This window comes from Cavia porcellus, unplaced genomic scaffold, assembly GCF_034190915.1.
Source record: "Cavia porcellus strain 051 isolate PalLab524CR breed Dunkin Hartley unplaced genomic scaffold, mCavPor4.1 scaffold_23, whole genome shotgun sequence".
In the NCBI taxonomy this organism is placed as follows: Eukaryota; Metazoa; Chordata; class Mammalia; order Rodentia; family Caviidae; genus Cavia; species Cavia porcellus.
The window spans coordinates 46987700-47059788 of NW_026947506.1; the positions used below are offsets into that span (position 1 = coordinate 46987700).

At 45.3% G+C, this 72089-nt stretch overlaps 1 protein-coding gene across 1 annotated transcript; it reads left to right on the forward strand.

Annotated features, from left to right (window-relative positions):
• The first annotated feature begins 16712 nt into the window (after positions 1 to 16712).
• On the forward strand, positions 16713 to 18517 carry LOC100722482 (non-POU domain-containing octamer-binding protein-like). The gene is given in 3 exon segments (XM_013151462.2): positions 16713 to 16905; positions 16956 to 17855; positions 17858 to 18517. Coding segments are annotated over 3 exon segments (1428 nt in total). The 5' UTR covers positions 16713 to 16775; the 3' UTR covers positions 18256 to 18517.
• Positions 18518 to 72089: the final 53572 nt, after the last annotated feature.

Consider the following 72089-nt stretch of genomic DNA (forward strand, 5'->3'; position numbering starts at 1 on the left):
AGCAGTGTGCCTCCAGGTCCCTCCAAAGTCCCTGTACCATGATGAACTTGTCGTTTGAGCTCACAGGATTAAGCTCAAAATTTGGAGACTGGTAGCAGTGCCTGTAACCTCCTCACACACATTTGAGCCTCTCACACATGGATTTTATGTCATTCTCCAGCTGCCGTTTCTCCTAGCAGCCCTCTCTCAAGACTCAGTTTCCTGGATTTTTCCATGCTGTCCATATTGTTGTGCAAATGTACAAACAGTGTTCTGCACTGGACCACATGTTGCTTGAAGTCACGGTCAGCCGGGGTAGAAATGGGAGAGCCGCAGTCTGCACCCCCAGATGAGAAGCCCCGTCCCTCCCTGACTGCAGGGCACTCAGGCCCACCTTTGGCTCTGCGCTCCACCCACAGGGGACCTTCCCAGTGGTGCCATCTACATGACCTCAATTCCCACCACTACTTCTACCTGTTGAAACTGCTCTGATTCATCTCAGAACATCTTCGCCAATAATGCAGCAGTTGTTACTGTCCTGGGCCGGTGACTCCTCTACCCAAACTTTCCTCAGCTTCAGTGTAACTCTCACACCCTCCCTCCTGAACCACAGCCTGGCTTTGATTTCGGAGATCCCACATTTTCTCTGTGGGCTTCCACCAGCTGAAATTTCCTTTACTTCTTTCTTTCCTGAGGTCAGGAAATGTTGGGAGTTTCCAAAGATGAGTTGAGGCCCCTCTTGTCTGATCTATTTATGTTCTTCTCTGTGTGGATTTCATTTGATCCAATGACACTAAGATTCAAGGTGTATTATTTTGTAATCCACCCCTCAGTAGTATAGCTCGGGAATGTTTTATGACTCTGCCCCGACCTCTGCTCTACCCTGGGTATGGTGACCCCTTTAATTCTCAAATTCGTGCTCTCTGTAATTTAGAAGTTAAAGGTGCTATTTGATAGCAGATCTATATTGATCTAATTGAGGGAGTAAATAGCATGTAATATTGCTTCTCATGGGCATGCAAATTGGAGCATAAATATTGTTCTGGCTGGCTTCACTGTCTCCTTACCACAGAATGGCTTCAGAGTGACCCAGAGCAGCCTGCCTCCTGGAAGGGGCTCTTCACTCTGTAAATCTTAATACATTCTGCTTCCAGAACAGACTGGACATCTTAAATAATGCAAATTAAATAAAATGTTCATTGCAATTGTGATGCTTTCATGACTTCTAGAACATACACGATTGACCGTCTGAGCTGATTGCACTGTTATCCTTTTCAGGAACATGGCTCTCGGGTTCCTTAGCACTTGGGTCTATTCAGCTGGTTATCTTCATAATTTTGAAGTTAACTATTAGCATGTGTTTAGCAGAGACTATAACGTGTCATAATAAGAAAAAGAAATGGATTCATAATTGCAAGTTAAGCTAGACTTTACAGAATTTCATCTTTTAATAAAAATGTCTGTGGATATATATGAATGAGCATTTCTTTAGGAAAATCAAAACAAAAATATTTACTTTTTTTTTTTTTTTGCCTTTTTTGAGATAGGGGCTCACTATGCAGTTTTGGCTGGCCTTGAGCTCACTTCGTAGTTCAGGCTGGTCTTGAACTCACAATGATCCTCCTGCCTCAGCCTCCCAAGTTCTGGGATTACAGGGGTGTATCACCACACCTGGCCATTTTCAGATTTTTAATTTCCAACAAATCCACTTACTTTATACACATTCCATTTCAGAAATCCTCAATGACTTCATGCTTTTCTCATGGTTAGAGCGAACCCATCATTGAGACAAAAGGCATTGCATGCCATTTAGAGGTCCAAAATGAAAAATAAAACCTGAGGTACCATCGTTTCTACTAGGAATCTCAGCTGGTACTTGTGGGTGTCCCCTGTGGGGACCTCAGGGCACCTTCCACCCGCTCCCTTGGAGTGGTAGCAGGGGGACGGTGAGATCTGGGCCGCACAGAGCGGGGGACCTGTGGGGCCTGAGGCTGACACTGGGTCCGCAAGCATAGATCGCCTTCAGCGCTCGTGAGTGTGGAACATTTGCTGTTTACACGGACAGCTCCTAGCTGTGGGCTGGAAGGTTCCTGTGGACCAGAGCGGACGGGCGGCTTGCATCTGAGCACCTCATGAACGTTCTGATGCTTTGCAAACGCTGAAATTTCACTGTGTCTTAAGTTTTCCTCACTGTGATGGAGAAGGTACAGCACCAGTACCTCAAGTGGAGCAGTGCAGGAGCCTGGAAGGACAGGAAACTGTCCTCAGAGGTCCCACTTGACTGATGCGATGGCAGAAAACCTGCTGAGTTATAAGTGAGCAGAGAGGAGAGAGGACAGGATGGCACCTGGACTTGTCCAAGTGCTGGAGACTCTAGGTAGTTCACAGGGCTTGGGGCACACTTTCTCTGCAGAGAAAGAGCAACACAGATGCTGGGTAAAGGTCTGAGGGAAAAGGCGTTGTCAAGTTAATGGTGCACGGTCAGCTTCTTTAAAATGCCTGATTCAGCTAACACGATTTTGCATTTCATTTCCCCCTGCAATTATTGTGCCTTTCTGATTTAAAATTATTCCACAGATTAGTTGTGAGCTACAAGACTTTACTCTCTTCCCCCTCCAAGGCTTAGAGAAAGACATACATTTCACAGAAAATATTTTCGGAGCTCCTGAGACCTCTTTTCCACCCCAACGTCTACAAATCTTTGTCATGCCCACTGGGTTCATGTTTCTATATTTGGGAAGTACTATGTGAGAAGATTCATAAGGTCCCTCCAAGGCCCAAATTCTGTTCTGTTTATGTATGGAGAAAATATTTTTAAAAAAAAAACACACACAGTGGGAGATTAATGCCCTAGTGGAAAGATTTAATTTAAAGTATTACTTAAGCTGCAAAGGAAGGTGGATAGGGAATAATTAACACCAACAAATCAGCTGCTCTCAGGTGGTGTAAACAAAAGACATTCCTACAGTAACTCTGACTGCACTGGGCAACACTTGGTGAAGGAAAACATGACCCCAGGTTTATTTTGTTTTGCCTGTAAACCCTGGTAGATGGAGAATCTCAGGGATAATGAACACAGCCTGACAGTGGATTCTGGTGTAAAGAGTAATAACAGGGGCATAATCATGCATCACTTTAAGTGAATTCTGTCAGTGGATAAAGCAAAGCTGACTCTTGAGTGGATGATATGTTTGTCAACCCTATCTTCTGTGCCAGTTGCCCCCAAACCCCAGGCCACAGAGTACTAGTACCAGGCTGCCCAGCAGAAGAAGAGCGGTGGGCTCCTGGGAGAAGCTTCATCTGTGGAAGTGATTCACCATCCACCCGGGATCCCCGCTCCTGTCCAATTAACGGCTGTGGTGTTAGATTCTCCCTGCAGGGGCATGAAACCCACAGTGAGCTGCACACTAGAGGATTCTAGGCTGCAGGCTATGCGGGAGAATTCAATGCCCAAGGATCCGAGGTGGAGCTCAGGCAGTGATACTAGCACTGGAGAATGTGGTTATTGGTATCACAAATGTATAAAAATAAAGATACTAATGCTCAGCTCTACCTACAGAAATACCGTCTTCCACAACAATGGTCGCTGCTATCCAAAGGGTTAGAGGCTGCTATTCTAATTTTCTACTTCCCTAGTAAGGAATTAATAGAGTAAACCTGTGTTTTCTGCTAATGAAAGAAAAATGGGAGTGAAGTAGTCTTTGAATATTTTCAGAGTTGGAAGATACACCACAATAAACTGGAGTACCAGTACATGGTAGAGACCTGCCTGGTATGTGAGAGAGTTCTAAGTTCATCTTTAGTTATTGAACTTAGAGGCCAGATGAGATTGCTCAGCAAAAGAAAGGAGATGAGAGAAACTTGAAGAAATTTATAAAGATGATCATGCATTTACTATTTCCAGTAGGAGGTGAATTGGAATTGATATTCTGTGGAGGGTAAGCCTGCGTTTATTACTTTCCAATAAAAGGGAGCCAAATGTGTAAAAAATGCAGGAAATGCTTCTCAAAAAAGTAGGAAAACATGTCATATGAGGTAAAATATATTTAAATATAACCGGTAAGATGCCTGTGCAAAAAAAAAAATAATAAACACAGAGCCAGAAATATGGGCAAGAAAGAGCTAGATAACTCAGCCCTGTGTTGGTCTGTGATTACATTACTTGATTTCATCCTTAATCAGCAGCGTAGAGAAAATGGTGATTTGCAAACCAGAAGCAGGGGAGTGCAGCCTGTCATTCAGAAGGTTGTAAAGGGTGTTAAATAACTAAGGTGATAAACAATGAGGAGTTTGTGTCAGTTTCACTATTCACTGACCATGTGAGGGGTGTGGCACTCTGGGTCCCCTTGGTGTGTGGGGCAGGTGGGGACACTTCACAGGTGCTCCCTACCCAGCACTGGACTACAGGTCAAACAACCACTAAACAGAGGACTCCTAAATAAAATACTAAGGTACGTGATCAATCTGCATGTAGGCAAGAGATACAGAGGCACAGAACTGATGGGAGAATACAAAGCAAACAGCATAATGGTCTTGTTGCACAGTTACAACCATAGCTATGCTGAATGTCAGGAAATTAAAAGGCAGAGTTTTTAAGTATGTACCAAAGCAGAAAGACCCAGGTCTTCAAACAGGAGCATCTTAAATATAAAGAGAGGAGTAGGTTCAAAGTGACAAAAGTGAGGGGTGGAGGAAGTACAGCAGGTTAGCGTTTGGCTTAAGAAAGCTAATGTCCGTGACAGTATCAGCTGAGTAGCTGTATCATGCTGTACTGCTGCTGTAAGGGCTGTTAGGTATCGAGTGGCTTAAGAGAACATAAGTTTAGTTTCTCAAGGCTCTGTGGATGAAAAGTCTGACACAGGTCCTGCCAAGCTGTAACCAGGCATAGGAAGGACTGTGTATCTTCGCGGTCTCTGGGTGAGGCTCTTGCTTCCTAGCGTGTCAGGATCCAGAGATTTTTCACTGCGCTTTCTCTGCCTTTGAAGGTATGAGGGTCACGGCTCCAGCCCCTGCTCCACAGCTGTGCCTCCTTCTGCTCTGAGCTCACTCCGGAGTCGGCTCCAAGAGGACAAGACCTCCTGGGACTTCACTGGTCCACACTGATGACAGCAGATGATGTCACCACTGCAAAGCTGCTTCTGGGTGGCACCCTGAGTGTCACGTGTGGAGAGCACCGCGGGAGGAAGATGTGGACACTTTGGCAGCCTCTAGTCGCTCTGTGACAGAGTCAGTCAAAATGAGAGTGTTTTCAGGAACTCTGCTCTTTGGGACAGTCACGTCCTTAGGGGGGAAGGAGTGATTTTCTGAAACCACGGAGTGAGGACCCACTTCTCACAGTGGCCCAAACCAGGAATGTTTTCATGCATGCGTATAATTACAAAATAATTACATCCACAAAAAGCTAATACCTCCCTAAAGAAGGATCCAGTGCAGTGAGTTCAATGTTTTCCCAGGACTGGGCCGAGCCTGTTTTGCCTCTCATAGCTGGTCCAGCAGGACCAGGGCAGGAATGAAGTCCAGAATGCCCTCTCCATTTCTACTAGCCTTTCTGCTAACTGTCTTAAAGGATTTATATGCAACCAGCTGAACCTCTGCAGTATGGGAATGCTGCTTCATGCCTTGCCTGTCGGAGGCTGCTTTAGAATTATTAGGGACGTGTATACACAAACTCCTGCTTCCTGCAGGGAAGCGGACACACCAGCGTGCAAATACGCCTGCAAAAAATTGTTTTCATTCAATCATTTTTTCTTGGTTTTAGAAGTTTAAATAAAAATAAAAAGTAGCTTTTTCTCTTCTTTCCTTGGGTGGGTGGGAGGAGGACTTGAAATAAGATGTTTACTAAGGCCCCCAATTGAAAATTAAATATGCACTTTATACAAACAAACAAACAAAAAATCCAAAACAACTAGAACAATAAACGAACAAACAAACAACAAAGCCCAATATCATTATGGACTAAAAGCAGACAAGACAAAAGGGTTAAATTCATTAGGAATAATAAAAGTCATATAAATGCACATATCTAATAAAATAAAATTCGTACTAAATTCAAGAAAGGAAATAAATACTCATAAATATAGATGGATTTCTTTCAATGATTGGTAGGACAACTTCATAAAAATCATGCAAGTTATAGAAAATATGAGCTGTGGTATTAACAGCTCTGAACAAATTAATAATTATAAAACAGTAAACAAAAGAGCTGTATAATATACACTTTTATTTATTTTATTTTAAGGAAAATAAAACCAAGCAAAATAAAATAGAATAAAACCAACTAAAACAACCCAGTATAAGTGACACAGGACTTCAAAACAATACCAAATCAATAATGGTTACCATAATATCTCTTGTTGTATTCAAAATAGCTGCAGATACTTTCAGACATGGTAAATATCAAACAAAACAGAACAGAATGTAACCAATGAAAAGAAACAATGAATGCAATAAAAGACTTTAAAACAATAGTAAATCTGAAATGGCTACCATAATATATCTTGTTTATCTTTGAAATAGTGCCCATACCATCAAATATAACAAAATAAAGCAGAATAAAACCCAATCCAATAAAACAATGGAAATTATACAAGGACTTCAGAAGGAGATAATAGAGAATTAACAATGGCTACCCCTCTCCGAAGGAGATGCCCCATAGATGCCACCCTGGGTACCATTATCAACTAAATAGATGATCAGACCTGTGGTCTTAGATCTGCAAGGTCAGCGAAACACCAAACACCACATGCATCAAATTGCATTTCACCTCCATAGCTGTCATCACAGCCTGTGCTTCTCCAGATCAGCCGGTCGCTTATGGTTGGCTCTTCTTGTTTGCCAGCCAGCACACCTAAAGGGGCTGTGGTCTGGCTGTCCCCTCATCAGTGGTGGCCACACACAGTGCTGGTTTGCAGCCAGGGCTTGCTTCTTGGTGAATCCATGTTCTCTTCCCTCATGGTCCACAAATGATGCTGACTCACTTTTAAAGAGCACATTCAATATTTGCCTAAACAGGTAATATCTCAGGCCATAAAATGAATCTCAATGATTTTAAGATGGAAATCTTAAAAATCTTTTTTTCCAATTGTAAAGGAAATCATTAGAAGCCTATAGAACATATTCATAAAAGATCAAAGTATTTGGAAATTAATAAGCTTCTAAAATTCATTTCTCAGAAAAAACTAAATTAGCAAATATTTTCAACCAACTGATAAGTATAATACAGTAATTCAAAGTTATATAATGCCATTGTGGCAAAGCTTAAGGAAAGGTTTACTGTTAAATATTTATAAGGAAAGGTGAGGTTTAGTTTTTAATCTAAATTTTTATGTAAGAAGCCAGTAAAGAAAGAACAAATTAATAACAAATGTATGAATCAGGGAATACAAATAAAAATAGAAATCAATGACACATAAAGTAGAAAGAGCAATATAAAATATTAGCAAAGTCTAAAGTTGATTCTGAAGACTAACTTCAAATTTATAGCTCCTAAGAATATTGAGCAAGAAAAACAGAAAACACTGATTATAAATGCCAAGATGACATTTTAAGACAGTAAAAGAATCATAAAGAAATATAAAACTAATGCCAACAATGAGACCATATAAAATCATGGCATTTTAGTTGAAAAGATCATTGTAGTAATGAGTAAAATTAGCAGAGTATATCTGAACATCTTTGTAATTTATAAAGTAATTTACTTCATTGCTAAACACATCATCAAGGAGCAAAGTTTCCAGATCTGGCTAATATTATAGGTAAGTTTCATTAATTGTTTGAGAAAGAAATAATACCACATTCGTGAGTACATTTTTCAGAAGAAAAATCAGTATAGGGAATATTTCACTACATATTTCATGGGAACAGCATTTCCCTGGAAGTAAAATCTGTAAGAAGATGTAAAAAGGAAAATTATCAACCAATATATCTCATTATTCCATGTATAATAAGTATCTAAGGAAAAATGAGCAAATCAGATACAACTAAACATAGAAACTTTGTGTATCATGACCCAGTTTTACAAAACTACCTGTCCAGGAATACTCACGGCAGTTTGTTGCATGAGAGTCCAAAACTAGGAAAAGACCCCGTGAACACCCATCCATACCACGATGGTGTGAAAACTGGAAAGCTGAACTCTGTTGAGCAACAGAGAGCACGAAAGACTTAAACCTTAAGTGAAGACAGGTGATTCCAATTTGTGTGAGGCTCTCTGACCACAAGGTCCAATCGGTGGTCATAAGAGGCAGAACCAAGTTGCACAGAGGTGATGCAGACCTGTGAGTCCAGCCCTCTGGGAGCCTGAGGCAGAAGGACCTCAAGTGGAGCCCAGCCTGGGCAATGTAATGACTTTGTATGACCTTGTCACAAAATAAAGTTTAAAGATGTAGCTCACACGATCAGTCCCCAGTACTGCAAAGGGCTAGAGCAAAGCACACCAGTGTTTACTACAGGGGGCGGATGGATAGGTGAGAACTTTCTAGAGCTTAATTTCATTGGTGCTTATGTGTTGTTTTTCCAAACTCACCACGTTTTACACGGGGATCTGTGCATCTCGCCTATGTGAACCAGCCTTACTTTAAACAGTGGGTCCAGGATGGGGGATATGGCCTGGGCGGTGAGCTTGCAAGTGGAACACACTTCTGTCCGAGCTGAGCATGTGAAATGGACAAGCAGACTGACACGAGGGAGGAAGGAAGGCTGGCTCGGGCTGGAGCCCAGAGAAGCCAGGAACAGGAGGGCGGCACTCCACGTGGCATCCATGCAGCAGACTGAGAGAAGTGCCGGCTACTGAATCCGGGTTGGGTCAGAACGAGGCAATTTGTATAAGCAAACCCGTGGGGTCCCCCTGAGCTGATGCCACTATGGCTGATGCCAGAGGTCCATCTTCACACGCTCTTTGTGGAAAGGGGTCTGGCAGCTCATCTCCTGCACTCTCCACGGCTCCCTGTTTTAAGGGAGCTCCTTAGCCTGGAGTCCACTTGCACCGCCCCCCGGCCTGGGTCGCTTTCCAGTGTGTCCTGAAAGCTTTTGGCTGAGTTACCCAGAGTTCCCTCTGTGAGAACCAGACCCAGGCAGCACAGCCATGCATCTGTGCCTCACAGCTCTGCTAAGGCCCCCAACCCATCACTGCGTTTTTCAGCTCCACCCCTTCCTTCACAGCTTGGCTCTTGTGATGCTCCGTCCAATGTCCAGGGATTCCCAGCTGGGGCTCCTCTCCAGGTAAAACACGTCAGGATCTTAGCACAGTGATGACCACCATATGGAGCCCCCTCGAGTTACAGCTATTACTTCTGTCACTCTTGCTGCTGAAATTCAGTGAGGCCCTGTGTCTCCGCCAGCACACTCCCAGCTCTTGGTGATCTCCTCCCCTTCTTTGCTCCACGGTTCCTGGATATGGCCTGGCATCGCTGTGCGGCTGGGAGGACTCAGCCCTGTGGTTCGCTTCCCAGAGCCAGTACAGGTCATTTTCTAGATGAGAACATGCAGAAGCACATCCCAATAGCACATCACAAAACAGACTTCATTCTGCTCCTGGCCTGGCAGAAGACACTGCCAATTACCAAGAAGCTTTAGAAGGTGCGACTGAATTTTGAGCCTGCGCCATACACATTGGTCACAGTGCTCACAAATCTCAGTGCTTTCAGATGTGAGATCTGAAAGGACCCAGACCCCTCCCGTATTGGTCAACAGTGATGCAGGATGCAGGAATCAAGTGTAGTAAACACACAGATGAGTTATTTTGCACTGCTGTGGGCTCTGACGCAGAGGCCCGAAGGAGGAGACACCACGGGCACAGCGCATGGAGCTGTGGCACCCAGCTGAGGTGGAACTGAAGCAGCCTCCCAGCTTCTGCTGTTCCAGGTTCTCCTGCCCTCCAGAGTGAGGCTAGAAAGTCCAGGCAGGAGAGTGAGCAGCTCGGCCCGCAGCGTGAAGCTCGCATTGTCTCTGTGGGAGCTGCCTTGGTCTCCTGGCTCTTGAGCCTGCAGATGCCCACATACTCTCTGAGAAGGAACAGCTGGGCCACGCGGGACAGAATGGTCACAGTGTGTGCTGCAGTGGGGAGGTGCACCAGGGGGCTGGAGTGGGTGCATCCTGCGTATCTGGTGTCGCGTTTCAGACTGGGAAGTGGAAAGCAACACACACTGATTACGCGATTATGCGTGGATGATGTTACAGCAGCAGGGAGCAGCGGGTGCAAGTTTATGTCATTGTAAAATGCAAAAACGAGCTTTTCTTCCTGGGAGAAGTTTCCGCAGTTCTCAAAGTGCTTACATATAAAGTAATTTGTAGTCTTCTCCAACTCTATGGATTTCCCTTTATGTGTTTATTTATTGTCTTTTTGAGACAAAGTCTCACCATGCAATTCAGACTGGTCTTGAACTTGCTTTGTAGCCCAGGCTGGTCTTGAACTCACAGCAATCCTCCTGCCTCAGCCTCCCAGGAGCTGGGATTACAGGCATGTGCCATCACGCCCAGCTTCCCTTGACATTTCCGAGGTGCCTCTGTGGTGGAACTGGCCGTTTCCCCAGTTCTTCCCTTAGAAGGGTCTTTCCTGCTTCCACCACGGTGTGTACACGTATACTTATCATGGCACATGCTGTTGCTGTGCACAGGTCTGTGTTCACTAAAAGTAAAAAAGGAACTGTGAGGACTTGTGGGCGTTCCTACATTTGAGTGAAATTGTTTGATCGGGTTAGCAGATTTGTTTTTAATCAAATGAGATACCATTTTGGACAGGAAATGGAAGCTCCTGCAACACATTGATCAACAGAAGAACAGCCCTCACCCACTTCTATCTTCCAGTGAATGCTTCAGAAAAATTAATTTCCAGAGCATAATTTGTCATAAAACTAGAAAAACTTCCTTTAAAATCATTTCACATTGTGTTTTTAAACAGTCAAAATAGCAGCAGTCCACAGCCTCCTCTACTCTCCCACAGCTGAGTGCGGCCAGGAGCCGCAGCGCACGTGGTCCCCTGAAGGCAATGAAGACCTGCGGGGCTGCGCACTCCAGCTGGGCTGATAGGAGAACCACTCGGGCTACTGCCTGCTCACCACCTATAGTCGCAGATCCTCTGGCCCCGTGGAGGAAAGTTGCAGGTCTGACACAGCTCTGTCTGCACACTGCAAGCTGGGGGTCATCTTGCAGTCTGGTTCATTATCTCCAATTATTCCCAGTACCTTGGGAGGCTGAGGTGGAAGAATCACAAATTCCAGTCCATTTTGGGTAAGTTGAAAATTTAGCAAGACCCTGTCTCAAAATAAAATAAAATAAAATAAAAGGCTGGGAGTGTAGCTCAGTGTGAGGCCCTGGGTTCAATTCTAGGTCTTGTCAGATAAATGAGGAAATAAATAAATAAGTAACTTTCAAGGTGATCATCTTAGCTACATTTTGCATTGCCAAAATACCGAACACCCACAAATTAAGGGAGAGATGTTTACTTAACTTGCAGTTTGTAGAGGTTTCAGTCCACAGTTGGCCAGCTCCAAGGCAGGGCAGCAGGGCAGATGGGCACTGCAGAGAAGAAGCTGCCCATGGCACAGCGGGGCAGGCAGGAGGCAGCAAGCAGCAAGCAAGCTAGAAGCAGTGACCGCTTTCTGTCCCTTTTATCTTATTCCAGCCACCCTTAAGGCAGGCAGCACTCACGCCGTGAATCCCAGTGTCCATCCTTGATCCCAAGGTCACGCTCTCTGGATCCAGCCACCTCCAAGAAGTCCTGCCCAGGACTGCATGTGGCCTTGGTGGGACATGTAGACACAACCATAATGATGAGCTGCTGAAAGTGGTGTGCAGGCAAAAGGTTATGTACTGCCTATTGTTTTCAAGACTGAGGATGGTAAATTTTCCTAGTCATATGAAAAACGGGTTCAAGTTGTAATTTCTTTGAGTCACTAGTTCAATTTAGTGTTGTTAATGTGATATGTTCCAAGTATATAGTGGGATGCTAAATGGAGCTGTGGCATAACATGCCCAGCACGAAATCTGGTGCTTTGTTTGGTGACTGACCTTCACTGCCATCACCATCATCATGGCCACCCTCAGAGCAGTCAGCTGAGGAGCTCGTTCCTTTGTTCCCCAGCACAAGGATAGCTGGGGACAGCACAAGTTCTGAGCACACTGCCTTCAGAACAGCCATGTTCAGCTGTGTGCATGGCCTTCCTGGCCTGTCACCCTCTCTCTGGTCACCTGTGACGATGCAGTGAGTGTCAAGGGAGGCCACACTTCCTCCCTACCCCTGAACAGCTGGTGCCTCTGGGGCGGTGAATTTCCATTCTCTCTAACAATTAGTTTCACTCTAAAATATGATAATTCTTTGAAGTTGCTCTGCGAGAGGAAATACTCGTGCTCCACATTAAGTAATGGGAATATGCGGTGGTGCCGGAGGCGTTAATCCCATTTGCTCCGCTCCTGGTTTTCACTGTTAGAATATTGCAGGAAGGCTCTGTGCTGAATCTCAAATGATTTAGCTTGGTAAAGTAGATTAGTTAGAGCCAATGCAAGGCTCTCCCTTATAACTTTCCTTTCAGGAAAAGCCATATTCAGATATACAGTCTGAGGCTGGGACTGGAATCGTGATGTCCTGCTTTTCCAGTTTTAAGAGTATTAAATAAGAGTCGAGCCCAGCAAAACAGGCACCGTGGCCTGGACTCTTTAAAGACATTTGAATCTTAAATAACTTTTTCTCAGCCAGTGCCTTTTCTCAAAAGAGCAATCTATTGTGAAGAGCGTTCATGAAAATGCGCTGGATGCAAAGTGGAGGCTTGTTAGTTGGGGCCATTTATCAGCACAAAAATGATCTTATAGCTTTTCCCAGGATGCAGACTTAGCTGAGATGTTATTCAGTAAATGTCATTAAAAGCTGTGGCTGTTTATTAGACAGATATGGGACTTGGGTGAACTCACAGCTAACCGTCTGGTTAGGTTTTGCTGAGTCCAGTGTGCCCCGGCCTCGCTTTCTCTGTGAATTCATTCCATGCCTTGTGTCCATATGGAACTGTCCTGGGTTGAATAGTGACCCCTAAAATACAGACTCCCCCACAGCCTCAAGAGGTGACCTGGCTTAGGAACAGTAACCTTGCAGATATGATTGCTTTTAAACAGAGTCCCTGCTGGAGTATGGAGGACCCTAAGTCCAAGAACTTCTGTCCCCAGAAGGCCATGTTGAGGAGCGCAGATCCTCACACAGGGGAGAGGCGGCCGTGTGGAGCTGGCAGACCTCTGTGTGCTCAGCCCCAAGCCCAGGCATTGCTGCAACCACCAGAAGCTGGAGGACGCCAGGAAGCTTCCCTTCCAGAGCTCATGGTGGGAGCACAGTTCCACCAGAGCACCGAACTTCAGTTTCCAGCATTTTGAGGGAGTAAATTCTTTCTCTGAAGCCACTGGTCTGTGCTCCTTTGCCGTGGCTGTCCTGGAAAGCTAACATGAGCAGGGGGACACAGACTCACAGCACCACCTCCTCCTGGCCTGGCACCTGCTTTGCCTAGAGTCTGAGCTCCCCAGGGGGATCACTTCTACAGCCTCTAACATGCAGGTTCTCCTTGACTCTCAGCACAGCATTCTTGACCCCTGTGTGCCATTCCTAACGCCATCTCCCTTCAGCCGTGGTTATGGTTACCACATCCCTGCAGCCTTTGATCCAGTTTGTGTAATGATGCCAGGTTCCCTCCACTTCAGGCCTGTACCCCAACTGCTTCCTTGACTGCCTATCCCCTCATTTCCATTTTTGGGGGAATCATGGCCCCAGCCCAGCCAGCTGACAGATCAAAGTGTGCTCGGAAAGCCGGAAATTCTGTGGCCATAAAGGAGAAGACCCTTGTTCCCAGGCCTTCAAAGAAAATTAGGCTGAAACACCAGGCCCAGACTCAGGGGAAACAAAGGCAGAGCCTCAGAAGAGCCCTGCAAGAAACAGCAGGGCCTTGAAGAATGAAGGTTGGAACTGAAGAATGTAGGATGTGGGTGTACAGGAAGGAAAGGGTGGAAGTCATGAGCCAGATTTCATGGAGCCCTTCCTGAGACAGAAGCCTCCCCTAGTTATTTCGTGACCCTGCACAGTCAGGAGAAACTGTCCTCTTTAAGATGTACCCTGTGACCCCCCACTGGCTACCACACTAAGGCCAAGGTCAAGTTTCAGACCATCACCAAGCCTCTTGCAGTCTTGGTCCCTGGAAAGAATCACTCACGCGGAAACCACTGTAGGAAACATCCAGGAACCTGGGCTCCCACGTCGGAGAAGGAACTGAGGCTGCTGGACGGGGCTGTGAGGGAGAAATCAGGGTTGGGCAAAGGAGAAGTTTTAACACAGCAGGACTCACCGTGACCCAGGAGAAAATGTTTTCACCAGAATCCTCGGAGCTGATCAGGCACGCTACTGGGATATAAAAGCCTATGGTAAATGAGCTGGGTGTCCCTTAACTTCCTTGGCAGAACTCTGAGGAAGAAGTCATCAGCCTAAAGATGATGACAATGTAGAGGAATTCATTATGGGAGACCAGATATCCCGTGGGATGCAGCGGACTTCCTTCCCTAAGGCAGTGAGGACTGTATGTGTTCAGGTCACCCAGATGCACGGTAACTGTCACCATTAGGTGCAGATTGTCAGTAGGCTATTGTGACATGGGGTTCTAGAAGGATGTGGCAGAGAACAAGTAATTGTTCTTGTGCTGCCTGGCACAAAGTGGGCATAATGACCAGTGTGGACAGGAGCTTTCAGGAGTGTGTGGTAAGCTAACAGGTTGATGCGCAGGGAGGGAACTGTGTCTCTTGCCTTGTGCTACAAACAAAAATGGGGCATTGAAGAAAAGAGGAAGAGAGAGGGGAGAGGTGGAGGCAAAGAGAGGAATCTGTAGGTATATCTTCAGCTCTCTAATGGAAGCCAGTCCACAGGCTTGAGCACATGAAAGAAAGGGACGGCAAGTCCCACTGAAGAAGGACTCTGCAGACCTCAGTGCTGCCTGTGATAACCAGGCCCAAGGACAGAATGGATTTCCAGCCATCTCTGGGTGACTGTGCCCTGGTGAGTCGGTGACACTCAGACAGTATAAAGAACTGACACCCATGCCAAAGGCCAGAAAGATTATAGTGGTCTTCAAATTAAATTACATTCTAAAAGGATGGGATGTTCAACTGGCTTCTGACCCAAGTGTGTGTCACAGGGATCCAAAGTGCCCATAAAATTGATTGATCTGGGCACCTCTTTTCTAGGTCGTAATTGGGAAGGACATCCTTAATAGCCGGCATCACCCTCACTTTGTTCCTTGACCCATGGAGAAATAACGCAGCAGAAGCTGCTGAAATGCTCCCACAACCACCACCCAGGATAGTAAATCAGAGTAAATAGCTTATCCAGGCAAAATTATAGGGAGGAAGAATGTGGATACGTCTGTGGAGATGGGCACAGCACGGCGGGTCCGCAGTCCTGTGTTAGTGACCTGGATAGAGCAGTCACCCTCATCATGAGACACTGATGCTCTGGTGAGAAATATGACTTCTCTTATGATCCCACAAATGGAGAAGCCTCCGAGGAAGCTGTGCATGGGCCCTGCATCCTGGGCTCTGTCTCATCAGGCCGGGTCCTGCTATTGCTGTCTGTGAAACCAGCCCTAGGCAGAGACCAACACTGAGTCTCTGGCATAGTGTCATTCCCCGAGACGACCAGCTCGCCATCTGTTGAAATGCTCAGCCCTTCACCCTTGAGCAGCAAGGCTGTTTCCAACTATAATTGCTTTCTATTTAGATACAAGTTTTCCTTCCATGGTCAGAGGTTCATTTCTGCCAGAGCAACAATGCAGAATGTTAAATACACTGCTGCTCTGATTTGCTTAGACCAATGGACCTAGGTTTTGTATGTGTAAACGTGGAATTCACTTGCTGTACACTGCACCTCCTCTCTCAGCTGTGGTTGACTCATAATGGTGGGCTCTTCTGCTAAAGTCTACATTAGGCTTCGGATTGATGGCAGTCTTTTTGTGGATAGAGCTGTGATTAGTTGGCTTTTCTGCTGCTGGACACAATTTTCCAAAGCTCATGACTTAAAGGAAGAGAGGTTCATTTTTTTCAGCTTTTAAGGGGATTCAGTACATTGGATTCAGTCATTTGGCTCCAAGATAAAACATCATGGCTGAAGGGCATGGTAGAGCCAAATTGTCTAGGTCATGTCTGCTGGGAAGTAGACAGCCCCAGAGAGGAAGGGGTGAGGGAGCATAGAAACCAAGGCTGTGCTCCACGACCCATCCAGATGCATCCAGAGTGCACTCCATCAGTCCCCTGGGCAGTCCAGCTGATGCTTCACCCTGACTACTTCCGGTGCTATGCTCCCAATTGTGATATTGACACTAAGTCATTGTGTCACTTGGCTGTATGACACTATACTATATGGTTCTGTGTCTTCAATAAGGAGAATACTCCCGTCTGAGAATCACAAGGTGAAAATGGCATTAATCTCTCTCACCAAGTTCTTAGTCAATGATTTGTCAAATTTGAATATTCATTTTCCAGAATATGAGTTCCAGAAAATGAGTCCCTTTACTACTGTGCTCAGTGAGGCTCCCACTGGATAAGATGTCACCATTCTCTCTATTTGGGCCCTGAGGCCAGTGAATCAGTGGACAAAGTCAGAGGCCACAGTATTCATGGACCCCAGTCACCATGATCAGGTGGAGGTCGTGCAACATGTGTGGCCCACCTGTGGTAGAGCAGATGGGAGTGTGAATCTGGAAAAATCACTGAGTGAGGACGGTGGAGCCTGTGTAGCGTCGCCGTTACTCTGAGGAGAAGATTGTCGGTATTAGGGTGTAAAAATGCAGAGCAATAAAACTTTTAATTTGGAGAAGCAGAACCATACTTCCAGGAAGCATCATCAACATCACCACCAGCAGCACCACCAGTCACAGCCGCAGCAGCAGCAGCCGCAGCCGCAGCCACAGCCACAGCAGCAGGCACAGCCACAGCAGCAGCCACAGCAGCAGCCACAGCAGCAGCCGCACCACCTGCAAATGGGCAACAGGCCAGCAGCCAAAATGAAGGTTTGACTATTGACCTGAAGAATTTTAGGAAAGCAGGAGAGAAGACCTTTACCCAACGTAGCTGTCTCTTTGTGGGCAATCTTCCCCCAGATATCACTGAGGAGGAAATGAGGAAACTATTTGAAAAATATGGGAAAGCAGGAGAAGTTTTCATTCATAAGGATAAAGGCTTTGGCTTTATCCGCTTGGAAACACGAACCCTTGCGGAGATTGCCAAAGTGGAGCTCGATCATATGCCCCTCTGTGGAAAACAACTGCGTGTGCGCTTTGCCTGCCATAGTGCATCCCTTACAGTCCGAAACCTTCCTCAGTATGTGTCCAATGAGCTACTGGAAGAAGCCTTTTCTGTGTTTGGCCAGGTGGAAAGGGCTGTAGTTATTGTGGATGATCGAGGAAGGCCCTCAGGGAAAGGCATTGTTGAGTTCTCAGGGAAGCCAGCTGCTCAGAAAGCTCTTGACAGATGCAGTGAAGGATCTTTCCTGCTAACCACATTTCCTCGGCCTGTGACTGTGGAGCCTGTGGACCAGTCAGATGATGAAGAAGGACTTCCAGAAAAACTTGTTAAAAAGAACCAACAATTTCACAAGGAGCGAGAGCAGCCACCTAGATTTGCACAACCTGGCTCCTTTGAATATGAATATGCCATGTGCTGGAAGGCATTTATTGAGATGGAGAAGCAGCAGCAGGATCAAGTGGACCGCAATATCAAGGAAGCTCGTGAGAAGCTGGAGATGGAGATGGAGGTTGCTCGCCATGAGCACCAGGTTATGCTGATGAGGCAAGATTTGATAAGATGCCAAGAAGAACTTCGGAGAATGGAAGAGCTGCATAACCAAGAGGTCCAAAAATGAAAGCAACTGAGCTCAGGCAGAAAGAGGAGTGTAGGCGCTGTGAAGAAGAAATGCGGCGGCAACAAGAAGAGATGAGGGGGCGACAGCAGGGAGGATTCAAGGGAACCTTCCCTGATGCGAGAGAACAAGAGATTTGGATGGGCCAGATGGCTATGGGAGGTGCTATGGGCATAAACAACAGAGGCGCCATGCCCCCTGCTCCTGTGCCGGCTGGCACCCCAGCTCCTCCAGGACCTGCTACTATGATGCCAGATGGAACATTGGGACTGACCCCACCAACAAGTGAATGCTTTGGCCAGGCTGCTACAATGGAAGGAATCGGGGCAATTGGTGGAACCCCTCCTGCATTGAACCGTGCAGCTCCTGGAGCTGAATTTGCTCCAAACAAACGTCGCCGATACTAATAAAGTTGCAGTGTCTAGTTTCCTGAAACCCTTAAAAGAAGGAACCCTTTTGGACTAGCCAGAATTCTAACTTGAAAAAATGTTAGGGATTCCTCCCAATAGTTAGGTCTTCCCTGCCTGGTACTACTCTAAGGGAGCATGCTGGAGGCAGAGGGCAAGGGAGGGGTGATATTTAACGAATCAGTTCTGTGTGGTATATTGTTTAATCAATTTCTGTGTGATGCATTCCTGAAATTTCAAATATAATTAATTGTTGAAGGCCTGGGGCAACCATGACAATGGTTCCTTGGAGTCCCATTAATCTTGATCATTCCGGTTTTTTGTCCATTGTGTTTTATTTGCTTTCTACACCCCTCTCTCCAGAGACATTGCCACATATACCACAAAAAACAAACATCTCCATCTCCCAGTGACCTTAGCCCCATTGCTCCATTTGCTCCCAGATGAGGATTCAGGCAAATGTCCACAGAGGTCACAGACAGCTTATGTGTGTTCTGTTATATCCCATATATTATCCTTTCATGTAGTAAAGACATTTTCTCTTAGAGATTTTCATTTTAGTATATCTTAAAAAAATTCTTGTGTTAACTTGCCTCCATGTTTTCCTTGGGTAAGAACGTCCTAGGAATGACCCTTTTATGTCCATGATGTTGCTCTTCATAGCTTTTCTTGATAGGCTTAGTACAATCTTGGGAACAGGGTTGCTGTATGCTGAAGGTCTGACAGTAGCTCTTAGCCTTGCCTATCTTAGATAAGTATGCTGTGCATTTTTATTGGTGTACCATGTTTGATTTATCCCTGATACCTTAAATTTCGAGTTTTCTGAGAAATGGAGTGGTAATACAGCATCAACCTATCAAAGTACATTTTAAGCCTTTAAAAAAAAAAAGAAAGAAAGAAAGAAAATTCACTGAGTATGGAAAACTATAGTAGTCATGGCCTGACAATTACTTTTTTTTGTCTTTTTCGTTTTTTTTATCGGTACCAGGGATCGAACTCACGACTGCCTGCTTGCAAGGTAGGCGCTTATGCCATTGAGCTAAACCCCCAGGCCCGGCCTGATAATTACTAAACATTAGTTAAGGACTCAACTCGAGGCTCCAATCCCTGGATATAGGTCTAGAAACCAGCAAAGGCAATCTGCAGTGTTGACGGAAGTACACGAAATCTTGGTGACAGAAGATAACAGCCCCCTGTCCTGGCACCAGGATCTCCTGCAATGGAGGAGGAAGTGTAACTGGTTCTCCTAATGCTCTTGAATCCAAGAGCTATTGTCCACTACCACCATCCAGGGGCAAAGGCAAAGTTCCCCTCAGAGTTCCTGCCCAATGCCTGCCCTCTTGGTACTAACAGGAAATGTGTGTGTGTGTGTGTGCGTGTGTGTGTGTGTGTGTGTGTGTGTGTGTGTGTGTGTGTGTGTGTGCAGGGTGTGGGGGAAGGTGTCTCAGAGGTCAGTCCTGTGGGAAAAGGTGTGGGTCAGAGTAGAGAAGGACTGGACTGTTCTCCAGACTCAGTCGATCTCACAGGTCACTCTGGAACTTGGGTGCCCTCTCAGAGGGTCTGGATTTGGGAAGCCCTCAGTACAGCCGTGGCACAGGACATGGAAGCTCCCCTAGGCTGAAAGTGAGGATAGGGGGCTCTGCTGAAAGCTGTCAGCCACTGACTCTCTTAGCAGGTGGACAAATCTGTGCCCCAGGTAGAAGGAGGCGTGGACAGTACACCCCTGGATCTGGGAAGCACGGAGCACTGAGAGCTGAGGAGGGAAGCTGGATGCCAATGAAGACAGGTGTGTCAGCCCCATGAGCAGCACACAGCGTGGGGATTCCTGGGGATCAGGAAAGGCAGCTCTGGAGGGGCTCACCAGGGAACAACCCCAGAAAAGGACTGACTCCTTCTGTGTCCACGGAGAACTTCCCGCAGCCATCTGTACCTCATTTTCGATTGTGTATTTTGTGTCTGAAGAGAGAATTATGGCTATGTCTGTCTCAGTATGTTACTGTGATGCTACAAGGAGGCAATATTTTAAAGCCCTTCAAACAATGCTTTAGAATAAGTTCTACAAAATGTTTCATTTGTTGATAAGAATGGGTCAGGCAGCAGCATTATTAGCAACCATTAGAAAGTAAATGTAAAAGAAATATTGGCACAAGCAGATATCTGGGTAAAACTGGCTACAGAATATCAGATAATGAAGGAAACTTTTTTTTTTAAGGAGGGAAAAACTTGGCTCAATTTTAGGTAAATTAAACCTTTTCATGTAAATTTGCAAATTGTGCTTTATACTCTAAGATATATATCTATATTCATATAATTATAGTCAATTGCAGATTTTGTGCAACTGTGATAAAAATGATCATGTAAACAAAGAGAGTTTGTGGAAATATTTCTTTTAACTCAAAAGAAATGCTATATACCTGCAACAATACAGATTGGAAGAGAAAGAGGGTTATCTAACAAGGTTTATTCCAAAGAAGAAAAACTAAGTAGTAATTTTCTAAATGACAATGAGAATTCTTTCAAAGACGTTTAAAGACACATTCAGAGACACCTATGCATACAGATTTTTTGTTTTGTACCGGGTATCGAGCTCATGACCACATGCTCTCCAGGCAGTGGCCTCTACCTCTCAGCTAAACCTCTGGCTCACATTCAGATAGTTTTTTCCCACTAGGTCATACAATAGGAATTGTGTGCACAAAGATACCTGCAACCGTTCACGGAGCAGATGCAAAGCTGTGGCCCCAGCTCGTCGCTCCTCTCTCTGTAGATTCCTCCCACACTCAGCCGCCCAGCGGTGAGAAGATCTGCTCTGTGTGCTCCTGGATGAAGGAGGAAGGCTTGGGTGTCAGCAGCTTCGTTCCCCTAGGTCTTCCCTATTGCTGAATTCTCCATAGCTATTTCTCTGCGTGGTGATTGGAGAGCACACTGCAGGACCACATGTCTGGAGCACACAACAGTACGAATGCTGGGTGTGTTCTGGAAAAATGAGTAGATGAGCTGCAGAAGCAGAGAATCATGGGCAGATACAGTCCCCACGCTGAGGGGAGGTGACGGAGGGCGGAAATCATGAGAGGTCAGCTGCACTGTGGGGCTGGTTACAGAAAGATCTCTCATGCTACCCGGCAGGGCTGCAGCACTTAATAAACCCGATCCATTTCCCAATGAGTGAGTAAAGATCTGTACTAGGCCTTCTTTGTCCCCAAATCTGCAGGCTTTAAAACACACAGAGACACACATTTCCCACTTATTAGTACTGTATGCTTGTTTAATGTGATGCCTATGAAATACCTACTCATTTTTTAATAATGGATGCTGCTGTAGCAAATGATACCTATCAATCACTTCCTGTCTCTGTATCATGTCACCGTTTTCAGTTAAACATTCTGAAAAGTGTCACTTTGCGGATGCTATAGTTACTCATGACAATGACTGAGATGCCATTAAAAGTGATCCGCTGAGGAAGGGCTGATTTCCAGTAGGGGGAAAAGCAATCACAGTTTACACCCAGAACCTACGGTTCACTCAGTGAATGTGCTCACGAGGTGTCACATGTGCCATGGGTGGGACACTGGCAAAGGCCAGCAGGCTCTGAACACCCAGGGGAGTGGAGATGCGTACAGCTGTCATGGGATTGCAGGAACTTGCAGGCCTGGACAGAGAAGCCCTGGGGTCTTCGGAGTTGTCAGCGTGGTGCAGTCACTGTGTGTGCAATTTCAGTTTTCAGGGTGATCATGCTTGCCCTTAAGATGTTCATTCTGGTCATGACTGAAATGGAAAACAGCCAGGGACTGATATAGCACATAAAAGATAAAACCAAGAGGGACATTTGGAAAAGGACAAAGCAAATGTTAGGATGCCCATGAAGTTAGCTTTGTCCTCTAGGTGTGACAGCAGCTATCTGATGAAGTGGACCCTTCAGCACCCCGGGATGCAAGGACGGGTTCATTTATACCCAGATTTTTAAAAAGATTCAAGAAAATTTGTAAAAATTCACAGATGAAGCACATAGCTTAGAAACTTCAAAAAGAAGCAAAAAGAATATGTCCTACATGCACAAAATAGTCTATTTTGTCATTTATACCATAATACAAAAATATCTATTATAAAAGATTGAAACATTATCAGAATTTTTGCACAAAAAGCAGATCACACGTCAGCATGTGCAAAGGGGTCAGGACGCAGTGCAGAGTCGCGGCTCCATGAAGTACACAGTAGTGACCGGGATGCTGTAGTAGGAATTCACAGCCACTTCCTGTAGTCATCACTGAGATCCCAAGCCTTATGAGTTCCCTTCATACACCCTGTGACACTGACCATCTCTGCATGGCAGTTCACTTTGTCCATAAACTGTGCTCAGGATAAGAAGTGGTCTCTCCTGCTTCTTGAATGTTCTTCACCATATATAGTATTTGTATCACACAAAATACCTATTAACCAGCTGCTTAGGCTGCCAGTGGGGCTTCAGCTTAAGGGTGGTCACTAAGATTCTGGGGAGTTGGTAGTAACACATGATTTCAACTGCCCTGGGGCTCATTTTCCCTCACCTCCCAACAAGGGTCAACTGCACACATGAATGAAATCCCATTATTACTAACATATGATTAACTATTTTACCTTAAAGCATGGGAATTAACAGAAATCTCTTCAATTTCAAATGTATCCTGACATTTACCTATATAATAGAAGATTTTAGGTTCCACCAAATTAAGTAAAAACAAGGCATTTATACCATAAAATCACATCAAAGATGTTTAATTGCATCATAAAACACACAAAACTGAACACAGTGGTGTATATCCATGACCCTAGTGCTCTGGGAGACTGAGGCAGGAAAATCACAAGTTTGAGTGCTTCCTGAGCAATTCAGGGGGACCTTGTCTAAAGTAAATAAATACATAAATATGTAAATGGCTGGGAGCATAGCTCAGTAAAGAGGCCCTGGGTTTGATAGTTAATACTGAAAATGATAAATGATAGAAGAAAGGAAGAAAGGAGAGAAGGAAGGAAGGTTGGCAGGAAGGAAGAAAGAAAAAGAAAGGAAAGAAAACATTCCAAACTTAGCATGGAAGCCACACTGAAGTGTGTCCCTCGGGGATGCTGGCCATGTCTGTGCTGCCATGGTGCAGGTCCCTGGACCTGCTCATCTTCTGGAAGTGAAGCAGAGTCAAACACTAGATAACAACACCTTTCCCCTCCCCAAGCTCCTTGCTGAGACAAAATACCTGGCACCCAAAGTTAAAGAAGGAAAGGATTTGATTCACAGTTTGTGGAGGTTTCAGTCCCGAGGTGGCTGGCTGCAAGGTGGTGAGGTGACGGAGAGGGAGGGCACCACAGAGGACAAACAGTCCATGGCAGGCAGCGGGCAGCAAAGCAACCAAGAATGACCACAGCTCTTCCTAGCCTTCATGTCTTATCCAGGCTGCGCAGGGCAGGCAGCAGGCACGCTGTTAATCCTAGCCCCCTTGGTCCTAGCACTGCACATGAATCGACCCCAGCATCACCCACCCTGGATCCAGCCACCTCTGAAAAGCCCCACCCATGACCACGTGAGGCTCTGGGGGAATTCTAGACACTGCCACTGCAACCACCACTCCTGTTCCCCATTCCTAAGAGTCTGGCTACGTGATACTTCCTGTAAGAGGATTTACAGACTGCTCATGCCAGGTTTTTTCCATCCCCCCTCTGTCCTCAGGGTTCAACTGTGTCACAGCAGAATGTCCTTCCTTTCTAAAACTGCATAATATTTTGCAAAAATAAATAAAAACTAATGCATATCACACACCACATCTTTCTACATTCATTACGTTGAGTTTTTTAAAATATTGATGTACTTTAGTATTTTCTCATTTTTATCTTAGACTATGTAAAACTATAAAAGTGCACAATTAAAATGCTACACTACCAGGCACAGCTAATTATATTGATAGCATTTTATGTATCTCCTTCATGCTATTTAATATGTACTTTCCCCTTGCTGTTGATTTTAGCCCACATATGAATAATAATTTTCACGGGCGAGTACATGACTAAAATTCATTTAATGGTTGGTTGGACACCAACCAAATTAGAGAGATTTCTAGGATGAGCAAGATAGAAAACCAGAGAGACAGAGAGACAGAGACAGAGAGACAGAGAAAGGGAGGTTGAAACCTTGTATTCAGTGATAGAGCAGGGGTGATACAAAGAAGTAACATTTGAGAGTTAAGAGTAGTTATCTTTATCCAGATCTCACCGATGTCTTCTAATAGTTTACATACATCTCAAAGTTTTTGGTTTTAAAGTATTTTATTTCAGTTTAGTAAAGTTTTTTGAAATGTAACTGAGCCAGTTGCTACTGGTATAAAGAAAGCACATATATGGGGCTGGGGATTTAGCTCAGCAGCATCAGCACCTGCCTTGCAAGCAGGCAGTCGTGAGTTCGATCCCTGGTACCGATAAAAACGAAAAAGACAAAAAAAAAAAAAAAAAAAAAAAAAAAAAAAAGAAAGCACATATAGTTTTGGGCATTTGCATTTCAGGGTTTTTCTTTTCTATGTTGAAATTATGGAACTAATGTGTAGTTTAGATTGCCAGGAGTAAAATCATCCTAGTAATTAAATCATTTATTTTATTGACTGGGATAAGTATTTCAAGAACATTATGTGGTGTTTACAGTAATTGTCCTAGCTTGCTTTTGATTTTTCTTTGCATTTCTCTTGTATGTTGGAGGCACACACACCCGTCCACACCCACATCCGCTCACTGCTCTGTGCATCTATTATGGAGTGCAGTGGAAGCTGAGCAGCAGACTCCCCGCGTTCTGGGAGAGCCCCTGGACTTGTGCTCCCCTGCCTAGGATTTTACATTACAGTCTCAACAGTGCTTAAGGGTGAGACAACCTTTCTTTTCTTACAAATTCATGTACTTACGAATCTATGAAAAGCCCCACGAAACTGTGAACCATGAAAGAAATTTGATTCAGTTTCAGGCTTTTGCTTCTTAAAAACTGTTCTCTTCTCCCAAAGCAGTTTGCTGGGCAGGGCTCTTTCCTGCAGGTCTCTGACTGCGCCTGGTCCTCCCAGAACCTGGTGCAATCAAACTTTTTCTCCCTGAGCCATGAACATTTTAAACCACTGGAGCACAAGTCTTAACACTGCCTGCTGGTCTCCTCTCGCAGCCCAACAAGAGCTGACTGAGAAGTCAAATGGATGGATGTGAATTCTGCATATTCTTTACGAAATAATAACCTCCAGGTCTCTGTATGAAATGCAAGCTTAGAATTACCAAAGACGTTGGGAATATGTTAGACACTCCACAGCGATGTGTTAGGAAAATTGGAAAATTATTTTGATTAGTCCTGGAAAAGACGGCGACACCCTAAGGACACGCTAAAATATACCCGAGAGCCAGTGTGCAAAGTGACACGGGAGAGAAAAGGAGAGGAGAGACTCTACTCTTTATCACTCGTAACAGTATGCGGAAGAGGGTTGCATTTCAAGGGATCCAACCCAGGGCCTCATACTGAGTTACACCCTCAGTCCTTTCTCAATAACATGTATTTATTTGTCTGTTTATTTAGATGCAGGTTTTTCACTGGACAAGTAAGGCTCTGAGGTGCACTTTCACTTCGGATCTTCCTGCCTCAGCCTCCCAGGGGCTGGGCTTACAGCCCCGGGGGTGGAAGGTGCGGTCTGGGTGAGTCACACTTGTCCATTTTACGTCCGAGCACTGACTTGGTTCCCTAAGTCACACTCTGGGAAGCAAAGTCCCCGTGAACCTGTGGTTCCAGCGGTGCCAGCCTGACCCCAGGTCCACAGTCGCAGCAGCTCTGAGCGGTCCGTCTGGGTTGTGGGCGCTTGCCGTGAATAGCCCGGAGGGTCCAGGCCACGGGCAGGACCCTCAGGGCATATTTCCAGCCTCCCTTCCTTAGTCACACAGGAAAATAGAGAAAATAACCGAACTCAGAATGCACCCACGTGCACCCGCCTGCGCCCAGGTCCAGGCGCCTGTGAGGGGCCCAGTGGAAACCGGGGTGCAGACCCTCGGCTCGCCAGGACCGGCTCTGCTAAGGACCTGATGGGCGTCGGTCCTGTGACCTGCAGACAAGGGCCGGGCACTGCCCAGCGCCTCTGCGAGCTTACCCTTCCTGCGCGGGGCTCCTCTGTGACCGTGGACACCGTGCCCGGTCTGCAGCCTGGAGAGAAGCCAAACCCGGGCGCCAGGCGCCGCCTGTGCGGGATGCGGACCGCACTGACCAGCTCACGGATGGGCTGCGTTGTTGTCCGGGTAAATAAACTGACCCGGGAAAGCAGAGGAAGACAGCTCCAGCGCCTGATAGATGGGCAGACACACAGGAAGTCTTCCCTCCTTAGGCTTCCAGAGACTTTGGGCAGAAAAACAAAGTAAGGGCATCTTTAAGCTGCACCGAAAGAAAAGAGAGCGCGATATTTCAGGCTTAAAATCCCGTTTATTTATTTGCCAACTTCCTGTTTACTCTCCGAGTCTGTTCTTCCACGATTTCAATTTTTTTCTACCACTGTGAAGAAATTATTCAACACAAATATGCGGAAAGCACCGGGGCTGTAGTGAGATTTAGGTGATTAAATTAAATATTATTAATGTTTAACGACATTTTAGCCAACACTGAGAAGAAGAAATTCTGAATTATAGATGCTAAATTACAAGGTCACTTAAACAGTTTTATTTCAGCTAAAATAATTAACAAAGCTTTTTTTTTAGGGATTAGTAAGAATGGACAACGTATTACCAAGATTCTGAGGTCCGGAAACGCACCTTGTGCAGATGAGAAGGCAGAATTGCAGAGAATTACAGACAGTGGCTGTGGCATTGGAAATGCTGCCAGCAGCTCCCCTTAACCCCCCAGGAGAAGAGCCCAGACTCATACCAGCTGTGGGATGAAGCTGGGTTCTCTGACGACATGGTGGAAAAGGTATTTTCAGGGCACCCCAAAAGCAGGGTAGGTGATTCTCAAGGTGGAGATTTAAAGTCCACCCTCAGAGGGAAAGAGTGTGGGTGCTTGAGGGGAACAGGAGCCTTAGACCCAGAGAGCCGTGTGCCTGCGGGGTGCTGGGCCCCTCATAGAGGGCGAGCGAGGATGGGTGTCACTCCTGGCTGTCAGGTCACCCATCTCAGGGCCTGGGTCAGAACGTGTTTGGAGTTGAGATCAGCTGCTTGCTATTGCTGCTTCTTCGAGGGTGCAGGAAGCTCCTTTGAGGGTGAGACACACCCTTTAGAGCCAGAGAGGAGAGGTAAGAGCAGGAAATGTCCACCCGGCAGCTATGTCAGTCACCTGAGGAAGATGATTCCAGCAGCACCACAGGCACATGGCCACGCCCTGAACCTGGGCGCCCTGATATCCAAGCTGGATTCCTCCTACGACACAAATGGTAGGGTCCCCAGGTTTGTTTAGGGATTTGGGTGCTCCCTGGTTTACTCCCTCGCTGTCCTCTAGCTGGCCAGGAGAAAAGAAGATGACATCACATGGGGTGGCAGGGGTCAGAGTCCTGACCCCAGGCTCTGGCTCTGGGGGTTTCCTGTGATGAGTGGCATGCAGACTCTCCATGCAACAGGCTTCCAGCCTGGGCAGAGCACAAGGGAAAAGAGGAAGTTGTTTGCATTTTTGAAGAGCTCTCTTCTGCTTGCATCAAAAAGTAGAATGGGGCTTTGCTGTCTTTGCCTGTGGACGTCACAGATCCAGACCAGCTGCTCTCCAGGCAGCTTGCAGTCCCCTGGCCTTGGGCTGGTGAGGTACAATTGATTCCCCTTTTCTGTGGCTCCCAGCTTCAGGGACTGAGCAGTTACTGGATTCTGCAGCTGTGCAGTGTGCAGGGGTCACTGTGGGCTCTGCAGCCTCTGACCTCATGAGCTCATCTGATAAATCCCCCCTACACTCTAATGTTTCTGCTGTTCCAGAGAACCCTAATCAGTGCACCAGGCAGAGCCACAGGCCCAGCAGCTTTTCCTAGAACACACAGTCAGCGTCTGGGGATTCTGGGCTCTCATAGGTGAGGGTTACTTCCTGGCTTCCCTCACTCCTCTTCACTGATTGGGTCCTCCTCTTCTCCTGCTGGCTTCCTGTGGAAGAGCCCTGAGATGTGGCGCCATAGGGAAGTGAGCCATACACACAGACAATGACTGGCGGCCTGAGTGCTGCCACCGCTTGAGAAGCAACAATGTTCAAACTTCAGCATCCTTGAGCTACTGGGTATACAATGTACTGCTGCCCAGCATAGAGATTATTACTATATGCAAAGGGGAAAAAGAGCAGCGGTCACTGCCATATTTAGTATCATTAAAACGAATATTGTGAAATCAAATGATTGGGCTCCCTGTTTCCTGGGGTAAGAGGGAAGACATTATTAATAACCTCTCCACAAAGGTCTGATGCCTGGCTCAGCAGTGCGTATTCCGAGCCCTTGATAAGTTTACACGTACAGTTCTTTGAAGTTCTCTTCTTTACAGCTGTAAAGTTGTTTTCTGCCTCTGTATTGAGAGTTGGTAAAACTGCAGCCAGGGGCTGGGGCTTCTGCAGTACCCCGAGTGCTTTCCGTGACCACAGATTCAGAAATGATCAAGCGACTGCTTGTGAAGACCGACTGCAACATTCACTTCCATTCCTGCTCTTGGGAGCAAATTTGTGCTTTGTTGATTTTCATACTTAATAATCTGTTGCTCACATTGGGCTTTAAGATAAGAAGTAAATCACTAAGAGCTGAGCAAGCATCACGTAGGATTGGCCCTGCAATCGTGCTTAATCATCTTTGGTTTTCTTAACCAGCCTTGTGACTTCTCTATCAATATTTAAAAATGCAGTATTTTGACCCAGGCTGTTTGGGGTCTCCAAGAGAGTAGACTGCTTCTTTCCCTGCTCCTCCTTCTGCTCCTGCTCCTCCTCTTCCTGTCCCCTCCCTCCCTCCCTTCCCTTTCCTTCCTCCTCCTCTTTTGCTGCTGCTGCTTCTGCTTCTCCCTCTCCTTCTCCTCCTTCTCCTCCTTCTCCTCCTCTTCCTCTTTTGCTGCTGCTACTGCTTCTGCTTCTCCCTCTCCTTCTCCTCCTCCTCCTCCTCCTCCTCCTCCTTCTTCTCCTCTTCCTTCTCCTCCTCCTCCCTCTCCCTCTCCTTCCTCCCCTTCCCCTGTGGAGTTGGGAGAACATTCTTCCTGGCATTCTCAGAGCATTATTTCACAACCTGGGTGTGTTCCATCCCTGCTCTGCCCTCAGGAATGACCTGATGCCATTGTCTTGGTAGTGGATTTCTTGTAAAAGGATGAGTTTGTCTCGCTCTTCCTCCCCATCTTCCTCTAGCCCACTGCCCCTCTGCCTTCTGCCACACAGATAGTGCACAGATAACACACAAGTGTAGCACAAGGTCCCTGTCAGATGTCTGCTCCTCCAGCTTAGGTTTCCTGGCCTGCAACATCATCAGCCTACAGATTTCTGTCCTTATAAATGTCCCCACCCCAGAAATTCTCTTCTCGTGACATCAAATGGGCTCAGGCGATCCTGTGACTTCTGCCTTCAGACCCTTCAAAGTGGAACGGCAATCTTAATACACTGGGGAATCATCAGCATAAAGTTTCTCTAAATTCGTGTGGTTCTTCATCCCTTATGCCTTTCACACTCTAATACAACAGCAAAATTTACAGTGATAACACGTACTTGCTTTTACCCTGAGTGTTCTTCTGAGTATTCATTATCCCTTGATAACTTTCATATTTCCTAAATTTGTGTAATATTTCATGTGCTTAAATAATAACAAGGATCAGCTTAACTGCTATCAGCATACTTAGGAGTGAGGGTCCCTGATAAAGACCCAGCAGGGCTCAGTAGTGTGGGAGGTGGGAGCCACAGGAACCCCCAGGGGTGACGGCAGTGGGGTGTTCTCACTGGGAGCCAGCAAGTGTGTGTCCACTGAGGTCCTTGCCCACAGGAAACCCCGTCCTGCCTCCACAAGGGCCCTGAGACATCTTCCATCCACTTCTCATCTGCTGAGCTCCTCTGTGTGCACGGAGCAGGGGTGACTTCTCTGTTGTGAATATCACAGTGTGCAAACTCATATCCAGATTTATTTCATATTTGTCCAAAGCAGATATATGCTGATGTGGACTTTCTGACTTATTATCACTATTTTTAATGGCGAAATTGTTTCTCAAAATGTTATACACAGGAGTGTATAAGCAAGTGGACTGCTAACCCCAAAGATCCAATTTTCAGGTATTTCTATAAATACTTCTTCTTGCCGTTGCAGGAATTTGTTTTCTTTCTGCTCCTGCGGGGCATTTCACACCAAAGGGTCCCCCTCTGGCCTCAGAGTCTCCCTGGACACTCAAGTCCTGCTACTCTTTGTTTTACAAACTTATTTGGAATAATAAAAACTGGTAACTGTTTTTACCTTTATTTTACACTTTATTTATTTTTAAGAACTGTATTTTGCAACCGAGCAGCTTTTGTGAACTAAATATCTAACACAACACAACAGAAACAGCAATACAAGCTCAATAGCTATAGGTAAACTGAGGCAACATGAAATTAGATGTTGAAGTGGGTTCATGAACAATACAGGAATCCAAGCAGCCTAATTGATAAATTTGGGATTTAATTAGCTGAGCTCAGCAACCACTCACATAGAGACCCCTGTTTGAGATTCCCACTGGGTGGCCCTGAATGGAAAGTTACAAAGCTTTTAAAACAGAGAATCATAAAATGACATCTTGTTGGAAACAGTTTAACTAGACTCTCACATTAATTTTTGGTTGACACCTGTAACCTGCTTCTTTGTTGAGCAGATTAAGTTTTCTCTTGTGGGTGCAGCTCATTCTGCTTTTTTCATGGGATTGTATCCTGAGTAATTTTACATTCTTCTGGATTAAATACCTGGCACTAGTTAAATGCAAGGCTAGATGGCATCAGTTATGCCAGGCTACAACAATGGGATCATAGACCAACAGGCTTAGCATCTAAAGCATGGGCAGAGGTCTTTACTGTGTGACTATCAATATGAGTGTATTGGATTTTTTGTACACAATTGCAATGTATGAGGAGTGCATGTAAGAGAGACAGAGACTGAGGGACAGGGAGAGGATGCTGTGAGAGGGTGAAATACCAGCAGCTCCTGAGCCACTGTCAGGCTGTGGGGCAGGTAGGTCTGAGCAGAGTTGGAGGTCCTGGCCTTGGTATTGATCACAAACCCTTGTGTCTTTCTCATGATGAGTCCTCATTCTGAGGCTTGTCTTAGTCCATTTTGTGTGGCTAAAAGAAAATACTCTGGGCTTTGCACTTTCTAAGGTAAACAGGTTTGTGGAGTTTGCAGTCTTGGACGCTGACTGTGAGTTTGGACCACGTCATGTGTTTGCCTCTGGTAAGGGACTTCTGGCTCCATCACCACACAGAAGCCGGGGGCAGTGAGCGTGTGTGAGAGAGGTTACACGGCAAGACAGGAAGCAGGATGCTCAGAGGGGTCAGGCTGGCTCCTTGGTAGCAGCTCATTCTTGCAGAACCATGACCCAACCTGCCCCTGGAGACCAGCATTAGCTCCGCCCAGTGTGGAGCTCACACCTCATCAAGCTCCCCTGGGCCTCATGGTCTATGGATCCACCACCTTGCAATGCCATTGTGTTGCGGACCAAGCTTGAACAGTGAGCACTGGTGAAAAAGCACATCTCAAGCGTAGACAGTCAGAACCTTTCCTTGTCAGTGCCCACTGGCAGGTCCTTTCCAACACAGGCAGGTGCTTGCCTCCCATGGGAAGCACCCTCTCCTCTCAGGACTGCCCAGGACTTCCCAGGTCTCTTAGCAAACCTACTGACAGCTTCTCAGTGTCGAGCTCTGGCAGTGTGCACAGAAAACGACCACTCAGGGGACAGTGTCCCACTTCTCCCCATGATTACACAGTCAAGGAGGTATGTGTATGCAAGAGTCCTATCTGACAAATCACAGCGGCCACTGCTTTTTGGCTCTCTTCTCCGCTGGGTATGTTTGTAGCTCCCTCGCAGCTGTGTAAGTGCCGCCCCCCCCCCCACACACACACGGTCAGGTAAGGAGAACCCAGGATGAGTTCCTGGCTCTGTTTGAGTTTTATGGATGTGCTACTCATCTGCCTCAGTAGAGTTAAAGCACAACATAGCATGGATTGAGATAAATCACACACAGAAGCTTAAAGATGGCACGGTCTCTCTCACACGAGAAACCCAAAGTATAAATGAAAGAACATGGTAACATAAAGACCAAAGGAAACAGGGAGAGAGGGCTGTTGCAGCTGGAGATGCTGGAGACAGAAATGGGTGGAGAGGGAGGGGTGGAAGGAGACCTGAGAAGAATGAAGTTTCTGATCTGTACAGGCACCAGCTCCCCACAATGAATGCGATCGTTAGGGACTGTAAGTGTGTACTAATAAAAAAATTAAAAACAAAAGAATTGAAGAGAGACATCCACAGATCTGAAGGCCACCTGGTCTTCAGGAGAAAGCAAGATGGCAGGGGAGATGGACAATGCAGGACATTGCTTAGGGCTGGTGACGCCTTCTTGGCAAGGCACTGTTGCAAACCCCATGACTCAGTCCCAACTTCTAAAGAAGCTCATGTAGTGCTGGGTAAAATGCCAACTCCAAAGACATTTGGAAGCACTGATGCTGCTGCCACAGGGTAAGCAAAATATAATTATCCAAATTAAATGAGAAACAGCAAGATATGACTTCATTTTAGTCTTTTTTCGGCTCCTAATATACTTTAAGGTGGAGCAGCGATACATGTAGTTATGCTTCGACGTTAACCGGTAGAATTTAATTATCACAATACGTCTTCTTTGACATCAAAAATGTGTAGCAGTTGAGGGTCATTGTATTTTCTTTGCAAAATGGAATGGAGATGCTCAGAGAGGAGATTATGGAAAATGTTCACAGGATACCGCCCGAGGAAACTAATAAAAACGGACATCAGCTCTCTCAGGTTTGTGTGGGCAGCTGATTACCTAGGAAGCGCACTATCCTTGCTCTGTGGTCTCCAGTCCGGTCTCTGGGTCTCAGGTGGCCCACAGAGCCCCTGCTCCTTTTTAAGTTTCCAGCTGCCTCTTGTGGGACAAGGAGCAGTGTTTCTACTGGGCCTCATGGTAACCCCCACTTCAGAGCGCTTTCTGCAGTCCCTTTTTTCCTGACATGGTGGACCTGCCTGAAGCCAATCTCCTGCTGCACGGCAGGGAGCGTGGAGCAGAGCAGAGTCTAACTGGTCAGGGGATCAGAGGGGAGATGGCAGGGCTCGAGCAGGAGCATCTACAGCAGCTGCCTGAGGAAGGGTGGAGGGGAGGCTCTGCACCTCAGGGCAGAGCAGGTGAGCCTGGGCTGTCCCCTCCGACTGCTCTGGCCTTCTGTCTGCTTCCTAAGGGCAGATGCCTGCAGGGAGCTGCTGCTCACACACTCCCACTAGGGCGCTGCTTCTCTCATCCTCTACATTTTCCCTTCCTCTTTCTCCTCATCTCTGCACCCACTGCTGCCCACTACTTTAAAATGAGACGTGTTGCTGCCTCTCTCGGGCATCTTCCCATCACTGGGACCCAACACCGGACACTCCCAGCTTCACGGAGGAGAGGTCGGTCTTGGCTGAAGCACCACGGCAGGAAGGGCAGGCAGAAGGACCTGGGGGAGGAAGCCGGACACCTCAAGGAGGCCCAGAAGCACAGAGGGAAGGGAAGGAGCAGGAGGGACAGTCACCCTGCCAGGACACTCCCAGGGACTGTCTCTCCCCACTGGGCCTGCTCCTAACAGCCCTGCACTCCCCAGTGGATTAACCCGCTGATGAGTTTAACATCCATGATGCAGTCACCTTCCGCTCAGAGGAGAATTCCGGGTGACATTTCAGACCTAAATCAACACACTGCCCGTGTGCATCATCCTCACTGATTACACCACACTCTCAGTGCCATTGGAGGGAACTTTATTTTTAGATTGTTCCTTTTATACACAACGTATATGGGTGTTTTCTCCCTAAAATGGGTAAGCAGAATGCAAATGGAATATACATGGCTGGTTCCCAACTTACTTCAGTTCTACTTGTGATCTTTGAGTTTATGAAGGTGTTAGAGGAGAAAGCACTCAGCAGAAAGAAGCTGCACTTTGCATTTTGAACTAGCCCCCCCCCCCTGCCGCCATGGGTTCCAGCCTTCCTCAGGGTGCTGGCCAGCAGGTGTGAGCCCTACTCCAGGGTCCCTGCCATCCAAGGGGAGGCAGTGTACTCTGTGGGGTGCTGAGCTACTCAGCGGGGATGTTCAGGAGATTCCACAAATTTGATGCACGCGCTCCCTGTGGCTTTTCAACTTAGACTGGGCTTTGGGGGACGTGGTTCCTTTGTAAGTTGAGGAGCATCATTACCAAGTGTCTTTGTAGCCTCCAGCTTTCTTTCATTGGCTAAAAAGTGCTCGGTGATGTGCTAAATGTTAAAGCTGTCAGGATTTCAGAATTAGAGGAGCAGGTCTTTAATCAAGGTAGAAAATTATAACCACCACCTCTTTCTCATCAGTGAACATATAATCAAATATAATTGCATTGTAATCACTTTCAGGCTTTAATGCACCATTATTTAAACTTGAAGTTTAACTAACTATTGGAGAGGTATCTACTTTTCCTGCCCTAACAACAGCTCTGCCTTTGCATGCAGTGCTCTGTGATACTCATCTCCGTCCTGAGCTATCCTCAGAAGGCTCCTGTGCTAATGGTTTGGTCGCAGGCTGGTGGCTCTGTTGGGGAGCAGTGGAGCCTTGGAGGTCAGTCCTTGTGAAAGGCAGTTAGGTTGCCAGGTGTGTGCCTTCACAAAAGGTCTGGCCCCTTTATCACTTTCTTTGCTTTCCTATCCCAGGATGGGAACAGCAATTCTCTGCCATGGGGACTCACTGTCATGATGTACTAAGCTGCTGTAAGAGAACAATTAGGCACACCTATAGAACAGCAGACTTACAGACACATTGCAGCAAGTCACAATCAAATAGTGGCTTCTGCCTGGGTTCCTGCTGCCTGTCACGTAAGCACCCTGCTAAATTCAGTCAGCCTTGACCGTCTGGGTCCAGCTGCTTTTATTCTGATGATGCACTTGTACTATTTCCATTTTGTGTTTCCTTCAGTTAACAGAACTTTATTTCAAACTTGCTTCAAGAACTTTGGTTGGGATGAAGCGACCCAGTCAAGGACACTGTTAACTCTGGTTGCTCCTCTGGAAACCCCTCCTTTCATTCCCAGCATGTTCTTACATTATGGTAAACAATTTCTTTCAAGTCAATATATTTAGAGTCAGTTTGCCTGACAATATATGACTTAATTCAATTCACTAACCAATTGTGTAATAACCTGCCTTCTGCCGTGTACTTTTGACTTGCAACTATATTTAAACTGGACTCAAAGTCAGCTCCTGGCTGGTGATTGGACACTGTCTATTGTCTCCCTCGCCTGCTGGTGTGAAAAGCAATAAAGTTGCCCTCCTGGTTCTTCTGTGCAAAGAGTCTTCCTCCAGGTTTGATATTGGTTTTTCTGCAAGGACACCATCAACTCCAACATGATGGGGCCAAGTGATCGTGAACTGAAGCCTCTCAAGCCATGAGCCAAAGGAATCCTTTCTTCCTTTAAAGGTGTCTGTCATAGCGATGAAAAGCTGACTGGCATGCCACATAGTTTAAATTCATTAGAGCACTTCAGGGATGGGCTTCCCAGGACGGGTGCAGGTTGGATTTCACATGGTCAGGTTTGTGGTGGTGGGGAAAGGAGGAAAAAGCCGAGTGCTCAGGCCCCTTAGACTTGGTACCAACTCCTGACATCGAGATCATCTAGGTAACAAATGAAGCAAGGAGCCGCCAGGAGTGCTGATCTGTTACCCAGGAACGTGGCCTGGGAGTGGAGATTCTAGCAAGATTTCTCATTAAAGATCATGACAAGTTTCTGAACAAGGCGATTCTTGACCCAAAATGCCTTTTTGGTCTTTGTTTTCTTGTTTTGCTGTGTGTTCATGACTTCAGTTGAAAGGCTCTGGTCTTCCGGACTTTCATTGGACTGTGTGAAATATTTAGATATATTTTGAGAAAAGTGTCTGAGGCAAATAGGACATTCTGGAAACACATTTGCTTGATATGATTAATTCCTGGATATGGGTGCTTCAAGCTCTCTGCCAGTTAATAAAATGTGCAGAGTGATACCGAGCACGGCAGGCAGCTCTGGCAGAGGGCTTTAATTCCCCTCTGCCCAGCGTCCAGAGCATGGAGAGAAGGCCAGAGCGATTGGGCTTCATGAAGGGGACAGAAAGACAATTTTTAGCATTTATGTACCTGCAGTTAATTTGAACATAATTTCTACAAGACAACCAAGTGCCTGATTCACACCCTCAAGTTCTCAAAGCATTCTAAAGTTATTAAACAGAAGAGTGTTCTAACACAGATGAAATTCTTTAGTTTTTGAGCTAAACCCCTGGCCTTGATTCTTAAAAATGTCCCCTGGCCTTAACTTGATTCTTAAAAATGTCTTGATTTTCCCTCCCCTCCCCTCCTTTCTCCTCTCCTCTCCTCTCCTCTCCTCTCCTCTCCTCTCCTCTCCTCTCCTCTCCTTTCCTCTCCTCTCCTCTCCTCTTCTTTCCTCTCCTTTCCTCTCCTCTCGTCCCGTCTCCCTGTTCCACTCCTCTCCCCTTCCCCTCCTCTCCTTACCTCTCCTTTTTCTGGTAGACAGACACATCCACCCATGTTTTTCAGTTTGTGCCAATTTACCTTGGAGGCCCCAGTCTTTCTGACATACCATGGCATCTTCTGGGTTTACAAGGCCCTTGAGAAGTTTATGGACACCCCAATAGGAATCCAAAGGCTGTGCAAGATTGCATTTGCAGTGTAAGAGGAAAGGTGACTGAGGGCAGTCTGAGAGACATTGCAAGTAACTACGAATCACTTTCTTCTCTTTCAAAAGCTACTTTGTGAATTAACTTCATGGGGTAATACCGCATCTGGCACAATCTATCTTGCATAATAACATTTCTACAGTGGTGACTCAAACATCTTTTGAATAAGCAGTATTACATTTCCCTCAGTGCCTGAGCTTCCAGCAGAGAGATGTTCAGTTAGAAGTTGGGACATAAATAAAGCGTATTGTTACAAGCAGTCTCTTTAAAGCTTATGTCTATGCTAATTTATTTAAATATATACATTAGGATAGTGAGGATCTGAAGATTTAAGGGAGCATTGAAAGTTCTCTGTGCTGATGCTCCTTTTATTTAATGTCTAGCTATTGCTGATGTAATTTTTCTCCTTTGAGTTTGTTCCTTAGAATTTATCATTTCCCAGTGATTATGGTCTCCATTATGCCATCCCTTTTGTAAACCACATTAAGCACATGAAAACAAAGCAAGGTCACTGTCAGGCTTATGTTGTGATCTGCAGAGCAGCTGTAAAGGAAACTCACGGATTGTCATATTCAGGGGATGCAGGTCTGTGTGTGTCCTCTTGTTTCTCTGCTGGAATCCGGGAATTTAAATCAATGATGCTAATGACACAGGATGGGTGACTCCTTCACTATCTTTGCCACTGAGGGCTGTGATGTGTAGGGTACCTCTTCCTGGCAACAGCAATTACTGTAATAGGTGCAGGGACTCGGGGAGGGCTGAGGTAGAGTTTCAGAGATGCCAGAGAGGGATTCGAGATACAGATTGCCTCTGCGAGGTTACTGATCCCAGTGCCAAAGCCTCTCACTCCATGCGGTAGCCACTAACATTCTTGGTTATCACAAGGAGCCATATGACAACCCCAGAGAATCCAGAAAGGATGCCACACTGATCCAGCTCAAAGCCATTTGCTGTGCACCTGCTGCATCATCAGAATGGAGCATCAGCCTCCAGGCTTACACAGTTCACCTCCTGCACTTTCCCTCAGTCAAACCAGACTGCTCTTGTTCAGATACCTGAAGGGGAATGGACTCATCTCTGCAACCTCTCCCTCCCTGCCCCCATGCACTACATAGATCACTAATGGTCTCTTCTCCAGGGCAGCATAGATCTCAAAGATCCTCTGGCGAGCTCCACAATCTCCCAACGGGGACATCCCAGTGCCAGAAATTGGTCCTCCTCCTCCTTTCTCAGGCCAGCAAGTCTGGATCTTAATTCATGTCGGCTGCATCTGTTCCTTAGGATGCCCTACATCAAACATTAGCATTGTACCCCACAGCGCTGCTCACTCATGGTTCAGACAAGAAAAATAGTTCAGAAGGATTAAAAGTAAAGAAAAATAAAGAAAAAATCTGTGTTCATTATCTGACTCTCTCCAATAATAAGTGGAGAAAAAGCAGTCATTTTCAACAACACATGTCATGAATATTTTCTATTTACCAATTTCAACAGTGTACTTTGATTTCATAACACAGAACGCAAAGATATCATTTCCTCTTTGCTCCTTTCTGCCTTTTCTTCTGCCGGCTTTATTTTGTGTTGCAAAGATGTAAAATATTTACATTTTGTTCTGCAATTCTAATTATGTTTGCTCTGCTTTTTCTATATGTCAATTATAAAAGCTGAAATATGTAATGTGAGCATTATGTAAATATTATTTTCTGCAGGAAAGGAAGTGTTTTTTGGCACACCTTGTAATTAGGCATCTGTGTAAATAGGAGCAGTGAACGGAGCAAGCCACTGCCAGCAGGTGCATTGGTGAGTGGCTCAGTCCCCACCACTCAGGTGACCGATGTGTGAGGAGAGGAAGCTAGCGTCCAGGGTGAAAGGCTCGAGAACAGTGTGGCCCCCAAACAGGAGCAGCATGGCTGGCCTGGGCTGCTCAGTGTGTTACCTTAATATCTGGAAGGGCTACCACCCCAGAAGGTGGAGAGGACAGGAGTCCCCTCAGCAAGAGCAAAGGTCAGGAAGATTAGGTCTGCAGATTCACACCAAGGAGACCGGGGCAGAAGGCCTGCTACTTGGGTCTCACATTACTGTTGGTGCAAAGCAAGTCCAGTAGAACATGGAATGCCATGGACGTCAGAGCTCCTCAGTGTAACATCATCCTCTGCTCTTCCAGGGAAGGAGGGCAGCAAAGCAGGTGCTGCAGCCCGGTTTAAAGCCTGTGTGCCCAGGACAGGCTGCCGAGCGACAGTGCTGACTCAGCTGGGCCTTCCCCGTGGGAGAGGAAGGTGGGCTTGACAGGGCTAACACATGTGCTACTGGGCAGGAGTGAGACAGTGATAGTGTTCATGGAGATGCTAAGGACATGAACCTCGGAAGGCTGTTTGGTGACCTTCAGGAGCTGGCACTGTGCATGCTGGAGCAGGGACTCAGTGGCAGGAGAATGTCTGTGTCCTCCTCTGCCTTTCCTCCTGGCTGCTGCAGCACAGTCCTCAAAACTGCATTCACAGAAGAGGCTGGAAGAGCCAGGTGTGGTGGTGCATGCCTGTAATCCCAGCATTCAGGAGGCTGAAGCAGGAGAGTCATTGCAAGTTCAAGACCAACTTGGGCTACAAAGTGAGCTCAAAGTCAGCTTGAACTGCATAGAGAGACCCTGTCTCAAAGAAGGCAAAAGAAGAAGAAGGAGAAAGAGGAGAAAAAGGAGGAGGAGGAGGAGGAAGAGGAATTGGAGCAGGAGGAGAAGGAGGAGGAGGAGGAAGAGGAGGAGGAGAAGCAACTGAAAGCCAACGAGAGTGACAGGAGGGTGCAGGGCAGGGCTGTCTCCCTAGAATGAAGCAATCTTTGTTTCCTTGTGACTAAGTTGCACTCTGCTTATGGGAAAGGAAGAAGAGTGTGGAGATTCCTTGGGGAAGAGGAACTCACGCACCTCCCACAAGGCATGCAGGATGAAGACGTCCTGGTGATGTGCGCTCGGAAGATGAGACGGGGAGGGATATACGGGAGGTAGGGGTGTTGGGGAGAGTCTTGGCATAGAACTAGGGTGCCCTGCAAAGCCTCCTGTGTTCAGAGGTTGGGCTTTTGGAAGGTGCTTGCACCATGGGGGGCAGGACTCATCTGTGGAATGCAGACCAGTGGATTTGAAGAGCTGGGTCACAGGGCTAGACAGGTGCACCTACCTCCCTGGCTTCCCCTTTCTCTCCCTGCCTCCTGGCCGCCTGACAGCCCCACTTTCTTCCACCAAACCTTTCCACCTGCCCTTCCTGCCTTGGATCCAGGTGACCATGGACTGAATCTTCTGAAAACCATGAACCAAAACCAACGTGTCTTTTAATTTGTGTGTTTTGGGTGTTTCTTCTCAGTGAAGACAAGGTGACAAAAACTCCTTTACTTTAAATTTTTGATTGGAATAAGGAGGTTTTCAAGTATTTAAACAAACTAAAAGTTGTTGCTTTTTGCTGCCTCTAGGTTACCAGTAAAGAGAGCCAGAATTAAAACCCCAAGTAGGCTTACCAAGAAGGAATTGTCCAGAGAGATTATTGAGATTGGCTCAGACCGGAGCAGCGGTGGTGCCTGATGTCAGGTGCAGAGCAGGCTCTCAGGGAATGTCTCCTGAGAGTAAGGGAAACACAACAGAATCCGAGTGGGAGGAAGAGTGTGGCGGCAGGAGTCTGGAGTCGAGTTCAGGCAGGTTGAGCTTGAGGGCCTTGCACCATGGGAGGAAGTGTGGATTATTTTCAGGTTGATTAATGCATCTCTTTACTGCTTACTTTTTATTAACATGTATTTGCAGAACATTCTGTTGACATTTATCACGGAGAGCTGCTACCTGTACATAATGGGTCTTAATTCTTCTTTTGCCTTGTTCTGCTCCCACCCTTCCCTGCTCCCTCCAGCTCTTGGTCTTCTTACCATTTGCAAAAGCATCTATAGATCAAGAAAACTAGGTCCACTTACACAAGCAAGTACCGCTCTGCTGTAGAAGGATAAACTAAGGGCAATTGGAGACCATAATATTAAGTGACATAAACCATCATGGTAAGTTTGAGTATTGCATGGTTCCTGTTTATGAGAAACCGGAAGTGTAATTAAGGAGCAAAACAAAAGACAGACAACAGGGAGTAGTGAGAAGAGCCTTGAAGCAGGATGATGTTAAGTTAGAGGTTTGGAGAGATCAGTGCTAGGAGACTGGAGGATCTTGGTCATGATGAGGAGGGCTCGGGGCAGACCTTTGGAAAGATCAAGTTACAAAAGACGGAGAACTGCAGCTAAAGCAAAGCCAGAAAACTATGGGTGTGCAAGGGTCAGGAGAGCCGGGGGAAGAAGCTTCCATCCACTCTGTTTACTGAATGTGGCCATAAGGCACCCTGGGGCAGAGGTAGGGAGCCCACCTGGGCATGGGGCATCCCTCTGCTAGCAGCAGCCGGGAACTGAGCTTCACGTGGGAACAGGGAGCAGATGTGAGTGTGGTTTAGGCACAGGCTCGAGAAAGTATGGCATCATTAAAGATGCAACTTATCAAGAGGACATGGGGCACAGAGTCCTGGGGTCCAGATGAAGGGCAGGCATCTGTGTAGACTGAGAGTCACCTAAGCACCCAGAAGACACAATCTCAATAGGAAAATCGTCCACACCTATGACACATTGAGCGACATCTCCCTGGCCGCAGCTTGATACGTTAGAATCCAGGGTACAGTTCATAGCCTGCAAACTACATGCGCTGTTCCCTCTCAGTAAATCATGAGACATCTCTGCAATAGGCACACACTGTCTACCTACATCTGTGTACCCTGGTCCCTCGATTCAGGAGCTTGATTCTTTGCACAGTTTCGGCCGCAGATCAAGTTAGGAAGAGAACTTAATTCAAATCCAGTGCTTAGGTGTCACATTGACCTTACGGGGAAGTTTACTTTGGGTCTCAGTCAGTTCGGTTTGTGACCAGTAGTGCAGAGAAATAGCATTTGTGAACTAAAGTGTTCTGTCCATCTCTGCCCACCCACCTACTATCTGTGTGGCTTTAGAATTTTTCCTTTTACCCCTCAGGAGAGCACACAGCACAAACACAGACACAGCTGTACAGACAGTAGGCTGTAGTTTTTTTTTTTCCACTCGTTTCCCCAGCCTTTGGAGATTTTGTAGTTACTGAACTTCACTGCATGCTTTAAAAACATGATTGCGTCTGCTTCTAATTAAAATTGGCTCATCAGGTACACAGCATGGGTGGAAAAGCAATGGGGTCGCATTTCACCCCAGACTTCTTGAGACATGTGGTTGGTTTTGCCCTCAATTGTCCACCAGGCCTTACTGCATTTGTCTTATGATTCATTAATATTCATGTTTTTTATGAAAAATTGCTCTTGACACATGAAGCAAATGAGAGAATTTGCTTCCTGTGTCACTCTGTCATTGGACGTGGAGGCGGTTGAAGGATGGACAGTGGTTGTTATGCTCTATAAGATGCATTTGAGTGTTCTGAGACTGTTATGATGTCATGTTTTATATTTATTTTATGTAACAGAAGTGTTCATTAACTCCAGTGAGGGGAATTGTCCATAGATAAGGACTTCAACCTGTCAAGAGCCTACAACACTATCACGCTTTGCTTCAGGGTCTGCAATGAACTCCCAGAAAACCAGGGGCAGCGAAGGGCTTCTAAAGAAACTGCCCTCTCACTGCAGTACTGACTGACCTTTGCAGTCCGTGAGTACTGAGCATCAGCTCTGTGGCTGCAGTCTCTAAGGTGATTTTCATCTCGATCCTGCTGTGTCTCCTCAGCCGGCCAGCAGTGTCTTCTCCCGGAGCACTGCCAGGCTCGGTGCCCTCGGAGGTGACACAGGATTCCCAGAGCAGTCTCCCATTCCTCTGCGACAGCTTTCTTTCCTAAATTACCCATTTCATCCTTTCTCCTCTTGCCATAGATGGTCTCACCTCTAATGCGACAAGACAAACAGAAGGCATCCAACTCCTGGAAGCTGCTGCTGCTCTGATGTCACGCCGACCTGTGTCCCTCTCCCCTCCCCTTCCCTCCCTCTCTTCTTCCCCCTCCCTCCATATCTCCTCCCCCTCCTTTTCTTCCTGCCCCCTCCTCCCTCCCTCCCTTCCCTCTCTCCTCCCCCTCCTCCCCCCTCCCTTCCCTCTCTCCTCCCCCCTCCTCCCTCCCTCCTTTTCCTTCTCTCCCTCCTCCCCTCCCTCCCTCCCGCCTTCCTTCCTGCCTGGAACCCTCTTTCTAGCATGGCAAACACTGATCACGTGAGCTTGTGGACCCCACACTCTGTTGGGCACAAGACCCACCCTAGGACCTGGTTCACATTTCTGAGTCTAACCTCAGTTATTGGTGTTTGTTTGCCTTTCTGGGTCTAGAACCCTGTAATTTATTTTTATCCACTTTTGCAGGTGAATCTGAAGCCAGGTATCTAGCAATTACAAATTGGGAACCACTGAGTGTGTTTTTCCATGTCCTGACATGGTTTAAACTTTCCCTAGCACACTTCAGTCTCCACAGCTGTGGTGGGTGCTGGGCGAAGTCGGGACTCGGTAGATGTGGTATTTTGTCAGTGAGGGCGCTCAGCGAAGAGTCCGCCCTCGGGACCCTGCTGCTCTAGTCCCCTGCCAAGAGATGGCCAAGGTGGGGTGAGGGGACCCGATGTCATGATGTTGGCTCTCCTTATAGGTGGGTCTATGCGCGTAACATGTCTTCATTCCTTTTCCGTTCTCCGCTCCCTCTCTCCTTCTCTATCTCCTGGTCCCTTCTCATCTAAGAAAGACACATCTGCCTACTTCCTGTGACCTACCTTTTATTTACTATTTATCATTTGGGCTTCTCATGTAAGGGAAAGCATGTGATATTTCAGCTTCATGTCTGGTTTATTTTGCTTAACATTGTGGCCTCAAGGGGCATCTACTTCCTCCAAGGACTCACATTTGTCTTTAGGCTGCAGTAGCCCTCCATTCAGGGCAGGGCCACATCCTCTGTGTCCATTCATCTGTTGATGGATACGTAGGCTCCTGCCGAGATTTAGCCACTGTGAGTTGTACTGCTACGAATGCGACTCACTGTAACTGGTGACTTGAGCTCTGTCGGGAAGACACCTGGAGCAGAAACACCAGGTCAAGTGGAATTTCCCATCCTGCCTTCTACTGCGGCTGTGCTGTTTCTCATTCCCACACCGCTACAGAAGACTTCCTTTTCCTCAGCAGCCTCCCTGGCATCTGTTATTAATTAATTTCTTTTCATGGCCACCCTTTGGGGGATGTGATAGAATCTCAGAGCTGGGTTACCTTGGATTTCTTGGTTTCCAATGTCCAAGGCTTCGTGAGCTAAGAAGGAAAAGGATTTGGGCGAGGAGGGGGGCACACAGAGGGATGCGCTGTTGGCTAAGAAAGGGTGTCGCAGTAGGGATGTGATAAATGACTGGTGGGGAGGTCTTGGTTGGAATTTGCAAGCAGGAGAGGTCCCCAGCGGACTGGAAAGGTTAAAACCAAGCAAGAGATTCACAAAGCTTCAGTGGGAAACTATGATCAGTATCACAAACTTTAAGCAAAGATACACAAAGTGCCCCAGTTATTTTCTGTGTTGGCCTGTGTCACGGGACTTGGTCTGTGTTGCATAGCTAACCCGTGAAAAATGGCAGCAGGAATCAGTGCAAATCTACTTACTGAAATTCAATGAACATAATTAAATTAAGCTTCTATTTTTGCTTAGGGTTTTTGATATAAAAGGGAAAAACAAAGTTTTTTTTTTATTTTAAGGAATTTGAAAACACAAAGATTTATGAGTCCTTTCCAATTTGTAAAGTGAAACTTTTAAGGTAAAAATGGCTCACTCTCAAAGATTATCAATAAAGTTATCACAATACAAAAGAATGACTCACAAATTAAAGTAATTAATAGCTCGTGCCTGACACAAATCAGGTGGACTAACTCAGCAGCCACAGGACACTGAGAGCCCGGGTCCCTTCTGTGCATCTGACCTTCGATTTTTGATGTCATTTACTCTGTCTTCATTCTCCTTACCTCACAATCAGAACATGGCCAAGGCAGCCTCGGTCATCACGTCTACTCACTGCCATCTACAAACATTTTCCTTGCAAGGCCTCTCTCAAGAGCTGCCTCGCCAATTTGCAAATTGGTAGAAAGCACCTGACTGCTTGCAGCCTTGGAGAATAAAGGAAGACAGGAGCGCGTCTAGGAACAGGCAACACAGGCAAAACGCTTTTACGCTGTCTCCGACAAAAGGACCATGTTTTTCCAGGGTTTTGTTGCCGATGACAAAATAGAAACAGTAATGTACTTTGCTGGGGAAACCACATACTTCCGGTGTGGACAGGTCCGCAGGCCTGTTGGTTTCCTCCCTGTCCCTCTGCTCTCTGCTCCCACCCTGGGTGTTGGGCAGGCTCCTCCCCTTTCCTGGTCTCTATCAAAGTCCCTCTGGCTGCTGGAGCAACAGCCCAGTCTCTGGATGGAGACACACTCCCTATGCCCCGGAGGGTGCGTCACTGTCACCCTAGGTGTGCTGCACGGCCAGCTTCCGTGGCCTCCACACTCTCCCCGTGTTGCCTCCTGGCTCAGTGCTGTCTGAGCCTCCTTTGTAAGGGCGCTGATCCCATGCATGGGGCTGCACCCTCTGGACCTAACCCAAATCCTGGTCAGAGGCCCCAGCTCCTGACAGCCCCTGTTCCCCTGGTAAGGGCTTCAGTTGGAGGGTGATGTGGAGGATAGAGGGTGACACAGCACTCAGGTCACAGCGGACATGGAACCTCATGTGTGCAGAGCCACATAGTTTAAAAATTTGCTCACTATTAGTGAATACGCTGTGATGGAATTCTAACAACTCGGAGAGAAGAGCAAGTACCCCACACCCTCCGTGTCAGTGCCACTTGGAAAGAGGTGTTCAAGGAGTCAGGAGAGCTGGGCTCTCTCCTACATGTAACACACTCAGTGCAGGGTGCAGCATTCTGAGAAAACTCTAGGCTCCCCACCAGTTATGCACATCCTTGAAATCCGCTTCTCTAGCTACAGGCAGAAGCTGATTATAATGAAACACAGCGACACCTTGGCTGTTGACCAGCTCCAATCCCGAGCTTTCCATGCCTGGGACAGAGGATTTGAGAGCAGTCTGCTTGGTGTCCTTAACTTTGCCAGACAGAGAACTGAAAATGAGACTTGAGAGAAGCTGCACAGGTGGAGAGTGGCGGGTGTCTCACCAGGGACACAGGGTGACACTCGGCCTCAGTGCTGATCTCGCCCAGACCACGTGCAGTGCTGGTGTGCATGCACTCCAGTGCTCTCTTGGTGCGTGAAGTATCGCAGTCCTCACACCACAGAAAGCAGAGCCCAAGAGGAGCTGAGTTTCATAGCCGAGCTGTGACCCTGCCAGTCTTGGTGGCTTTGAGTTAAATAGTGAAGAACCACTGGGTTGAGTCTGAGCGTGCAGGGAAGTCCTTTCTGAAAGAGACTGGATGTGTGACAGGGACTAAGGAGGGCCACCGAGAGGACACCAGAGGTCTTGAGCTGAGATCTGAGCCCCTGGAAGCTGCCACCAGCTAGGGAGAAGATGGGGGTGCAGTCCACAGCCAGAGGGAGCTGAATTCTTTGAACAGTACAGATGAGCTTCTTGGGGCCCAAAACCCCAAATGGAAGCCAGCCCTGCTGGAACCTCATTTTTTTCCCCTGAGAGACGCTAGCAGAGGATACTACCAACCCTGGCCTGGATACAGAAACCATGAAGGAATAAACGAGCAAAGCTTTCTGCGTCTCATTCAAAGAAAGCTACCAACTGCACGCATCTGGGAAAAGCTGTGTCACTTCATCAGTGATGCTCAGAGGCACTGATTCTTCCCTTGCTGTGTTTGACCTTCTTTAAACATCTGTGACTGATAAATGCAGGGTTCGGACACCAAGATTTATCTGGCCTCCCCATGGCTGCAGCAGGCATGGGACAGATGACCAAGCCGTTTTCAGGTCTGTACTACAAGGTGAAGTTCTCAGAAGACGTCCTGTGGGGTTTTCATGTGGATTGAGGGGACACACTCAGACACAGGCAGCGTGGTGCTCCTAAGCCCGAGGCTGGGTCCTTGGCAGCTGCTGTCTGTCCTGTAGCAGTGGTCATCCCTCTGTCCCTCAGTTTTCTAATGGGACGCATTCTACGGACAAGGCTGGTCATTAGATCCACCAAGTGCTGCCTGCCTATTACATTTTTTAAAATACATAAATAGGTATGTTTAGAGATTTAGCAATTTTAAACTGACACACAGCTGAATGCATGGTTACTTCTTTTACAAACCAATCAGTTCACAGCTTAGCACCATTTACTGGTCATCCATGCATGACCTACCTGGAAACTCTACTTGGGCCCAGATAACATGTTTAGCCTTATTCAGAGCCCAGAGTTCTCTTCCAAGCTCATCCACATTGTTGAGAAAATTTCATTTCCTGCAATTATCGAAATGAGTAAAAATAAACATCAATAAATATACAAAAAACAAAACAGGGCACTCATCACAGTAAATATGAAAATCAGGGACAAGAAATTCTCCCAGATTTCCTACAATGTGAAAGTTGCATGAGTCTGAGCCTCCCTTGGCTGGCCCAGTCCTTCTTCTGTGTGTGGATATTTGTTCCTCCTGCTTTTCGCCCCTTTTCAAGCCCTCAGCAATGCTATGGAGAGGGAATGCCATAGATGAGTCTGATCCGTGGGTTTGCTGTGAATTAGTGGCTCTCAGGGCCTGAAGACAGAGAACGCATGTCTGGGAACTTGCACAACCTGGAAATGCAAGGTTTCAGGTGAAAACACTCAAGTCTAAATTACACACTTGAAGTTCAGGATGGAGGTGATTACAGCCGACCCTTGAAGAAGCCTGATGGTGCATCACGTTCCCCCAGATGAAGCCTGGGGATGCTTCAGACCGAGCTGGTGCTAATGAGCACCCCTGGCAGTGACGCAGCCTGGCAGGAGGGTGCTCATACTGGAGGCTGATGTCTCAAAGAGGGCTTTGCACCTCTCAGCACTGCTTCAGAAATGAGCCAGTGCTGTTCTTGGAAATGGGCGACTGGTCATCATTCAGTGGTCTTGCTTGCTTTACTTCAGTGAGGTACAAGCCCCACTGCCCGGAGCACACAGAGCTGGCACAGAGGGGCGTGGGCCTGGCAGGAGGGCACCCACCTGGAGATTTCTTCTCTCCTCATACTACATATGGCTGAGTTGTTGTTGCACAGAAAAATCCTTAAAATTGGATTCCTTTAGCTGCCTGTATGTGGAACAGACTTTATTGTTAGTTATGACCTTGAAAACCACACCATTGCTTAGGAGCAAAATCAGGTCACACAAAACCAAATTCATAGGCAGCGCACATACGGGGACCAGTATAATGTTTTACGCATATTCTCAAAGTCTCCCTAAAACAGGATATAATAGATACATTTTTCTGCTTTGTAAGTCTTGTGAGAGTGAAAAATCATAAGAAAACCAGGAAAACAAGAAGGCGTTTGACACATGTACCTATTGATAGATATCTTTATTAGCAAAGTAACCGTGGTTGCCATTCTGTTTCTGTCTGCCTTTTTTTTTGAAATGATTCCTATTCTAAATGATTTACCAGAGTTTTAACCTCTTTATCACGTATTTGCCCCCAAATCTTTTCTGAGAGGACTTTAAAAGCAGCAGAGCTATTGATGGTCCAGCATGGAGCCCAGCAGTGAAACTCGTAGTAGATATTTGCCTGCCATGCCTGCAGCTCCGGGCTTGAGCCCCAGTGCTGGAAACAAACAAACAAACAAACAACAAGCAAACAACAAAAAACGAAAGATGAAGACAGAGAGGAGAAGGGGGAGCCCGCCCAGCCTCATCCCAGGTGAATCACGCGCTTTCTCACCTCTGGACAAGCACCCGACCCCACAGCTTAGAAGAGGAGAGCTGAATTTCACTGCAGGGAGTTCAGTCCATTTCAGCCGCTGCAAGGCAGAAATATCCTAGCAGAAGGACATGGTGGAGGAAAGCGACTCCATCCATGGTGCCAGGAAGCAGAGAGCACAGGCATGGGAAGCAGAAGGCACCTGGCACAGGAACACAGCCTTCTGGCTTGGGCCACATCCCAGGGACCACTTCCGGCCAGCTGCCCTCATAACCCGTTCATCTATGATGAGATAGCACCCTGACACCCCAGTCGCTTTCCCAAACTCCTATCTCTGAGAGTGAGGCTTTCGGGGGACATTGTAGATCTGAACCCTAACACCAGGACTGGTGAAGCAGCTCACCAGAGTACAAGAAGCTGGTGACTAAAATCAGCAAGAGAGACCTGGAGGCATCGGATGGACAGGGGGAGGATACAGAAGGCGAGATTCAACGCTTCTCTTTTTCCTCATTTCTTATTACTGAACACAGAGAGGAAAGTCCAAGAGGCACGAGAAAATGGTAGCAAAGTCTGCTCCTACTAACTGAAGCACTGTTTAAAACATAAAAGAGCTTTGACCGAGGAGCTCCCCCAGACTTGTCCTCTCCAGAGAAAATCTTGCCATCTGGTGCTCAAGTGGGTGAGAGCTGATTCTCTATCGCTAGGATGGCCTTTCACTAGCACCGTGTCACCTGCCTCTGCAGTATTAGAAAGTATTCTATGGGAACCAGAGATTCTATGGCAGATCTTAAACTAGAAATTTTGAAGAAAACTTTCTAAATAAAAGTCAAGGCAAAATAAAAACAAAATTGCCTATCAGCAGTTATGGGCCAACTATAAGTGGCCATTGTAGCTATCAATTAGGACTATTCAATAGTTCTAATAGCAAAGAGCAGACACTAGGACACATGGCCATGTGAGACATTCAGCTATTTTTCTCTGTTTCAAAGCTTTTTCAGCAAATTCCCTGGAGCCTGAGTATAATTGCTGCATTAATTCAGTTTATCACAAAAGCCACTGGGAACGCGAACTCACTTTACTAACAATTCAAAGCATTTTGGCCCCATGATTGGTCAGGATTGGCTTGAACTGGCCCGATGGATCTGACTGTCCTCAGCAATTCTGTTTTCCATCCAATGCCTGGAACTCGCCATATGGGCCATTGTACAAACTGTCCCCTTGGACCGGGAGGGTCTGTGCTTGTGAATCGATCCAATATAGACAGTTGTTTGTTGAAATACCAACAAATCCGGCTGTTTGGGGAATATGGAAAGCTGAGTTCCATCTTTTGAAAGAAGCAAAATCACAGAGGTAGCGAGGGCCTCAAAAACTATGGGCTGCAGTTTTTTTTTCTGTGCACTGACAAAAAACAGCTTCACACTTTTGGCCACACGGAGACACACGTTTATTTATAGAGCTGAGGGCTTTTTCAACATAAACAATAAGATCATTGCAAGGGTGGCCCCTTTATGGCCTTAAAATGATACTTGTTGCTATTAATACAAGGAAAAGACACTGAGAAAGAGGAAGATTAGGTGAGAACAGGACAGGAAAACTGTAGTAGCCTTAATATGCTGCGGGGATTCTACACAAACAAGGAATATCAAGAGAGCCTTTCTAGATAATGATTTCTACAACAGAATAGGTTCAGGTTATGGCCATGGATATTGTTCCAGAGCAGATGTTACTGTTTATCTATGTTCTGCTATCACAAGGTTTTAGAATCCTCCCTTGCAAAACAGTGCTCCCTTTAAGTGGGTTTTAATCATTATCAGTAATGAGCATTGTAAGCTTATCTCTTCACAGAAAGCTCAGTCAAACAAAGACCTTCAGCCTGAAATTCAGACAAGACAGCACAGCACAGTACCCACTGTAGGGGAGTGGGAGAAGGTGGGCACCATATTGGTATTGGAAGTGGTTTGCATATCCGCATAGCGCCCTGGACTGGGCATGCTAACATCTGCCATGTCCTTCAGCTGTGGGCACCGACAGTTCCTATCCACAGATAGGGAATCCAGTTAGTGACCCAGAGCTCAGAGCCAATCACACCAGCCATCAGAGACAAAGAAGAGACTAATGGTGGTGCCTATCCACAAACTCCAAGCAGCCTTACATGCCAGTGGACCCTGGCATTACTGATGGAGAGAAATGCTTGGAGTCACCTATTCTCAAACTAAAATCATCTTTAATAGGTAGCCTTCGACCTCCAGCAGGCAGGGGCACCAACAAGCCTGTGTCCACTGGTGTGATCAGCTGACTGGTTATGCTTTTTGCTCACTTTATCTTGGTGCACTTGTCTGAGGGGCACACACTTACTGTAAGTGTTCCTTGCCCTGCCTGCATTCTATTGTGAATTTTAGGGCCAAGAACAGGCTGGGGTGTGCTTATCCTTAAAGAAAATTCTCAGGCTACTCTTCAGAGGCCTCTTCATTGGAAAATGCTTTGACATTGCCCCTCTGCATTCATTCCACTTCTTGCAGCAGGTCCTGAGCCCACTTCTGTGTGTTCATCAGTGGGCACAGGTGGGGACGTGGATGAGGCTCCTCTTCCTAACAACATGGCCCCTGCACATGGCCCACCAGGCCGGAAGCTGTGGACAATGTGCAACAAGGTGCAGGGAGCAAAGGAGGTGCCTAAAGTCAGGGAGGAAGGAGCTCCCCTCGGGGAGGGAGTTTAGTGGAAATCTAGCCAGAGCTGCCTTCCTGGGAAGGGTCACACACATGGGGAAGCTGCCAGGGTCTGCATATAAGAGACGTGCTGATGTTGTTCTAGGTGAATATTCTCATGGGATGACCAGAGCTTTTATGAGACTACACAGTACTTGGAGACATTTGCAACATGAAGTGGACAAAATGAAAATATAGGCACTGTGTTGGGAAGGAGAAAGTGACAGAGCAGAGATGGAGAAGATTACAGGAGACCAGAGTCAGGAGCATCAGAAGGGGTGGGAGTGCAGGGGCATCTGGGAGCATGGGGAGCCAGGCCAGGGCGGCTGTGTGCTGAGGGCCTAGAGGGGATCTGGAGCCCTCAGAGAAGACCCTGCACACAATATAGAGAGCCAACTCTGCACCAGCTTTTATCCCATGTTCCTCCTCCCTTGTCTCCTAGACCCTCGGATCAGTGTGCTCAGCATCCCATCTCATGGGCCTGCAGGTGGTTGCAGGTGGCTTGCACTCCACTCTGGGATCTTGTGGCAGCAGGTAGAAGAGCTGGGGTGCACACTTCAAAGCCCAGCTCCAGCCCAGTCACTGGGCTCCTGACTGCCTTCCAGGCATTGGGCTGAATTCTGCTTCCACTGACCTTTACTCCAGTCTTCCCTACTGGCTTGGAGATCTCCAGATGCTCTGATGGGGAAATGACCTTTGACATACACCTCTAACGTTTCTCTTCCTGCTTGTCTCCATGGAGATGAAGCCTCTGGATTTTGCCTTTAGTCTCTCTGTGTTAATTGATGACTGCTATTATTGATCGCCTCCTTCTTACATGAGGCGGTTCTGGGCTCTGCTGAGCAGTATTTATCACCACTAATAGGATGTTGGTCTAGGTCTTGTCTCTGCAAATGAATGTTTCCATTTTATTCTACAGGATACTGTAGTGGGAAAGAACGGAATGCTTTTTACATAGTTTCTGGGTGACCAAGTGTTTTTGGTTGCATCTAGAATTTTCTCCCAATTTTTCTTGTGCAAGTGCGTTTTGGGGCAGTGGTTGGATCATGGGCACTGGACTCATTGGTGGATTCATTGTAGATGAGGTCACCAGGTGACTGTGTGTGGGAAAGGGGCCTGACTTGAGATGACCACTGAGGTGCAACTGGGGAAGGTAAGATATAACCCTCAGATCCTCCTTTTTTCTCTGCTTCCTGGCTGCCATGGGGGGAGTCATTTCCTCCAACAGGCCCTTCCACCATGCTGATTGTGCCTTAGAATCAAACAACCATGGACTGAATCCTCTGAAAACCTTGAGCCAAATAAACTTCCCCTCTGTTAAGTTGCAAGTCTCAGGATTTTGCCCCTGGTGCAGAACTGGCTGATTCACCAGTTTAGCATTGGGCTGAGAGGTGGGAGCTGTTCCTTCTAGAATCTGGGAAGTGACCTGGGGAGATGCAAACAGCCCTGACCTGTGTGTCCAGGACGTCGCCTTCCTCTTCCACAGCTGGCTGCTCCCAGGCTGTGTGCTGCTGCCAGCTCCCAGTCCACACGTGGATCACCTAAAACTTTAGAACTGGTAAAGGTGCCATCAGAAGTTCCCTGCTGGTGGACGGGAGAAATGCCATTCAGAGAGAACACATGATTTTTGTTATGGTTGATGGACAACCCACAGCAGAGTGTGACTAAGATTTGGAATTTCTCAGTTCTAGAGCTAGGACATTTTCCATGTCACAAATCTCATCCTGATGGTTACCTCACTCTGTCCGAAGAAACTGACTTTGGATCCAAGGGTGGGATGGGGAGCCTGCCCACATCACAGGGTACCTGTGAAGACAGCCTCCAGGCTGGACACGACATGAGAAGAGAGCATCAGCTCTATGGCAGAGATAGAGGATCAAAGAGGATAGAATTCCTTAGGGAGCAGTAGATAGCACTGAGACCCAAGGTTGCAGCCTGGGAAATATCTTCTGCTCTGCAAGGAAGGAGTGGGAATGACTGAGAATAGGGAGACATAAAGGGCAGTAAGACAGAATCCTGTGTAACCCAAGTATGCAAGGGCGAGGTCTCTGGTAGCATCCTTTGAAGGAGCCCTGGCTCATGACCCTGGACAGTGAAGCCATCTTGACAGGAATAGACTGCGTTAGCCACATCAGTTTTAGTCTCTGCACAGTCCTTGCACAAGGACATCAGTGCAATGGCTCAGTGATTCAGGGAACAGAAGACCTCCACTCCTCAAAGCCTTAGGGTTGGTGTGGGTCAAGTGACTATGACCTTGCGGGGGATCTGACCAGTCACGATATGAAGAGCTGTAGCAGAGCCTTGGACAGGAAGTGGGACAGTATTAGAGCAGGGAAGAAGAAATATCTAATCACTTTCTGCTGACTTACAACCTGCAAACGCCTCAAGAACAGAGAGACCAAGGCCTCTTTCTGCACGGATTGTCTCCCCAAGACATGATATATCACTGTGATTGGTGCACCAACCCACATCCAGTGTCCTGCAACGGTCTCTGTTTTCACTCACGAGTGTAGGTTCCTAATGCGGTGGGCATGACTCTCTCTTCTCCCAGGATGACCTCCCAGAAAGCAGTCTGATAGCCCATACCCTCCCTGTCTGTCACTCATGGGCTAAGGTCTGTCCTTACCTTCTCTCGGTTTATGGTGCAGTTACCAAAATACTTGCAGTCATAAATACCTGCCGTGGTTCCATCAGACATCTTGCTTCATTTATCTGATTCTAATGGAAAATCACGGATGCTAAAATCGGAAGGGGCTGGCAAGGGCAGAGTGGAAAAGCTTTTATTCCACCCACTCAAGTGTACTTTAACTGCACCTCCGAATGCTGCATAATCATCTCCAGGCTGACAGCAAGCTCGCCACGCTGTTTCATAATCTTTTAAATCTATTTTTTAAGACCCGTGAACCATAAGCACATAATTGTCCATCCTGCGTAATCAGCACTGAAATCACTGCAGAAGAAAAACATAGAATTACAGGGCATCAGGGTCACCTGAATGCGGGCTTGCTGGGGGGCAGTGTCTCACATATAGAGGGAAAGTTTTCTATAAAAAACCTTATCTCTCAAAAATGCAGCTTTTGAACACCATAAATTCTTCATTGATTGCTCAGTTTTGAAAACTGTATGTAACAATCTTTTTTACACATGCTATTTATTTTCATTCTAAGTGACTAAGGTAGATAGGAGCTTATGATCATTGCTATTTTATGGTTGAGAACACAGATTGAGGAAGATTAAGTATCTATCTATTTCATGGGAATAACACTGGCCTAGTCCACTCTGGTTGATGTAACAAGTACACCACTGATGAATCACTTAAACTATAAGCACTGATTTTTGTGTGTTTTGGGGTCCAGGAAATCCAAAGATCAAGCTGCCTGTAAGTTTGGTGTCTGGTGAAGGTGTCTCCTGTTTCATTAAACCTTGTTGGTCCCTACCTGCAGAAAAGGACAAATAAGATCCTTGCATTTAAAAAAAATTCTTTATTTAGATAAAAAAAGCAAAACAGAAAAAAGGGTAGAAATAATATAGAATTTCAAAAAAAAACAGTAAAAAATCACTAGTTGATAAATTACATATTGTCATCTTAGAAGTAGTTGCTCAAGTTACAAAATCAATGCATAAAAAGTGGACAGACAGGGAGGGCATCTTTTTTAAGTAAGGGGACAAAGTTCACTGAGTTACCTCCCAAACTCCTCATTCACCAAGATCATAACATCAGTGATTAAGATTTCAGTGTAAGATTGCTGGGCACCACAGAAACATTCTTTTTGTCACAGTGCTTAAGGTGTCACACTTGCATAGATTCCCCCAAAATTGGGAGGATCAAAAGAAAATTGAAAATAGTATTCCTTCACGAATCATCTTCACTCAGGATTTATTTCCCTCCCTCCTCTTCACCCTCCCAGAATATCGGTCGGGGCAAGGCCACAACAGGGGCTGGTGGGGAGATGCCCTGTAGTCTCCACACCCTACACCATGTCAGGTGTGGTCCTTCGCAGGCTGGAAAAAAACTTAAATTTAAGGATCAGTTGCCACCAGCCCCCAGCGACATTTGTCTACTTATAACTTGTCTTTGAATAAGAATTAATTCTCAAAGACGTTACTGTGGTTATTTTCATTTTTAAGATTACTGATATGAAACAACTAGGCTACCTTTGTCAGCTTTCTGTTGTGTCAGCTTTCTGTTGAGATAATCATTTTACAAAGAGGAGTGGTTTACTTTGCAATTACATGGAAATTGCAGTCCATGGTGGTTTGCTCTGTTGCTTTGGACCTGTGGTAACCCATGGCATTCTGATGACAACACATAGTAGACAAGCCACTCACTTCCTGGCATTTAGGAAGCAAGGAGAGAGAGGGAGGATGAGTTCCCAAAAGCCTTCAAGGATGCCCCCCAAGGACCTATTTCCTCCCACCAGACACCACCTCCTAAAGTGTCCCCACCTCCCAGGAGTGTCACAGGTCTTAGTGATCATTTCAGATCCAAACTACAGCTCAGATCATATGGATTAATGGCTTAGAGGGTAATTTAGCTACAACTAATTACATCTCTCTCACTGATGGCACTGTGACTTCCTTGTTAATCCTTGTACATCCACGCGATTCTTAAGGACAACAGAGACAGTGTTTGAGATGTTTGAAATCAGAGTCAGAAACTGATACTCGACCAAATTAATTTGCACACATAGTGAAACAGCTTTCCCAGTAACACTGTGCTCTGCCCTCAGATTTTATTGAATGCCCTTGTGAGAAAGATCTATTTGAGGAATTGGAAACTTGCAGTAACTGAAAATATACTTTGTGGGTCCCCAAATCTTTTATAACAGAACTCAGGGGATACAACTTTAATGAGTCAATATAGGGCAAAGATCATCTCTTAAACAATTTGTTGGTCTGCATTCAGCAGAAATAATAAATATAAGGCATGAGTCTTATATTTATTAGGGAATAATTCATTATTTGTTGAGGGAAGAATTCGTTATTCGTTGTTGAGTAAGCGCTGTCACTGTGCTGAGCCCTCAATAATTGACATGTCCTCAGCGATTCCTATTGTTAATATTTTCACCTCAATTACCTTAATGGAGAATATCTTGTATCATGATTTTAGTCATTTGTGTTACTATTCAGGGTCAGGGGGCATCCCCAAACTGACCAGTGCAAGCAACGTTGTCCATTTGGTCGTCTACACAGCAAGTCGAGGAGCAGGCATGGAAGACAGATGGGGATGAGAAGATCTGGGCAGCTTCATTCCCAGCCAGGGCCAGATTCCAGGCCTCCGTGCCTTGATATAGCTGCTTGAGGTCAGCAGAGGCCATAGGGTGAGTGGTGAGTATCCAGAAGAAGCATGGGTGTCACTAATCCCCAAGCCACTGACCATCTAATCACTGTTACACATGGCAGGGGCAACAGCAGAGGAGCCAGGGGACTCGCTCTGTGTCTGCCGCTCAGCATCACCACACCCCTACTGAGGCCCCTCCACCCGGATCACCAACCCCAGGGTCTCACAGAGCGTGGGCCCTGGGGCACACTGTACACATGAGGAGTCCAGGTTGTGGACCCTTTGAAGTGCCCCAAACCTCCCATACTCATGCACTCCAGTCCACAGAAAGGCTGTCTTCCAAGAAACTTGTCATTTGTCTGTTTGTCTCCAAAAGGATGAGGACCATAGTTTAGAGTCAGTGCCTATGTCATGCACAAAATTGCTGGAAGTCATACTAACTTGCATCTGTGAGCCTGGGAAGTAATTTCCACTTCAGTTGGGTTCTATAACTTACCTAGGTAATTGCAAATTACCCTGCATGAGCCTCGCCAGGATTTTTTCTGGGGTGACTTCCATCTGAGAAGTATTTCTCCTCTAATGAGAACAAAAGTAGCTTGAAAGGAAATTGCTGTAAATTTGCTAACTTTTCAGACATAGAGTTAGACTGTTAGAAATATCGATTTAAAATACTAATGTCACTGTATCATTGGTAATCAATATGAGAGGAATTGACAAATTACTTTGAGTTTCAAGTTATTATGACCTCTATGATCTTGTGTCCAGTGCATTAATTATGTAAATGGCAACAGAATATTATGGTTGTAATAATGTGCCATATTCCTACTAAAGTTATGAAATAAGGCATCCACTTCCTGTGGGATTTAAAACACTTGAGTAAATGATTTGCAATCTTAACTTCACTGTCTGTGTTTTCCTTAGTGTGGTTTTGTGCCCAGAAACACTGTCTGAGTTTTGGCTCTGCTGTGTTCTAGGTGGTTATACCCACATGTGCCCTATCAGCTGTCAAAACTCTAAAATACTTAATACATGAAAGTGTTGGATAAAAGACATAATGCTTCTGCAGATACTTGACAAACAGGAAGCTACTGCTAGAGATATTAAGGGGTATTTCCAACATGAACCACAGAGAAAGTAAATACATAAGAGCTTATGATTGTGATGATTCATTAGATTTTCAATGCTGTGGTCAGCTGGTGTCCCAAGGTTTCCTGTTTTTAAATTCTGTGTTCCTTTTCATTATAATACAGTCTCCCATTATCCTGTACAGTCACTTAAACATAAGACAATCTTTTTAGAAATTGAAGAATGCCAGAAATAAAAATTACTCTCGCTGTCACCCTTGATCATTTTCATAAGAGACCTTAGGTAGTGCTGGAATGTTTGTTCGCTGACTTCAGGGTGAGGCTGTCTAGGTGGCCGCCAGTTTAGGTGGTGAGAGGTGCTGAGCCTTTAGGGAGGTAGGTTATGAGGAGGGGTCACTGCCACTCCCACGGGGCTGGATTAGTTGCCATGACAGCACTTGTTGTAAAGTTAGGGCTCCCTTCATGGGGTCCCTACCACATAGCCAGCTCCTTCTGCATGCTCAGCCTGCTGTGATGCCGCAGCATCCTTAGCAGGAGCCCAGCAGATGCCTGCGCCAGCTCCTGGACTCCCCAGCCTCCAGAGCCATGACAGGAATGAGACTGTTTTTCAATAAATTATCCAGGCTGAGGTGTTCAATCACAGCAGCTGAAAATAGACTAAGGTATAATGAATGAAGAAAGAGGAATAAATTGAGTCATCTTAATAATGAATTTCTGTGGAAACTGAGCCAAAGAATGGAGCCATTGAACGCAGGGCTTCCTGTTGCTGTGGCCAGGTGAAGCGGTGAAGCAGGCTGGCCGCAGGGTGCCCACAGCCAGGTCTTAGCTGGTGCCAGATGACCGCAGACAAGATCATCCTGTGACTCGGAGATCAGGACACTGTCAAAACCAGCCCACAACTATGCCCTGCATACACAAAACAGAAACACTGTTCAAGCTCAAAAAAGAATAAAACACCAAATCTCCTCTATTCTAGCACAAATGAATTAGGTTTCTTTGCTTATTGTGACTCTAGCTTTGATCTATCCTCTGTCCTCCTAAATAAGATCCTAATCTCTCCTAATGTACCCTAATCACAGAACAACCGTGCCTCCAACAGTGTGAAATCCTGTTTCCTTAAATGCTCAAGATTACCTAGCAGTACCTTTTATTCTGCTGTCCTGAGGTTCCCCATGTTGGGGTTTTCTTTTCATCACGAAGTTAATAAACCCAAATTGCCGCAAAGGGCATGTTTCCTGGTGGGCTTAGACCTGTGGGTTTTGCATTAATAATGAATGGATTTAAGCCACCTTTACTGTTGCTTTCTTTTCCTTGTGTTTCATGACAATTTGGTAGCTTCTCATTTAACACCTTCAAAATCCGAATCATGAGTCTTCTAAAATTCAGCAACAGAACCTAAATACTTCTATTCCCTTCCACCTGAGGTATTTTTATACTGAACGTGGTGGTAAGATGGTGTGTCTACGATGCAGTGTCATACAATTCCAGGGGAGTTTTTGCTGCAGAAGGAATGGCAGAAAACTTGGAGTCGAAGAGGAAGAGGCTGGTTGGGGAGTGAAAAGCAGAGAAAATCAGCGAGGAAACAAGGAAAGAATGATGTGAGAGATGCCAGAGCTGTTAGGATTTGTATCTAAGTAACAAGTCCCCTGTGGGTGGCAGCTGACTGAATCACAGGGGACTGTGCTCACCAGTGGATTTATCCATGGGTGAACACAGGGATGAGTGCCCTGCAGGAGGTGGAACCTGGCTGGAAGTGGTGAGGGTGACATGACCTGAAGGTGCGTTCTTGGCCCCAGCATCTCTTTTCCTCTCTGCACCCTGACTGTCAGGGGTTGAACACCTTGTCCTCTACCACACACCTCTGCTTCCTCTTTATGCTTGGACCCAGTAGACCCTGGAATGAAACTGTGAACCAGAATCAACCTGTCCTTTAAGTGGTGGGTGTCAGGCGTTTTGTCGCTGCAATGGGAGAGTGCACAGGAAGGGAGCCTCATTTCCCCTGAGAGATTGCACGTGTGCTTATTTCCCAACCACATAAAATCACCAGGAGGAATCAGCAAGGGCTAGGACACACTGCAGAGAGGGTAGGGAGGGCCTGACATCTGGGGTCATTGTTACCTAACTGTAAAGCATGGAGATACAGTCCATAGTCTTCCCACTCCATGGAGAGGAGACAGGGTCCGGGAGCACAGGCATTAATGGGGACTGCTATGGTTTGGGTCTAGATGTCCCCCCAAAGCCTCACACACTTTAATATGGGGCTTTAATGGAGGTTGTGACTGATCCATGGGATTACGGATGCTGGGCTTAAGAGTGTGAGTGCTGCACCCATCTTAGGGTGGGTAGCCTGCATACAATTATCCTGACACTGTGAACAGTTGCCCTGTCATGCGCCTTTCTGTCTTAGAACCAGTCAATAATGAACTGAAATCTCTACAAACGGTGAGCCAAATAAACTTTTCCCCTTATAATTTTGGGTATTGGATATTTGTCTCAGCAGTGAGAAAAGTAACCAAGACAGACTTTGTTACCAGGAAGGGGCTGTTGCTGTGACGATAGCTGACAGCATGGTTCATAAAACTTTCAGAATGGCTTTTGGGAAGAGTTTGGAAAGACTCAGAGATGCTGGCTGAAAATGTATAGCTGGAGCACCTCCCATAGTTCTGTATGGGAGATTCTAGTAAGAGCTCAGAAAACTAAAATCCTGCCAGTAAAGTCCACTCTTTGTAGGTTTCTGTTAAAAGAAAGACTACACTGGCTATTGGACTCCAGATGATGTATGTTATGGCTTGGTGGAAAGTTGGTCTGTATTTTGTTCATGTCTAGAGACTTGGCTCAAGATTGAGATTCAGGATGACAGTCTAATTAACCTGGCAGAAGAAATTTCAAGGCTATCTAATTTTAGGTGGTGGCATGGCTACCACTGGGGATTTTAGACAGATTTATGTTGAGAATCAAGAGGAAAGAACCCAGGAGAATGATATGAACATTGAGAGTTTGGCCAGAAAGGAAATTCCAGTAAAGTATGATGACAAAGCAGTTGGGATTTTGACTGCTAAGAAAGATAGGAGGATAGAAATGATGGCCCAACTCTGGATATCTGTGCCCAGACTGCTGGAGTTCCCTCAGGCTTCCAGGTGCAGTGAAGGAGAGAGGTGGGTTTGAGGATTCCACATCAGCCTCCCCATTCCCGGCTTCATTTGGAGACCTGCTGAGCTCCCCATAGGTGGGCTGGCCCACACTACCAGCCTAGCCCAGCCTGTTTAGCTGCCGCGCCTGGCCATAGGTCTGCAGAGGAGGAGCTGGGCAGATCTGGGGTGCCCTCACTGGCCTCTCTGCGTGTCTGGAGGACTCTGGATATCTGCGCCCAGACTGCTGGAGTTCCCTCAGGCTTCCAGGTGCAGTGAAGGAGAGAGGTGGGTTTGAGGCTTCCACATCAGCCTCCCCATTCCCGGCTTCATTTGGAGACCTGCTGAGCTCCCGATAGGTGGGCTGGCCCACACTACCAGCCTAGCCCAGCCTGTTTAGCTGCCGCGCCTGGCCATAGGTCTGCAGAGGAGGAGCTGGGCAGATCTGGGGTGCCCTCACTGGCCTCTCTGCGTGTCTGGAGGACTCTGGATATCTGCGCCCAGACTGCTGGAGTTCCCTCAGGCTTCCAGGTGCAGAGAAGGAGAGAGGTGGGTTTGAGGCTTCCACATCAGCCTCCCCATTCCCGGCTTCACTTGGAGACCTGCTGAGCTCCCCATAGGTGGGCTGGCCCACACTACCAGCCTAGCCCAGCCTGTTTAGCTGCTGCGCCTGGCCATTGGTCTGCAGAGGAGGAGCTGGGCAGATTTGGGGTGCCTGCATCGGCCTCTCCATGTGTCTGGAGGACTGTGGATATCTCTGCAACCAGGGAGGGTCCACAGGTTCCTGAAGCACTGCGGCCTGTGGTGAGTACCCTAACCCGGCTGTGATTGAAGAACTGTGGAGCTTCCAAGGGGCAGGTGGGCGCACAGTGTCCCGGAGGCCCAGCTTGTCTGGAACTGCGGAGTTCTGAGCAGGCAGAGGAGGGCCACTGGTTCTGTAGGCCTAATGGCTTGGGGTAGCGCGGCGCCAGAGTCTCAGTAGCTCCAAACATAGAAGGGGATTTTCAACAGATCCTGAGGAAGCTTTCAAATAACACTTGAAACACAGAAATATAGGAAAATGACAAAACGAAAGACCAAATTACAACCTCAAACCTCCAGCCCATCTCAAGAAACCCTAGGAGCGATGTATATAGAAGAAAATATATCTCATCCACTTCATATATCGGACACAATAGCCACTGAAATTGACAAGCAACTCCAGGAAGCTTTAAAGAAATTCAAACTCGAAATAATCTCCCAGATAAAAGAAGAAATGATAAAAGAAATGAAAGAGATTCTAAATATATCTAAAGAAAACACAGATAAAAAATTGGAGGAACTAAACAAAAAGATAGAATCCCTAGACGAGCAATATAAGAAACAAACAGAATACATAATGCAGATGCACAGAGATATACAGGAAATAAAAAACTCCACTGAAAGTTGTAAAAACCGCCTTAATGAAAGTGAAGATAGAATTTCAGACCTTGAAGACAGGATTGCAGCTAGTGAACAGGAAAGGAAAGATCTTTTGAAAATAACAAGGAACCAGGAAACAACAATTCAACAACTGCAAGACGATGCAAAGAAGAATAACATAAGAATGATAGGGATTAATGAAAGAGAGGGAGACAACATGAAGGATGTCAGGAGGATATTTAGAGAAGTAATAGCTGAAAATTTCCCAAGCATGAGATCAGAAACTGACATCAGGATCAGTGAAGCATATAGAACTCTAAACAGTCATAACCAAAATAAAACTACACCCAGACATATAATAATCACCATCCCAGAAATCCAACACAAGAATAGATTATTAAAAGCTGTCAGAGAGAAAAGACAAATCACTTATAAAGGAAAACCTATCAGAATCACAGCAGACTTCTCAGCACAAACGATAAAGTCAAGAAGAGCATGGAGTGAAGTATTCCAGATCCTAAAGCAAAATGATTTCCAACCAAGACTGATATATCCTGCAAAACTATCATTCAAAATAGATGGTGCAATACGATACTTCCATGACAAAGAACAGCTGAAGAACTTCATGAACACCAAACCAACCCTGCAAAAAATATTGAAAGACAATTTAGATACACAAAGGATAAAACCACTAAGCAAAGCAAATAATTAAACAGAACCGAAAGATAAAGATGCAACAGCAGAGAGATAACATTCCTACAATTAACCAGCATTTAACAGTAATAACCATTAGTGTAAATGGTCTCAATGCACCAATCAAAAGAAACAGACTAGCAGAATGGATCAAGAAACAAAATCCAACCATATGCTGTTTACAGGAAACCCATCTAACCCAGAAAGATACTCACAGACTGAAAGTCAAAGGATGGAAAACAATTCTTCATGCAGCAGGAATCCAAAAAAAGGCAGGAGTAGCCATTCTGTTTACAGACAACGTGAACTTTAAACCAACAATGACCATAAAGGACAAAGAAGGTCACTATATACTTGTAAGGGGAAAACTCCAAGAGGAAGAGATAACTATCTTAAATATATATGCACCAAACTCCAGAGCACCCAGTTATATAAAACAATTATTAACAGAAATGAAAACTCAAATTATCAGTAACACAATTGTAACAGGAGACCTTAATACACCACTGACACCAAGGGACAGATCAACCAGACAGAAAATGAGCAAAGAAATAACAGAACTGAATCACACCTGTGAACAAATGGGTTTGATAGACATATACAGAATGTTCCACCCAACAACATCAGAATACACATTCTTCTCAGCAGTACATGGATCATTTTCTAAAATAGACCATATATTAGCTCACAGAACATATTTAAGCAAACGCAAAAGAGTTGAAATCATCCCTTGCATATTATCGGATCATAGCGCTCTGAAATTAGAAATTAATGACAAAGGATACTGCAAAAATTCCGCAAACACATGGAAACTAAATAACACACTCTTGAGTAATCAGTGGGTCACAGAAGAAATTAAAGAAGAAATTAAACAATACCTAAAAGAAAATGAAAATACAGATACAACTTACCGGAATCTGTGGGATGCAATGAAAGCCGTTCTGAGAGGAAAATTTATTGCACTGAGTTCCCACATCAGGAAAACAGAACGAATACAAATAAATAACTTGATGCTACACCTCAAACAGCTAGAAAAAGAAGAGCAAGTCAAGCCCAAAGCCAAAAGAAGAGAGGAAATTATAAAAATCAGAGCAGAAATCAATGCAATAGAGACTAAGAAAACAATCCAAAGAATCAACGAATCAAAGAGTTGTTTCTTTGAAAGAATAAATAAAATCGATAAGCCCCTAGCCAACCTTATTAAAAAAAGGAAAGAAAAAGCTCAAATTCATGCAATAAGAAATGAAAAAGGAGAAATCACTACAGACCCAATAGAAATACAGAGGATCATCAACACATATTTCGAAAACCTCTACTCTCAAAAGTTTGATAACACAGAAGAAATAGACAGATTCTTAGAAGCATATGAAGTACCAAAGCTAGATCAAGAGGATATAAAACTGTCGAATAACCCAATCTCTGCTAATGAAATTGAGAATGTAATTGGGTCCTTGCCCACCAAGAAGAGCCCAGGCCCAGATGGATTCACTGCAGAATTCTACAAGAAATATAAAGAAGACCTAATGCCAACACTCCTCAAATTATTCAATGAAATTGAAAGGGAAGCAATCCTTCCTAAGTCATTCCTGGAAGCAAATATTACTCTAGTACCAAAACCTGAGAAAGACCCAACTATAAAAGAGAACTATAGACCGATCTCCCTAATGAACACAGATGCAAAAATCCTCAATAAAATATTGGCAAATAGGATCCAGCAAATCATCAAGAAGATTATACACCATGACCAAGTGGGATTCATCCCAGGAATGCAAGGATGGTTCAACATACGCAAATCAATAAATGTAATCCACCATATCAATAAAGCCAAAAATAAGAATCACATGATCATCTCTATAGATGCAGAAAAAGCCTTCGATAAGGTCCAACACTTATTCATGATAAGAACTTTACAGAAAATTGGAATAAATGGTCTTTACCTCAATGTAATAAAGGCCATTTATGACAAACCAACAGCCAGCATCATACTAAATGGCCAAAAATTGAAAGCCTTTACTTTAAAATCGGGTACAAGACAAGGATGTCCTTTATCACCACTCCTATTTAATATAGTACTGGAAGTACTAGCCAGAGCAATTAGGCAAGAAAGAGAAATAAAAGGGGTAAAGATAGGAAAAAAAGAAGTTAAATTATCATTGTTTGCAGATGACATGATACTCTACATAGAAGATCCCCTAAACTCCATTGAAATACTCCTAGATACAATAAATAAATTCAGTAATGTGGCTGGATACAAAATCAATACTCAGAAATCAATAGCATTCTTATACACGAACAACAAAATTACAGAGAGGGAAATAAGAGAAACTGGACTATTCACATTAGCAAGCAAAAAAATGAAATATTTAGGAATTACTCTTACAAAAGAAGTGAAAGACTTATACAGTGAAAATTATAATAACTGAAAAAGGAAATTGAAGATGATCTCAGAAAATGGAAAGACATCCCTTGCTCATGGATAGGAAGAACAAACATTGTGAAAATGGCCATTCTCCCAAAACTGTTATACAGATTCAATGCAAACCCAATAGAAATACCATCAACATACCTTATAGATCTAGAGAAATCACTCCTAAATTTCATCTGGAACCAGAAGAGACCTAGAATCGCAAAGGCAATTCTAAGCAGCAAAGACAAAGCAGGAGGCATCACAATCCCTGACTTGAAGTTGTACAAAGCAACAGTAGTAAAATCAACATGGTATTGGAATCAAAACAGAGCTGAAGATCAGTGGAATAGATTAGAAGATACAACCACAACTACAAACACACTCAACCACCTTATTTTTGATAAAGGAGCCAAGCAGGTTCACTGGAAGAACGACAGTCTCTTTAATAAATGGTGCTGGAAAAACTGGCTCTCCATTTGCCAAAAACTAAAGCTAGACCCATGTCTATCACCATGTACTAAATTAAAATCTAAATGGGTCAAAGATCTGAATATTAAAACAGAAACACTAAATCTATTGGAAGACAAAATAGGTAGAAACCTTGGAGACATAGGAGTAGGTAAAGAATTCATGAACAGGACTCAAACCACACGGGAAATACTTCCCAGAATCAATAACTGGGACCACTTCTTATTAAAAAGTTTCTGCATGTCAAAAGAAATCTCCAGCATAGTGAAAAGAAAACCCACAAACTGGGAAAGGATTTTAGTGAACTCTCTCTCAGACAAGGGCCTCTTGTCTAAAACATATAAAGAATTAAAGAAACTCAGACCTCCGAAATTCAAAGATCCAATCCAAAAATGGGCATCTGAGATGAATATGCAGTTCTCAGATGAAGAAATGCAAATGGCAAATAAATACATGAAAAAATGCTCATCATCATTGGTCATTAGAGAAATGCAAATTAAAACCACACTGAGATACCATCTCACTCCTGAAAGAATGGCCAGGATCAAGAAAACCGACAACAAATGCTGGAGAGGCTGTGGGGAAAAAGGAACTCTCCTGCACTGCTGGTGGGAGTGTAGACTGGTACAGCCTTTGTGGAGATCTGTCTGGAGATTTCTCAAAAAGTTGGGACTGGAAATCCCATTTATTCCAGCTATTCCACTTCTAGGCATATTCCCAGAAGAACTGAAAGCATCATACCACAGTGATATATGTGCACCTATGTTTATAGCAGCACAATTTGTAATCGCCAGATCTTGGAAACAACCCAAGTGCCCATCAACTGAGGAATGGATAAAAAAGTTGTGGTATTTCTATACAATGGAGTATTATTCAGCTATAAAGAAGGATCACATTGAGATATTTATCAATAAATGGGCGCAGCTTGAGACCATACTCATTAGTGAAATAAATCAATCTCGCATGTGTGAATACCGAATAGTTTCCCTAATGTAAATAATGATTCAAATATATAAAAATATGTGGTAATCATGATTCCCCATTAGGTGGCCTTAAAGCCTTATAAAGTTTTCACTCATTAATTAGAAAGGCTTTATTCTGGGCTTCTTGATATGAAAATATTTGAAGCTAGAGTATATGAAGTTTTATCCAAATATTTCAAGGAAAAAGACACTATGGTAACTACTATTAAGTCAGGTTATAAGGTGGTGAAGTACTAGGTTGTTGAAACAGTCATGCTGTGACCTCTATTGTTATATTGTTATGTCCTGTTTTATCTCAATCTCCCCCTTATTGTTTCAAAAAAAATTATTTAGTCATTTCTTATGTTTGTCTTAATTAAAGAAAAAATTCAAAAAAATTAGGATATATAAATAATAACTCTTTTCGATTTCCTATTAACTTGTTTTGAAGTCCTGTAGTACTCCCACGATCTTGTTTTGACTGATTAGACTCTGTTCCATTCTATATGATAGTATCAAGTTTGAAGACATAGGCAACTACTTTGAAGACAATAAGATTCACTAAGATACCCATTCTGGTTTGACTATTGTCTTCTTTGGAAGTCCTGTAATGTTTACAATGCCTAAGTTTTATTGGTCTTGTTCTCTACTGTTTTGTCCAACTTTATAATATCTAATAAGATAGACAATTCTTTTTAAGGAAACAAGGGACAACTTTGATAACCATTGTTGATAAACTTGTACTCTGTTCTACACCATGTGCTATGTCTATCCTTGGTATTGACTGACAGCTTTGTTTTGCCATATTTGACTGTATTCTTCCCCCGCCCCAAAGAAAGTAATAAGCACTAAGGAGTAATAAAATCCAAGATGTGTAAATTTTGTTGTAAAAAAGAGAGGGAAAAAAAAAAAGAAAAAGAGCTCTAACGGATATGACAGCAAGTGTGTTTGGGGGTGTTAAATAGCTGACTTTATCAATGTTTTTGGAACATTGAACACAGCTGTTTGCAGTCTCCCTGTTTGAATGTCCACCTTGTGTTCTTTGATACTGTGATTTGAGGAACTATTTTCAAGAAGATAGTGTGTAATCTACTAGCAGGTAATTTCTTACTGTTATGTTTTTTTTTTTTGTTTTGTTTTGTTTTGTTTTGTTTTGTAGTTCTGTATTGCGTGTACCCTTACGCCGCTTTGGTTTGTTTTGTGTTTTTCTCTTTTTCCTCTTAAATAAAAAAAAAAAAAGAAAAAAGAAATGATGGCCCAAGGGCACCACAAGACGCAGTAGGACTCCACCCTTTGCAGCACCAAATTGCAAAAGTCAAAGGTTTTGCTTTGAGAAGGAAGCCTCAGGGCACCATATTCCAAAATGAGAGTGGGAGCACCATATTTCAGAATGGTGACAGCATAAATAACTTGTTCCTCAGAAATGGATTCAGAGAACTCAGCAATCCAGGCACTCAACCTTTGCAGCTAAGGGACAGGGAAGCCTGGATACTGCTCCAGCTGGCAGCAGACCATGGCAGCATCCACATGGTGCTGCATTTAGTTGCATGCAGAATAGAAGAGTTCTGAGGTCAGAAGGCTTCCACCCAGAATTCAGAAGGCCTAAGAGGCCATGGAGTGTGACACTGAGAAGATAGTGTGTGAAGTTGTGAATGTGAAGCCAAAGGTGCAGGAACCCACAGGAACATGGATCATCTGAGGAAAACTGCAAGGAGGGAGCAGAGTGAGCCCAAGAAAGAAGCCATGGGGCTACAACCACTGGAAGGGCCATAGGGGCAGAGGCACCAGACCCTTTGGAGCTCACATCCTGCCACAGATACTCAGGTGCTGCACATGGAACTACAGAACTACAGAACTACCGAACATATGCCCTGCTGTATTTTGGACTTGCTGTGGTCCCATCCTTCGAATTCCCATTTGTAACTTTCGGAATGGGAATGTTTATCTTGTGCCATTGAATACTGGAAGCCTGTAACTAACTTTTCATTTGCACAGGACTCACAGTTAAGTTTTCCTAAATCTCAGAGGAGAGTTGGGACATGGACTTCTGAGCAATGCTTAAAATCTTAGGACTTCAGTGACTCTTAGAGATGGACTAAATGCCTTTTCTGTAAATGAATGTACATGAGTCTTTGGAGGACCAGGGGTGGAATGTTAGGGTTTGTGTAGGGACAGCCCCACAAATTCTCATGAATTTTAATGGAGCTTCTATGGAGCTGAATCTAGAGTTTGTGACTGATTCAAGTCTAATGGTGGGATTAAGGCTATGAGTGCTCCACCCTCCCCAGGGTGAGTAGCCTGCCTACAATGTAAGGGAAAGAAACGTTTCAGTCTGTCTGTGTCTGTCTGTCTATCTGTCTCTGTCTCTCCTCACCCACATCCCTTTTCCTATCTTCTGCCAACCTAGTCACTATGAATTGTTGCCCCTCTGTCATGAGCCAGTCAGTGATCGAATGAAACCTGTACAAATTGTGAGCCAAATCAACGTTTCCCTTTTTAACTTTGGGGGTTGTGTATTTTGTTTCAGCAATGAGAAAAGTAACTGAGACAGGGACCTGTTCTTTACATATTTATTCATGAGCTTCCTTTGACATTTTTCTCTCCAAACACCAGATATTTATCCATGTACGGGAAAAGGAGAGAGAAAACCCCAAAACAAACAAGCAGAAGAGATGAGAGCTTGTCTACAGAGTAAATTAGTGAGGTCTCTGGAGAGCACTGTCCAGTCCTGCTTCCTCCTCAGCTGCTGGTGACTGGGCTTTGCCAACTTTGTCTCTGTGGATGGACTGAGAAACTCCTACGGGCTGATTTCTCTTCAGGTTATGCGTTATTTAGAGGATAATCAGACAAGCAGATTTGTACTCTAGGCCTTACTTCATTCCCCATTTCTAGAATTTAACCCTCTGTAAGGTACAGCCTGCTGTGTCCTCCACAAAGCAATAGCTGCGTGCTAAGGGGAGGGGCAGTGGCCAGAGTGCAGGAAAAGCATCTTGGGTAGTGAACAAATGAGGGTGTGAGAATCTGTTGGTTATTAATCAGATGACATAATGTAAATGCTAGTAAAAACAAACAAATATTTTCTTTTAAATTTTATTTTAATTTTTATTAGTACATGTTTACAGTGCACTATCCTTACATTTTTTGTGGTGTTTGTAAATACACATAACTCACCTCTGTCTTTTAAAAATGTGCTTTCCCACCTTGCTCCTCCCTCCCTGTGGTCCCCTGCCCTTTTGTGATAGGTCTAGCTTCATGTTTTCTATTATCTTTTATTTTGTTCTATAATCTATGTCTTATGTTTCTCATGCAGGAGAAAATCATTGTGGTATTTATGTCACTTAATATTTTGGTCTCAAGGTGTAATGGCTTTCCTACAAATGTCTCAGATTTATCCTTCTTTATGGCAGGGTCGTCTAGCTCTGTGTGTAAAGGCCACATTTGCTTCACCCACTCACCCACTGAAGGTCATACACACTGCTCCCAAGACTGAATTTTGTGAATTGTGTTGCTATAAACATGGATGTGCATGGATCACTGTAATATGAAGTCCTTAACTAAGACATGCATGAATCATGTGTGGTGCTTGTGGAGATAAAAAGCCAAGATTCGTTTAGCTATTTTCAATAAGATTTTAATAAACAAAAGCGTAGGTCAAGTTAATGGTAGTATTAAATAAAAATATAATAAGAAAGACAAAATTCAGTATATATAATACATATACATATATATGTAGACACATGTAAAAACCCCAGGAAACTCTAGTTCTTAGTCAGTTTGGTGACTGGGAATTCCTTAAGTGAAAAAGAAAGAATGAAACTGTTCCCCTATGTGTATATTTACATGTATGTTGTATGTATGTGACAGGAACTGTGTTTGTGGGTGTATCAGTATGATAAAATATCTTCTGAGTCATGTTTTAAAGAACTTTGTAAAACAGTAATTCAACCACTGCCATCCTGGAGGATAAAACAATAGGAAGGGTGGGGCAAGGCAGCAGAGTGCTGAGGGCAGAGATGTTACTGTAGTTCTCTCTGGGTCTGCTGTCTGACACGGTAGATCCCACAGGTGGAAGTGAAGGGGTGTCAGGTGTGAATCACTGGGGAAACAGGTTTCAGTTTGGTTGGAGAGAAACAAATGCATGAGGGGATGGGCATTTCTGGACATCAATGTAAGAGATAAAAAGTTACAAGTAAGTATTAATTGTGCTTTGAAAACAGATCATGTGTACATTTCTAAGTCACAAAACTAAAAAGCAGTAAGAAATTACCGAATACCAAAGCATTCATGTTGAGTAAAAGGAGTGAAAGCATATACTTCCTTTAGTGTAATGTATTCTAAAATTTAAAATATAGAATTAGAAATGCAGTAGCAATGGGAGAAAGTATGCGTGATTACACCCTGGCAGGATACAGAAGACATTCTGTGACTTGGGGTACCTGAAGTGGAGTGTGTTTCCACACCAGTAGTTCAAGTCACCTCACTAAGCTCGAGCTCTTGCATTTGCAGAAGAGAGGTAGCAACTGTGCCCTGCAGTAGTGCTGTTCAGTTGAATGGAAAAGGCCCACGGATCTGAGTGTGGTGCCTGAGACCAAGTATACATTCGCCATTATCATCAGTGTCATCACCTCACCCTCTCCCCCATGATTCAAGGAGAAATACATTCTTCTAGGTATGTTGGAGAAAGCAGCATCATACATGGAGAAATTCTCAAGAACTAAGACTAATTCTAACCTCTTTGTTCATGAAGCAAGCCTGACTTGAGATTTCTACTAGTAAAACAATGGAAGTTGAGATAGCATCATTGGTTTTTATATTGGCATCTTTTCTTACATTTGTCTGTAGCAAAGCAGAATGCTCCCTGGCTGAGCCAATGTACAGGTGCCAAGGAAGACTTGAAACCTTAGTCTGTAGGCTCCTTAGTCCCTGCTGGCCTGACCTCCGACCTCGGCCCTCCAGCTGGAGCTCCTTGCAGACCTTCCTTGGCTGTGGTCCCCCAGCTCACACATCAGGAGATTCCTTTCTGCCCT